This window comes from Uranotaenia lowii, chromosome 2 (assembly GCF_029784155.1).
Source record: "Uranotaenia lowii strain MFRU-FL chromosome 2, ASM2978415v1, whole genome shotgun sequence".
Taxonomy (NCBI): Eukaryota; Metazoa; Arthropoda; class Insecta; order Diptera; family Culicidae; genus Uranotaenia; species Uranotaenia lowii.
The window spans coordinates 209,743,305-209,802,051 of NC_073692.1; the positions used below are offsets into that span (position 1 = coordinate 209,743,305).

General features: G+C 36.1%; 2 protein-coding genes across 5 annotated transcripts in view; both read right to left on the reverse strand.

Moving 5' to 3' along the window:
* Positions 1 to 1,432: 1,432 nt before the first annotated feature.
* LOC129746841 (uncharacterized) lies at positions 1,433 to 21,346 on the reverse strand. Of its 4 annotated transcripts, XM_055740737.1 has the most exons (5): positions 21,136 to 21,346; positions 20,818 to 21,072; positions 2,278 to 2,512; positions 1,899 to 1,990; positions 1,433 to 1,806 (listed from the first exon to the last, which is right to left on the reverse strand). In XM_055740737.1, the coding sequence occupies exons 2-5, from the start codon at positions 20,977 to 20,979 to the stop codon at positions 1,720 to 1,722; spliced, it is 576 nt and encodes a 191-aa protein (XP_055596712.1). In that variant the 5' UTR covers positions 20,980 to 21,072; positions 21,136 to 21,346; the 3' UTR covers positions 1,433 to 1,719. The 4 variants fall into 4 exon arrangements, with proteins under 4 accessions (XP_055596712.1, XP_055596711.1, XP_055596714.1 ...); XM_055740736.1 differs by having other exon boundaries at positions 20,818 to 21,346; XM_055740739.1 differs by having other exon boundaries at positions 1,433 to 1,828; positions 20,818 to 21,346.
* Positions 21,347 to 56,316: 34,970 nt separating this feature from the next.
* The window catches only part of LOC129742284 (uncharacterized), a 5,309-nt gene continuing 2,878 nt past the window's right edge, over positions 56,317 to 58,747 (reverse strand). Inside the window, exon 3 of the mRNA XM_055734166.1 lies at positions 56,317 to 56,347. Within this exon, the coding sequence (XP_055590141.1) occupies positions 56,317 to 56,347 (31 nt within the window). The remainder of the gene's footprint in view (positions 56,348 to 58,747) is intronic.

Consider the following 58,747-nt stretch of genomic DNA (forward strand, 5'->3'; position numbering starts at 1 on the left):
CAAGAGTGGTCGAAATGCTAAAGGCGCAAGGAAAGATAAAGGCTACTTATGGTTACTTGGGAAGTTATCATAAGGATCAACATGCCCAAGTAACCATAAGCACTAAAACATAGCCCTTAAGCAACACTATATTCCCATATATAACTCTGAATTAATGCTTGTTTTGCACTATATGCGTAAATAGTGCAAATTTAATCCTAAAAATGCGAAAGCGGGCTGAATGAATGCTATCACTATATATATAGCCTTTAATAAGCATTCCAAATGCTGAATTAGAGCATCATCAAAACGTCACTTTTCGCCAGCCGTATGAAAGCATTGACAATGCATACTTAGAACACCTTTTATTGTTTTTAATTGATTGATCGTGATTGATGTGAAACGGAAGTTCAAAAAATAAATCATTATCTACAACATCAATCAACCTGCTGAATGAAGCGTTCTATAAAATGAGAAGTGATTACAATTGAATTATGAATAACATTTGATGAGTCTCGAACCGAGGATCCCACAGCAGCCTTTATCTTTAATGTTTATGGTTATAGGGTAACCATAAACCATATAGGGGGCTTAATGTTTATGATTACTATAGGGTATTGCTACAGTCTTAATGCTTGTTAACTTTATGTAGTAGCTCTATATGTGCATATAGTGCTATCATTAGTGCTAATTTTTTTTATTGCTTCTATGCGTTAATAATGCTGATTTAGAACTAAAAAGCGTTATGAATGTTGATATAATGCTAACTTGAATTAGAAATGTTGTTTTAATGCTGATTGAGGGTTAGGGCTTAATGCTTATGGTTACTTGGGTGGGCTCCGTTAAAAATACTGAGTGTTTTTTTTTATACAAAAATGTATCGAATCGTTATAAAGAGACCTTCACGGTATCTGAACTTATAGTCTACGTTTCTTTATCTGTTAATTTTTATATGTTTTATAACTTTGAGTTCTATCTCAATTTTTCATTCTCGTTTCTTAAAACTGATCTGAAATCCCACTAGACCAGACTCATTGACTAAAGTTTAGTTCAGATTCCAACTATTTATTCTTATTTCGCCCTTTTTCCTACTAGGTAGTTTGATTTTACTCGATTGACAAACTTTATTTTGTTTCTAAGTTGAGTTGCAGTGTTTGAATTTTGGCGCGAATCATTTTGTGTTATTATGGGAAGCTGATTTAGAGACATGCGCAGAAGTAACATCGTCAACAGCTTTTCACCACACTATAAAAATATGAAAGCCTTGATTCAGGAAGCTTGTTTCGAACACGCCATAATTCCAGGTCTAAAACATATTTCTAGCAAACAAAAACACGTAGAATGGAACTATCCTTGTTTAAGTTTTTTTATATTTAACAAAATAATAAACCACATTTATATACAGATCGATGCTGGTGATGCTAACAATTAAAACAATTTCCTTATGATTTAAAATGTTATTTAGTTACTGCTGTTAGTTGATTCGGTATAAGTGTATAATTTTATTATACAACTGTAATATTTTAGTTAAATAGTATTCAGTTCTTTTGAATTTTTTTGTCAAATTAGGATTTGATTTTTCTTAAGCCATGATAGAACAATTATCATCACTGTCACTGTTTGCGTGCTTTGATTGTTTTTTTAAACTGTTATTTTGATTGTTGTGTTTTTTTTCTTTCATGAATCTTACTGAGCTAGGGTGAAATATTCTAAACACTCAAGATTAACCACACCGGAGAGTTAGAAACAGCTAACGGCATTAAAGTAACACTTCCAATATCGGCCCTTTTTCGTTTTGTCTTCAGTGCCCCTCGTTTGGATGTCCATCTAAAAGTGGTTAAAAAGCAAACTGATTAGTGGAGTGAGCATAAACCTCGCCAGATGCCGACAGGGACCACACCAAAAGTTTAGCTTTTTACCATTTCGTCCAGCAGCTCCTTCCGGCCCTCGTACTCATCCAGATCATCGGGGATCACGTTGGCCTCGTCCAGGTCTTCCCCAGCCTCTGCCTCTGGAAGCAATCAAACTTTCGCTCAAATGGGTGTTGCAAGATAGATTTGTAGAGGGATAAATTTCGAGTCATTTAGAATACAGGTAAATTTCAATCAACGAAAATAAACCAACTCTATCATAAAAAAAACAATATGGAAAATAGCTCCAAGAAATAATTTTGTTGAAATTTAGAAAATAAAAAAGCAAACATGCAATTTGCACTGCACTGTTTATCGTGTTGTAACACGAGCATTACAGTTTGATCGACTAAGGTAATGGCAGAAATCATTAGCAAGCTCAATTTACCGGCATAATAGGACTTCATCAGTTGCTCGGCTTTATTCGGTCCACTGGATGCGGCCAGGGCGGGCTGCTGTTTGACCATCCCGGCTATCACTGGGCGGCCTCCGTATTTGGCGTCCCGGTAAACTTTGTTGATGGGCCGGGATCCGCCATCTTCGCCTTCGCCTTTTTCCAGGGCGTGATGAAGGGCCACCATTAATCGATCCAGCAGCATGGCGGCACGTTTTGGAACGACCATCTACAAGTTCGAAGGAAAATCATAACATTGCTGGATCAAAAAGTTAAATTGCACTGAAAAGCAATTATTGTGGGGCGAACCACGCTTGGCCTACTAATGTGCGGTGGTAGATGAAACCCTATCTGTATCTACCACTACATACATAGTAGTAGGCTCGTGCTGAACAAAAATTTGGTATGTTATGATAACGCCTCTTAATAAATTCTACCCCCTCATTTTCACCATCTTTCATTTCATAATCTTAAGATGTTCATTGTTTATACTAGGACTTCCCTTTTCACCAGTGATTGAATTTTGCTGAGCATGAGTTGATCAACCATCTCTCGCTCAACGCTTTACTCGGAAGCAAAGGTTGCTTTGAGGCAGCGAAAACGACAAAACCGATGATGTATACGCTCTCAACATGGCCGCCTTCATGAAGCAATATACATTCGAGGCAGCGAATCCAAAAAACCAAACGAATGGCTCTCACTCATCTCCTGTCACAACCTTGAGGGAACCGAATTCAAAAGGCAGAGCAAACCCGAGTCTCCTCGTTTGTGCCTGGATCGAATGCGTGAGGTTTTTCTGCTATTGCTATTATTGCACAGCAACCGCACGCAGGCAGCTAGTTTTTTCATTTCTTTTTCTTCCCCCCTCTTTCACCATACGTTGCGGGCCGTGCAACGCAATAAGTTCGGTTGTTCTTGTTGTTGCCTCAACCTTTGCGGTCGGCTCGAGTTATTCAAATTCAACAACGTAAATGAGTATGTGTGCCTCGTCTTCTTCATGCATCATGTAGCAACCGAACGTTGAGAGAGTTCGTTCGGGGCAGCAAACGGATAGTGTCTCTCAGAGCAGATCCTCCTCATGGGGGGAGGTTTGAATGAATGTATATGTATCGTCTCCTGTATAGCTATGCGAGGCCTCAAAGTGTGTATTTTGAATGCCTCTGATGAGAAAATTGGTGAGGATTTCAATCACTGCTTTTCACCGATAAGGCTGATAAAGTGAGTAACAAACATATTTTACGGTGAAGATTGCGGCGAAGTGATTGTAAATGCTTAGTTACTGGACTACAGCTGGGAATATGAATAACTCATGAAGAAAAGTTTTGCAACAATAATTTTGCTTTAAAACACTATCTTCTAAACTTTAAATTTCATGAAGCTTAAATTTAGATTTGAAAAAAATTCTAACCAGTTACACCCATTGAAAATACAAAAAATATTTATGAAGTGTTTAAATGTTAAATCTTAGGATCCCCGCTTAAGAACTGAAAAGATAAAAACTCATTTAGTGCTTTCCGCTTCCGCTACACTGAAAATAACATGATAAAAATATTAATAAGGGTGGTTACTCATTCGAGAGTATCGGAAAATACGGGAAAAAGTCGGGATTTAAAATCCATCGGGAAAATGCAGGAAAAAGTCTGGAAATAAGCTGCTCATTGAATAGGTTTCAGTGCCTCTAATGCTCAAGGATAACTGAATAATTGTGAAACTTACATTCAAACCATCTTTAAAAAAAATCAACTAGAAATTTCGAGCAACTCAAAAACTATAAAATTATTTAGTCCAGTTGTTACCGAGAACTAGCTAGTAGAAGTATGAGACTTTTCCTTTTTTTAAAATTGGAACTCCGATTACGAGTCGATATCTGCATATGAAGTGTGATTCGTTTTTACCTTAGAGAGATTTCTTGAATCGACGAAAATTTATTTAAATATTGAAACGGTTCAGGAAAAAGAACTTCCTTCTTTAAATGAATAAACATTCAATCAATGCGAAGCAAAGTTATGACTTTTAGAGCTTATTTTGTAATTTATGCTACAATTTAACATTTTGACCCTTCAATGAACTTTTTAACGAACATTTGGTTTGATTTGACCAGGAGCTATCGCCCTGAGCAAATTTAGAAACAATAGAATTTGAATAAAAAAAAAATTTAAAAAAAGTAAAAGAAAATAAAAAATAAAAATACAAGAAAAAAATAAAACAAAAATAAAAGAAAAAAATCAAAAAAAATTATAATAATAATAAAAAATTAAAAAAATAAATAAAGAAAATAAAACAGAAATAAAACATAACAAAAAACTAAAAAAATTAAAAAACAAAAAAATGTTAAATAAAACCACAAAAATATATCAAATAATAAATATAAAAAAAAACAAAAAAAATATCATTTACAAAACAAAAGAAGCGAATATGATTGAAAAAAATAGTTTCTTCTACTTATTCTAGCCCTTACAATTCATAAATTTTGTCTCTTTTTGGAATAAATTGAACATTCAACTTAAGTTTCTGGGAAAAAATGCTTACGAGGTTTAGTTCAGTCTTGTCTAATTTCGACAATTCATTAAATTAAACAAATTCGGTCTCCGGTTAAAATAAAAATACATCAAATTTATTCATATGAAATTTAAAGAGTAGAGGAGATAAATGCATAACAAGCACCCTAGGTGAAGTGAGCATCCCTCTTTTCTACGGAAGTACGTATTTTCTTAAAGAAATTTTTATGAGGAACAATTGAGTATCAATTTTCAAATAAAAAAAGAAATCTTCTTTTAAAATTTACAATACATATGTAAATATTAAAAAAACCAACTAGATTCTCAAGAACCGAAACCAAATGTGTTTGAATTGTTTGTATGCTACAAAAACACATACATTATTTTGTTGTTGCTTTGTTTGATGGATGATGCGACTAGTCAAAATGATAAATCATGAATAGTAAATGGAAAAAAATTCCCTTCGACCAGGAATCGAACTCGAGTCCTCTGGGTTACCTCTCCGACACTTCACCACAAGGCCAACTCGTGAGATGAAATCTGTGAAGTTGTAGCTCTATAATTAAGTTGACTCCATCGAGTTGAATGCGCTGCTAAATTTTGCGACAAAAAATGCTCATCGTGCCCCCAATAAATGGTGCGTATACTGCCCTAGGGGAGAAAGGGGGGTGGGAGCGGGGGGATTCTCATTATGCATCTTATATAACCGATTTTCAGCAGATTGGTGAAATTTTCAGTGAAGCTACCCAGTAATGTAATGTGTACGTTTGGTAACAACCTGCCAAGTGGCTTTTGAGATAGCTTCCTACACTGAAGTTCATTGAAAAAAAAAATTCGGTCAGGGTTGAGAGAAATCCAGAAAATTTCCAATGGAAGACCCAAAAACAGCTGGAAATCAACTATTCGACCAAAGTTCACATGGTTTAAAAAGTGCTAGAGGATCCAATATCAAGATTAAATTTGAATAAAAGTGAAGATGATTGATTCCATGAAGTTAAGGAATATGAGAGGTTTTTCAAGCTCAATCCGAAAATATCAGTAGATGAAGTGGTAAAAAAGATAAATTTTTCTGACTGGTTCGTCTAGCTGACTAATAAACAGGTCTGACTTTATTTCTACAAGGTAGGGTAGGAATGCTGCCCGCCGGTAAAATAAACAAAATACGGTGGTCAAATCGTGCGCAAAACATTTAAACTGCTAGTGGGAAAATATTTTAAAAAATTTCGTAATAGGCAGCAAAACAAACCCTTTTGCGGTCAGCAAGTTTTCAACCAGAAAATTGTCGTTAACAAGTCTCGCCTGTATTTCCCAGAGATAAACAAGGAGAAAAAATTTAGAAATTTTTTGTCTAGTACTAGGACGCTAACGGTCTGTGGAAACTTCAAACCACTCAGTGTTTCATAATGTTTGCACGATTAATGGCTAAAAATACAAAAAAGACTGCCTTCAAATGCGACCGTTTTCTCTGCAAAGCTTTTCAATAGCTCCCATAAATACATCTACTGTGTTGAAGTTGGATCTGGAATCGTGCCATAAGGCAAAACTGTGGTGGAGTAATAAAAAGTCAAAAATGTTATTTTTGTGCCAAAGGAGGACAATCGGCTGAATTTGAAATAACTTTGACCAAATTCAAAAATTTTGAGTTATATTGAAGGTCAAGTTCAGTTAACAGAAAACCTCGCGTTCATTTTTTTCGGTTAAAAAAGTTTAAGTTGAAAAAAAATTAAAATCTTCTAAATTTTGGCTGGCGAATGGTGTACAAAGTGCTAACGCGAGGCCCCATAGCTCTGTGGTCCGAAAGGGCAAAAAGTGGAACTTTTTTCATAGTGCCTCTGTCTTTCATTTTATCTCTTAAGTGTCTTCTGTCCTAGGCCATGGCGTCCCATGATGCGCTCAAGGTCTTGATTGTCGGAGCCAATCTTTGCGTTGAAGTCGCCCAAATGGATTTGAATGTCACCTTTCGGAATTCTCTCTACCACGATGTTCAGTTGACTGTAAAACTGCTCTTTCTCCTGCAAATTGGTAACGTCAGTTGACGCATAACACTGTAAGGAAACCAACTCCTCGTTTCCGAGTAGCGTGCTCTCCTCGTATGCCAGAGTAAAGCAGGACTTGCCAGGACTGTGAGAGATAGGAGTTGAAAATAAGAGGTGATATGACGTATGACCACTATGCATAGTGGTCATACGTCATATCACCTCTTATTTTCAACTCCTATCTCTCACAGTCCTGGCAAGTCCTGCTTTACTCTGGCATACGAGGAGAGCACGCTACTCGGAAACGAGGAGTTGGTTTCCTTACAGTGTTATGCGTCAACTGACCGATTTGCAGGAGAAAGAGCAGTTTTACAGTCAACTGAACAGCGTGGTTGAGAAAATTTCGAAGAGAGACATTCAAATGCATATTGGTCAACTTCAACGCAAAGATTGAATCAGAGGATCAGGAACATTCAATGAACAGTGGTGTGGAATCGAGAATGCCTTTAGCACGACGAGCTCTGGTACTATCGGTAAATTGTGTGGAAGAACCTAAAGTATGGTCGATGATCGGAGAAAGGCGAAAGTCGGAATTGAGCAGGCATGTACTGCGTCAACCAAAGCAGCCGCCCGCTTACGATATGCAGAGCTGGAAAAGCCTTGTCGACGAGACAAGAGAGCCTGGACAAACTCCCTAGCCGAGGGAGAAAGAGCCTCCGCCAATGGAGATATCCGATTAAAGGGTAATACGGTCAAAATTTGGTCAAGGGAAAACGCGTGTAAATCGGTGAAATCGTTTATATAAAAATAAAATCAAATAAAATTTCTTTTTCAAGTTTAATTAGTATAAAATTCAGGAAAAATATTCAGTTAGGCTTCCGCTTTTCAAAATCCGAATTGACGGGCCATACGCTTAACCCCTGCCATCAGATTTTGTACAGCCACCTTGTCCAACTTCTTCGCCACAGAAAGCCAGTTTTCCTTGAACTGCTGCTCGTCCTTAGCAGTTTTTTTGGTCTTCTTTAGATTCCGCTTGACAATAGCCCAGCATTTCTCAATTGGGCGGAGCTCTGACGTGTTGGGAGGGTTCTTGTTCTTGGGAACCACCTGCACGTTGTTGGCGGCGTACCACTCCATGGCCTTTTTACCGTAATGGAAAGCTGCCAAATCCGGCCAAAACAGTACGGAACAATCGTGTTTCTTCAGGAAAGGCAGTAGACGTTTATTCAAACACTCTTTCACGTAAATTTCTTGGTTGACAGTCCCGGAAGCTATGAAAATGCTGCTTTTCAAGCCACAGGTACAGATGGCTTGCCAAACCAGATATTTTTTCGCGAACTTTGACAGTTTCATGTGCTTGAAAATATTTGCTACCTTTCCCCCTTCCTTTTGCCGTATAAAACTCCTGTCCCGGAGCTGCTTGTAGTCGGCTTTGACGTAGGTTTCGTCGTCCATTACCAAGCAGTCAAACTTCGTCAGCATCGTCGTGTACAGCCTCCGGGATCGCGCTTTGGCCGTCGTATTTTGTTTATCAACGCGATTTGAAGTCACTACCTTCTTGTAAGTCGATAGTCCGGCTCGTTTTTTGGCTCGATGCACGGTTGTAGACAATTAGGGTGGTCTAACCGGTTTTAATGAAACCGGTGAAACCGTCCATTTTTCAATACCGGAAATACCGACTATTGAGACGGTAAAAAACCGGTATTTCCGGTAAATTTTTTATTATTCTTTGACATTGAAATCAAATTGATACAGCTAAATGTTTTTTTTTCTTCCAAATATGTATGAGTACAAATACTCAATATTTAATTTTGAAAAAACAAATATACTGGAAAGAGTAGCAGGCTATAATGCTAGAATAACTGCTGAGACTTTTTACATTAAAATTAAAGGTGATGATAATGTAGTAAATAGACAGAGGGACTCGTGTAACTTTAAAACAGCTTACGACCCTGTAATCTCAAAATTGAAACAGACACTGACAAACAAATGTAAACGCAACACAAAACAAACTGACCGAAAACAAATAAGAATAGACGGAGGCCAGTAAATTGTAAGATTTTTAAAATTGTTAGTTAAGTTAAAATTTATCATTTAAAATATATTTTTAGTGTCCACTGAAGAAGAGCGAATGCCATAGTAGCTCGAAACGTATGGACAACTGGTAAAAAAGGTTTTAAATCATTCAAAAACTCGCCGAAAAAAGTCGATTAAAAAACTCACAATTTATCGCGGCGATAAACAAAACAATTCCATACTCAAATTTTGTTCAATCAGCTTCAAAATCTAAGCTCAATAAACCGAACTGTAATGTTTATGTGAGATTTAATTATTGCTAAAACTTGTCGATGTAATTTTTTTAATTAAAGTTATAGTGGCGTTCAAAAGAGTATGCAAAAGTAAGTAGAGTAAGAGTATGACAAACTGCCATCTCTCTCTTAGGTGATATTTTTTCATAAAACTTTACTCATTTCAGTTCAGCTATCGAACAAACGCTCCACAACATTTAAAAATTGTACAAGTGTACAATGACTAGAGAAAAGATACAGCTACAAGAAATTTAAGATAATTATCACTGTATTTTTCATTGAAAACTGGTCAAAAGATGCATAAATGATTTATCTTTAAACAGGCAAAGTTTATCAAAATTGTTCTAAGCGGTGCTGGGCTTTCACGAATTTGAAATTTAAAACCAAAAATTTTGAAAACTGATTAGAAACTTCCATCTTTGTTTTAAAACATTAAATGCTTCAACAGAGTCAGCAGTTAAACACATGTTAGAATGTTTACAAGAAATATATCTATCAATATTTTCCAGGTAATTGATGGAACTCTGTTGTTTTTATTTTTAACGCTGTTTAAGAGTTTCTTTTTTCCAGACAAAGTAGTAACAAAGTTTATATAAATTTGCCACAGTATTATAAAAAAAGGGTATGGGTCAAATCCAAACATATATATTTATTGCTAAATTTTGACTGGATTTTCGTTTTAATGTTGGAACGATAAACTGAATGCGATCTCGACCTAGGTTGCGGGGAAAACATTCGTTTTTTGGACAACAAAAATCTATTTTTTTTTTATAAAAAGAAAAAAAAAAAAAACAACAAAAATCTGTAATTCTGTGTGTCAACCAGAAACTTTGTCATAGTGTTTTTTGTTTTGCCTAATTAAGTTTAGTAATTTATTTTTAATCGTAAAATCTTTTTGTTTAACAAAATATATATATTTTGTATATTATTTTCATGAAAGACTATTTAAAATTTTGACTGAATTTGTAAAATCTGAATACTGCAGTACAGAGTACAAAACGAAAATTCTTTGAAAATGATATGAAGCTTCTATAATTTCTGCAACCTCACAGCAAAATTATAATAACGAAATGACGGTGATAAATATTATGATTATCATGAGAATGATTATAGATTTCTGACCAAGGGATAATTTAAAGACACTATACCATATTTTCCAATTGAAAATGTTGCTAAATCTATTGCGTTATAAATTCTGAGCATTTTATTTATGCCATTACTACTGAAATTAGACAAAACTTTTTCATGAATTCGATGTGATTTGAAAAATACCGGTTTTACCGGTTTTATCGGTTTAATCGGATTTATAAATTACAAATACCGAAATACCGGATTTGAAAAAAACCGGTAAATCCGACCACCCTATAGACAATACACCCAGCTTATTTGCGGCATCTCGGAGAGAGAGGTTAGGGTTTCGCTTGAAACTACCGGCAACTCTCTTTGTCATCTCAGCGGCTTCCGGTTTTCGATTTCTCCCGATCCAGACTTCCTGGCTGTCGACAAACGTTCCCCAAACACTTTAATTACATTTGTAACGGTTGATTTGGCAACTTTTAGCGATTTTGCCAGCTTTGCGTGCGAGTAGCTCGGATTCTCGCGATGCGCGAGCAAAATTTTGATACGCTGCTCTCCTTCCTTGGACGGCATTTTGACAACTGGAGAGTGATTTCCGAAATCAAAATAGGTGCAACATTCTACACATCCACACCTTCAAAATGAGGGGTGTTCAAGTTTTTTAAATGCAAAATTGAAAGAAATATGTAGGTATGTCAAGTTGATATTGACCAAATTTTGACCGTATCACCCTTAACTACATTTCTCGCCGCCTCGGAGGTGCAAGGACTAATGCTAGAATCCCGCTGAAAGTCCGAGCAGATCAGCTGTTGACAGACAGACAGAACAGACTCCAACGTTGAGCTGAGCATTTCGAAGAACTCTTCCGAGTCACGCACGAATGAAGAAGGCCAACAAACCCCGCAGCTCGAAGCGCCAACAATAAGTCGCAGTAATAGCGTCAACTCGGAAGCGCTCTCGCTTGCTGAAAAAGAAGCGGCAATCAAAGCCTTGAAATCCAACAAAGTGCCTGAGATCGATAGCATCCCTGCTGAAATACTGAAAGCCGACCCTGCCTTGTCAGCACAAATGTTGCACCGTCTTTTCGCTGACATTAAGGATACTGTATGATACTCGGCCGACGGATTCTTAAAAAACTTTTTTTAATTCCTCTTTGTTTACAAAGAGACAGTTTACAGATAGATGAACTGCAACAATGTGCAACTAGACCTTTCGAAAAATTAAACCGAAAAAGCTTCGAAAACGTTAAAAAAAAGGTTGAATAATTATTTTTTAATGATTACGCCTAACAAATGCGAGATTTTAATTTAAAAAAAAAACAAAACTTTTAAATTTCAAACTAAAATATAATATTTGGAACGAGTTTACAGAATTAGTTTTGATCTGCAAAATTTTTATCTATTGCTTTTACTTTTAAAAGTCTTTTACATTTACTGTTTATTAATAGCCTTAATTCTTAAAAAAAACTTATTTTATGTTAAATCAAATAAGCTAAACTAAAATTATTTTTGAGCTTATTCAAAGATTTCAAGTTTTCTTTTTTATGTAGTTTGGTTGTAATTTTATTCGCTACGAAAACTGTTTATATAAAGGCACGTAAAAATTATGTAAAAATATGTAGGTTGTATCAAAAAAATCTTTTTGTTTGTCATAATTAACAATTGGTTACCAAAACACCTCCCCCATGAGGTGGTTCTTCCTACCGCCATGGGAAAACTGTATATAAAATGTAAACTAATTAATTCAACATTATTTAATTCATAAATTCATTTTAGCACCATTTTAACAATAAAAACTATTGAAAAACATTTTTAATTTTCCAACATGAATGGCTAAATTAGAGGTCAACGAAGTTATTCCCGTTGACGATTATTTTTCTCCTCAACGACTTCATAGTCCATGCAGTTGAGAGAATGACCTAAAATTTGCCAAACAAAGAGAAAATTAGTAAATTTTATATTTAATGAAGCAAATTGTGCGCTTGGTTCTATAATCTGTTCTTTTGTCTCTCTTAATTCTTATCTGCAAACAAAAAAATACATTAAAATAAATTTAAACGCTCAAATTTTTAAAGATATGCATTCAAATGATTCTGAAAAGAAATCCAAAGCAAAGTAAATTTTATTTTAAGCATATTTACGCATACCACATGGCATCACTAAAGAGGCCAAAAGCTCGGCCAGTTTCGAGATTATGGCAGAGGCCAATCATTTATTAAGGCCGCAAAAAGCCCAATTACACGAGAAATGAAATCGATTAAAGCAATCGATGTACTGTTTCAGGATTCCAGCAAAAGCTGATATCTATAATTTTTCAGAATGGCCCAAGGAATTTATTAAAATACATTCCTTTTTGAACACTGTGTGTCAAAGTATCAATTTTTCCTTACCAAGTAAGTGCTGACGCTGATGCAAATGTCGTCAGTACGATTTTGACTGGTTAGTATACCGCTCGTACGTCAATTCATTGTCCCTTTTATAGGTTTAGTATCTTAAAGTTTCACAAATTCTGAATTGCTAAGGAATCATTTTTTTTTTTGTTATTAAACTTATTGAGCGTCAACGAACCTTGAAGTTGATTAACAACTGGTCAACATCTGAAGTGAACGATACATAATGAAGAAATAATATTGAATCTAAGTCAACCTATTATTGTAAAAATGTCTTTTATGCTAACATGAAAGGATTCGCTATTAATTAAGATGCTACACATGCCATAAAAAGGTCTTCTTCTATCACCCATCCATGCATAAAATAACAACAACAATTCAAAGGTTACAAAATTACGGCTCACCGGTTTACACGACTTCAGGAATAAAACAACTGGATAAATATAGAAAGCATAGCATTTAGTTCCTTTGAGCTACATACGTGGAAAACTAGTGACGACAGTTTAAAGGCCAATTTCTAATATGTGTATTAGACTGAGTCGATTTGGGGTCATTTTGGAATTCCTCAAACCCTGGGGTCTAAAAAGCTTCGTCTTGGTCCAAAACTGAACCATGATTTTTTGCAAAATTTTTATGTAACGTTTACATGAGTAAATTTGAACTTTTAGGTTTGTATGGGAAAATTGAATATTTTGTACTGAAAAATCAACATCATTTTTGTTTCGTCTGTGGAACCGAACCAGCTTGAGGTTTTTGTGCCAATTTATAAAATTCCTTAAGGAAATTTTCCGCTGAACAACTTTGCTCAAGACCGTCACTTCGTATCTTATTAAGAAAAAAAAAATTGTTAGCTGTTCAACAGGGGTATGACTTTTCGCATTGATTAACAATAAATCCAATTGACATCCTTGTAAATCTCGTTTCCATGTGCTGGAATATGAATGTTTTGAATCACGCTTCTGTAAACATTGAAGTTTCATTCATCCAAACATTTATTTTTATGATTTCAGCTTTCAGAATTTTTTTGAATTTTTTTAGAAAATTAGTTTTACAGACCAAAAAAAATTTGGTGCAATTTGTGTTGTCATGTGTAATGGTCTTTAAGACATCGCAAATATATTAAAAACTATAAATTTTCATACGTTTTCATAAGATTTTTCATTTAAAACAAAGTTTGTTGCAAGTAAACCCATTTTCTAAGGAGGATTAAAATCGCATGTTTTTAGAAAATAAAAAATAACTGAACAAACCAATAATTTTTCTAACTACGCCAATTTGATGTCCCAGCATCCTTAAAACTTTTGATACATAAGGGGTAGGATTAACTGTGAACATAAGTGAACATAAGAAGCCATGGGAGTTGAAAATTGTTGCATGTTGCCCTGGTTGACGGTATCAAAGAGCAAAAAGCAAAATACTCAATACTTCATAGCGCACAAATCTAACATAGGGGAGATGAGAGCATAATGGCCACCTTAAGGAAAACGTTTATTTAACCATAAAGAACAGCTGTGATATGTGAATGACATCATTGTTTCGTGTTCAGACACTCAAATAGTATATGGCCTAATTGGCTGAAACTTGAAAAAGTAGATAAAAACGTTTAAAAATGCATTTTAAACATTTTTGCCGAAAGCTGAAAACCAGTCACTGTAGAGGCATAATGAGAAACCCCCCGAGGCAGTATGATCACCATTAATGAAGGCATAATGAGCGTTTTCTGCCGGGGAATCTAGCAGCGAATTTGACTCGATGGAGTCAACTGAGTAATAGAGCTACAGCTTAACTTTTATCGTCTGACGATTTGGCCTATTGGTTAGATGTCGGAGAGGTAATCATTAGGCTCGAGTTCGATTCCTGGTCGAGGTGATTTTTTTTTTTTTTTCGTTTATCATTCATGATCATGATTGCACTAAACGCTGAGGCGTAGATTCATCAAACAAAGCAATAACAAAATAATCTAGGTCTGTTTGTAGAATTCAAAGAATGAACACATGCTCATACATTATGTTTCTGGTGTTTTGTTTGACGGATGATGCTTTGATGCTATTAGCCCTATAATGTAACAATAAAAAAATCAATCATGAATGGTATGTGCAAGAAAAAAAATCCCCTCGAACAGGAATCGAACTCGAGTGTACTGATTACCTCTCCGACGGCCAAATCGACAGACGAAACAAGTCAAGCTGTAGTTCTATTATTCAGTTGACTTCATCGAGTTGAATTCGCTGCTAGATTATACGGCAGAAAATGCTCATTATGCCTTCATTGATAGTGCTCTGTTCGCCTTTAGTGAACAAATTAAAGTAAAATAGTGTTTAAAATTGATTAAAGTGAAAAATCAAAAATTTTATGATGTTGAAAATTGAGAAACAATTGTTGCAGTGCGTACATTTCAGATCAAGATGATTTAAAGGTCATAAAAGCTTATTGGTGGTGCTCAAAAATTATAGGGGAGAATGAGGATACTGGATCCCTGGGGATACTTGATTCCTTAGCTATATCTCGAAACTGGAATGTCTTACAAAGATCAAATGTTCTAGAAAAATGTGCCAAAATGAGCAAAATAACAATGCTTGTAGTTTAAAAAGTTTTAACAAAATAATTGTTTGAGTAATTGAATTTTGTTTGAAAAGTTTCACAAAATGTAACTTGAAGATCTTTTTTCATCACTTTAAAAGGTTCCTTACATGGGAAATTATGAAAAAAAAATTTGTTCCAATGTATCAATCGTTCGAGCGTCAAATGAACTTCATAATGCCATATTTTCAAAGCAATGGAAAACTCTCAAATTTTTACAGAAAAAGTTTTCTAAAATGTTGATTATGGGTACAATTGATCCCCTAGAGTTGGGTACAATTGATCCCCCTTCCAAACGGCATATTCTTCTTCTGAATTGAACGTTATGATTGCTGATTACGAAATTACTAATGTTTATCCAAACACTAATATTTATCAAACAATTGTCTAAAGAAAAGAGCAAAAATAATTAATTTTCTCTTTATAATAAAAAATAGCGCCTTTAAGTATGCAATGTTATTAGCGTTGAGACAAAGTTATAGAATTTTCTTCTTATGTCTGCTATAAATTGTGAAATGAGAACAAACATGACCAAAATAGTCAATTAACATTCTATCTTGAGGTTTTGTTTGATTTTTATACAAGGATTAGGGCTTCCTGAATAAAAGATCAAGTCTCCTTCTATAGGGGATCAAGTCTCCCCTAACTTCAGAAAAATCGCAATTTTTTTACTCCCACGAAAATGCTTCTTGTCTATCAACGGGTTCAAGTATCGTTCTAATTTTTTGAAGCATAGAAACTTGAAGTTACAAGCTGTCATAAAATGTCAAAGACGGTGAGTTGCTAAATTTTTCCAAAAAGATATGGTGAAAATAAGAAAAGGGGATCAAGTATCCCCACTCTCCCCTAATATTTTCGTCACTTGAGAACCTAGCTGGTTATTATTTAATATTTCTGTAAATATGAAAACGATATTTCTTTTTTGGTGAAAAATTAATACTATAGGTAGTACGAAACAAGTCCTTATGAAAAATTGTTTAAAAAAATACGTACTTATGTAGAAAAAAGGAGTGCTCATTATGCCCTGGGTGCTCGTTATGCCCTTATCTCCCTTATAGTTTTTAAAAAAAAAAATGAAAATATGCGCGCTTATTTTTTTTTTTTTTTTTTTTGAACAAGTATTTAATCGGGTTTGATGTTGTTTGTCAGCATTACATCAATACTTATTTTCCTTCAAATAATCCAATAAAGGAACATTCAGTTCTTAAGGTTTTCTCTTTTCATTAGTTAAAAATAAATGTGAAAATGTATAACTATTATATACGTCATTCCATAGCTTTCCAGAATTTTTTCTTAGCGTTTTCGAGCTGGAAAAATTTCTGCATTTTTACCCAAAATCCGGTAATCGGATTTTAAAAATTTCACTTAAAAAACCGGGCAAAACGAACAAAAATCCAGGCTTTTCCCATGGAAATTCAAGAGAAAAAGTGAAAAATGAACACATGAATAATTATTCTTCATTGAGTCACGTCAGCGGGGTTCAATTCATTATGTAAAAAAATGTAGTTTTGGTATGGATTTTGTTTAGGTTGAGGATAAATTCGGGCATTTTTTCACGATATCTGGCGGCCGTACCGGATTGACCTTTTTCCTTTAAAAATGCAGGCAATGTCAATCTAGAATGCTTAGTCATATCTATTACTCCCATCAAGTTGGCAGTATTTGAATGACCATAAATAGCAGGTTAAAAGTTTTCTTTACTCTTTTGGAAATTTTTCCATTATACCTACTCTTTTTAACATTACGGGATAAGGTAACATTTATCACGTGAAAATATCACAGAACAGTGAATCAACTAATCGAAAACGTAATCTTTGGTTAGAGGTGGTGAATGCAAAATTCAATTCGCATTTTATTAAATACCTTTATAACCAACTAAAATTCTCTGTTTTGGAAAAATCCTAAGATAAACAAATAAATGTGTTTCATTTAATCATTGTGTGCTTCATCGAAAGCAGAATAAATATTGCCCTCAAGACAATAGAGAAGTAACATTTATATTTCAGACTTAAAATCCAACATAAAAAAATCAAGCAAAAGAAATAAACTATTATTCCATGGAATTACAGTTATAAAAGTTCAAGAGTAAAATTCAAAACCATAAATCAGATTTTATCCAGAATAACAAATTATTCATAAAATTTAATACAAAATTCAGAATCAAAGTTTTAACGAAAGTGAAAACACTTGGTAAATTCTTCTTTAAATAAACGGTATAAAAAAAAGAATTAATCAGAGCCAGAACAAGAATTTCAAGGTGAATAGTTCATTCTCAGAATGTTTATTTTAATTTCTTATATTAATTAAATAAACTGTTTTTTATACAAAACATAAAAAACGATTTCATGTGATTTGAGAATAATTTTAAATGTAATGACGATTACAGTTTTCAATAAAGAAAAAGATTCTCATCAGATCAAATATGAAAAAAAAGAAACTTCTTTGAAAAAGTTCTTCTAAATGTGGAAAACATAAATTCTAAATGGTGATTTGATGTTTATAATACGGAATCAGTAATTATGGAATGAGGTAATTAAAACATCAGATAAGGAATTTCAATAAGTTAAGTACCTTAAAAAATAATAGAAAATAATGAAACTGAAGGAACAATACAAGACTTGAAAATCCTAATGCATTTTATTTCTTGTTTTTAAATCCAGATTAAGAAAAGATCAGAAAGATAGAAATATTTATTTTTAAAGAATCACTTTGATGAACATAATTAAGAATGGACGGTCAATTGAAAAATGAAATGCTGAATTCAGGATATTTTCTTCAGCAGAGGATAATTATAAAATAGAAGTACCTCAGAATCAATAGTATAAAACGTTGAATCTATAAGTTTGAAAAGTTCCATTTCAAATTTCAAATCTTATACTGGATTTGAAATAGAAATTCAATCGAGAAACTCAATTTTACCCATATGTCAAATTTAAGCAACTAAAGTAGTTTTTTTCATTTTTTTTGTATCAGTATTGATTATAGGGTGTATACGTTGCAAAGCTTTAGAAAACTCCTAATTTCAATGTTTTTTCCACTTTCCTTTATAAATTTATAATTTCAATGGTATCTGATTTTTACCCGTATATTGGCTGGTTAAAGTTCTGGAGTGTTTATTGAAAAAAATCTGTTATTTAATTTAAATAAACGTGGTTAAGGGGGGAGTAGGGTCTAACGGGTGAAAAAAACACCATTTTCAAGAATTTGTTTTTAGAGCTATCGTTCAAACAAATGTATTCAAATTTTTTGCATTATACAAAGCATTGTTAAAAGAACATTTAATATTTTTTCGTAGAAAAATATTGAAAAATGAGCCGGTGACGAAGCACTTTCGAGGATGTCTTTTAGAAAACAGGATTTGCGGTGGACACTGTATCTCAGCACAGAATCATCTGAAGTAAAAAAATCAGAGCATAATATTTTTAATAGATGTTTTTCTGGACCCCAACGATTTTATTTAACTTAAAAAAAAAATTATGAAATTTTTGTGGCGGTTTGAAGAAAAATCTACGATTTTTCACGAAAAAATCCGCCATTTTTTATCTGTAAAATCTCCCCAAAGTAAAAAAAAAGAAAATCGTTGGGATTTGGTATTTTATATGTAGAAAATATGTTCCAAATTCGAAAGAATCGGTGAAGTAGTTTTCAAATGACGATGTCCACTGACTTTTAAAATGTGCTTTCGAGAAAAACGCGTTTGAAGTTTCTGCTCTTGCTTTCTTGCAGTATTAGATAGGAGGAAATAAAGGCCTATAATTTTTACAGTTTTGCTTCAATTGACTTGAAAATTTGACACAACATTCTTGAAATGTTTTACAATAAGAAAATAAAAAAAAACGATTTTTTGAAAGTGTTAGACCCTACTCCCCCCTTAAGGTAAGCAATCCAGATACTCCAGATTTTTTTTGGACATACTCAGGTTTTCAATGTAAAGTGGACATGTAAAGCAATCAACGATTGCACTATAGGGGAGAATGAGGATACTTGATCCCTGGGGATACTTGATTCCTCAGCTATATCTCGAAACTGGAATGTCTTACAAAAATCATATGTTCTAGAAAAATGTGGCAAAATGAGCAAAATAACAATGCTTGTAGTTTAAAAAATTTTAACAAAATAATTGTTTGAGTAATTCAACTTTGTTTTAAAAATTTCACAAAATGTAACTTGAAGATTTTTTTTTCATCACCTTAAAATGTTCCTTACATGGGAAAATTATGAAAAAAATATTTGATCCAATGTATCAATCTTTCGAGCGTAAAATGATCTTCATAATGCCATATTTTCAAAGTAATGGAAAACTCTCAACTTTTTTCAGAAAAGGTTGTCTAAAATGTTGATTATGGGTACAATTGATCCCTAGAGTTGGGTACAATTGATTCCCCTTCCAAACGGCATATTCTTCTTCTGAATTGATCGTTATGATTGCTGATTACGAAATTACTAATATTTATCCAAAAACTAATATTTATCAAACAATTGTCTGAAGAAAAGAGCAAAGATAATTAATTTTCTCTTAATTATAAAAAATAGCGCCTTTAAGTATGCAATGATTTTAGCTTTAAGACAAAGTTATAGAATTTTCTTCTTAAGTCTGCTATAAATTGTGAAATGAGAACGAGTGTGACCAAAATAGTCAATTAACATTCTATCTTGGGGTTTTGTTTGATTTTTATACAAGGATTAGGGCTTCCTGAATAAAATATCAAGTCTCCTTCAATAGGGGATCAAGTCTCCCCTAACTTCAGAAAAATCGCATTTTTTTTTACTCTCACGAAAATGCTTCTAGTTCATCAACGGGTTCAAGTATCGTTCTAATTTTTGGAGCATAGAAACTTGAAGTTACAAGCTGACAGAAAATGTCAAAGACGGCGAGTTGCTAAATTTTTCCAAAAAGATATGGTGAAAATAAGAAAAGGGGATCAAGTATCCCCACTCTCCCCTATTGTTAAAAAAAGTCCGTATTTTGCTGGGTTTAAAAAAAAACAGAAAATTCAAATTGTGCTGATTTTTTTTAACTAAGCGACGGTATCCAAGCTTTATCTAAATTCTGGTTCTCGGGAGTTTGAAAAAGGATACGAAAGCTACTGACGTGTTTGATAAAAAATGAAATTTCAATGTGTTTTTCCGAACTTAATTCTTGAATTTTCATCGAATAATCACCGGATTCCGCTTGGATTTTGCGTTGAAAAATTCAAAATAAAATGTCATAATTTTGTTTTGAAAAAAAAATTCGAAATCAAATGTCATAATTTTGTTTTGAAAAAAATGGAATTATTTGATCAGTCCGCTTAAACGCGGGAAAAATTCTGCAATGTTTATTAAAGGACTTTCTTGAACTTATATTCCATGAATCTATATTAGAGATATCGTTTCAGGATGCCCCCTTCGGTGTTATAATTCAAATTTTCTAGGTTTGTTTTCCTTGATTTCAAGAACTTTAATTATAGTATGATAGTATGATTAAAATAATGTTAAATATTTTATTTTTTTCCTCGGGGGGCCCGGAGCAATTGCCCCCATTGCCCCCCTCCCCCCCCTCCCTTTATACGGCTTTGGTTCTTGCAGAATCTTAGAAAATTAAATTTGTTGCTTGGGTTATTACTTACTACAGGGCCGTCTATATTCAACATTAATATTTAAATATTTTGTTGATTGTCGGCGCAAATTTTTATCTTTTCGACGTGATATCCACCCAAACTTACCGGATAATCATCATACTGCACTTCCAAAGCTCTGGGTACTTCCAATGATTTAGTTGCTGCAGTATTTTTGCCCTGCGTTCTACCACTAACCGGTTTAGACAGTACAAAACTGCTCTCTAGGAGCATTATCCAAAAAGTTATCTGTAGTATTGCTCGATTCATGATTGATGGTTCCACAACAGCGCTAATTTCAACATACAACCTGTTGCAACGTCGTTGATTTCCGCTTTCCCACTTGTGCCCGAATGCAACAACCTAAATAGCAACGTGCTCGCTCACAAATAACATCCGGTTGAATTATTCATAAGTTTCACTCACTTCACATCATTAATCCTATGGTAGTTTTTCTATCAAGCCCAGCAGCAGCCAGCCAATGAACCGGAAATGCAACGATTCTCACACGCCGGAAATATCTTCTTAATTGTTAGCTCCTATGCCAACCGCCTAAAACTGTCGTCTCCCCCGTGTCACCAGCTAGGTAGTTCTCGAATGTCTCTTAAGAGTTTTGAGCCAACGTTCAGCCAAGCCGATCACACCAATCTAAACTGTATCGAGGAGTTTTCCGGCTCTTTTATAGAGTTTGCACGTGCAGAAATGAGTGAGGATTCGTTTTTTTCCAGCACCGGCAAACAGCAGCCAGGAGCGCCACTGGGAGCAAAACTAAAACTTAGTCCTTCTTATTGAGCGGGAAATATCTTTGCTCGGCTAACACGTGTGAGATTAGATTGTTTCTAGACGAGTTGAAAAAAAGATTTTAATTCGATGGCTCAGCGAGGGCGTGCTTATAAAATTTTTAAAATTGTTGTAGGCTCAATCGGAAGAACAAATACAAAAAAGTCAATCCAACAGTTTAATTTGTACTGAGACTATGAAGATATCATTCCCATGTGCCCATAAAAGAGAACACAAACTTTTAATTCATTCAATGTGGAAAATCAAACAAATTTTAAAGTGCATCTTTTAGAATTTTCTTGAATAGGATTCATTCAGTATCCGTAATTATCAAGATACGGAACGCTACTAATGAATGAAGATTTGATTAATTAATTTCGTTCAATTTTCTTCTCGTATTCCACATATCTTTACTATCTATTCGCTACACATATTGCAACTATTTTTGAATGGCATCCTATTTAAATCGTAATTTTGGATCTTTAAAATTGAAGCTTTTTCCTCGGAATGCAAACTTGGATATATTTTAATTTCCATCTGTATGTTTTGCTTACTTATAGAATTATCAAAACTATTTTTTTTATTAATTTCTCAATTTTAAAGTAGTTCAATTGCTCAGACAAACTTTCCACGTGTAGGGGAAAACTGTACAAGACGCACCAGCGGGGTAAGATGGCGCATGCCATTATTTTTTCAAAAATACGCCAACTTATGGCTACGAATGATGTTTTTCTCGATTTTTATTGCGGCAAACAAGCTTCTCTATCATTTGTTAGGTGAAAATTTCATTAAAACGACTTAAATTCTTAGAAACAGAGGGATAAATCGAATCGGCGTGAAACTTGTACTTTTTCATGATTAATATTTTATGTTTTATGGCAAACCAGATTGCGCAGACTGATGAAATTTTAGCTTTTCTTTTTCCAATCGTATGCCGCTTCAGATGACTATAAATGTTTTTCTCTATATTTCGTTTAGTTTTCACAAATTTGAACTAAAAACAAGGTACACCGGGGTAAGTGGGGACGGTTTTTCGTATAGTTCAAATTTAAATAATCATTGAAAAATCAACAGTGGATCATTTTTGATAAAATCGCATTCAATGTGATGCAGAACATGTTGTTTACAAATACTGAAGAGATGAGTTTGATAGGCGAAAAGCGAAAAAAGGTATCACGTAAATTGTTATGGACTGCTGGTGTCTTCATTTATCCCGCTTTATGGGATAAGTGGGGACGGTATATTTTCCCTTTGATTTCTCAGGAAATTTTCAACAAATTTGTGTTTTCTTGGTTGAATACGTTACTTTATTGCTCGAACCGTTCAAAATTTTGAAAAAAGTTCATGATAGTGATTATTGTGTGTAATTTATGTTGCAACTTTGCAACACACGAAGCTCCGATTTTATCGAAAATATATACTTATTCCAGAAAACACAAGTACTTTTCCCAACTTTTCATGATCCGAATGCTAAATAAAGCTAAAATGTATTGAATGAAAGAGAGAAAATTGAAAAAAATTTAAAATGTGTAAACATCAAGTATATTTATATATAAAGCCGTCCCCACTTACCCCAGGTAGGGTTTGGAGACAACATTTTAGGTTTTTGAAAATAAACTCTTTTTTTTAATATTTAATCGTCGTTTCCTTTCCTAACTTGTTGTTTTGAATGTAAGGATTGTTTCAATGTAGAGTTTTTCGACAAGAGCCAGCTAGTTTAAGAGAAATTTGCGATTGAAAAAGATGGATATCAACTCCACATCGTAGTTAAAAAAAGAAAATTAACAAAAAGTCACCGTAAACATCCGCTATTGTCGGAACCGTATCTCTTTTACAGTTGTTGGATAGAGTACAAGTAAATTTAACATTCTGCATTAAAAGTTTGAAAAAATAGTTTACAGTATTGTTTTAATAGCCACAGTCCCCACTTACCCCGGTTTACCATATGCGAATCTTTTTCTTTCAATTAGAAATTTATGTAAACTCAAGCCGGGTAAATCAGCCAACCTTTTTCACGCAGTGTGGGACAAAATTGGAAAAGATGGGGAAGCTCCCATGTAAGTTTAAGATAAAGAGCTTTTCAAAGAAGGGACCATATTTTAAAAGAGGATTTTTTTGCGTACGGATATTTGGCATAACTCAAAAATAGATGTGACAAATGTTTTATGGAAGTTCGTAACTTCCCACTTTGGGAAAAAAGGTGGAAAATCCATAAATATTGAAATTATTTGAGTCATTATGAAGCTTTAAAAAGAGAATACAAATTTCAGATCTTGAAAAAGAAGTTTAGAGATCAAGCTTCAGAAAATAATATATACCATCTTTGAATTGCAATTTGGAACTCCAGCTGCAGCTCTCATTTCAAAGTTACATTTATTTATGCAAGGAGCAGCAATGCACACCGGGTCAGCTAGTATCTGATAAAAATAAACATATGGTCATTCCATATCCCCAACTAGATATATAAACGTAAATTCAAGTTCATACCAGTGAAAAAAAAAAACATTTGTCTGCTTTTTGCCTAAGACTAAGCCAGCCACAAACAGATGTACAGATTTTTTTTAACAATTTTTATTTTTCAATTGTCTAACATTATTTACATGCTGCTGAATTCTCACATATTTAAATGGTATTTCGTCTCAAGACATAACCTGATGAACAATATTCCTCCAAGTCACGCGGTCAATGGCGACCGTTCTGCAACTTCTCGGGCATCCCACAAACGTTTGAGCTGATATGTTCTGTCTGTCAACAGTTGACAAGCTCGGTCTTACAGCGGCATTCTAGCATTAGTCCTTGCACCACTAAGGCGTCGAGAAATGCCATAAAGTAATCGGATATCTCTATTCGCGGCGGCTTTTTCTCCCTCTTTGGCTAGGAGGTTTGATCAGGCTCTCTATCCTCGTCTACAAGCTCGTTTAACACGTTCGTCGCCACGCTCATTTTGTTAGTTTTACTAGCCGGGCCCAAAGAAATTGTCGGAGCGAGGAAGAAAAGAGCGAGAATCCTAGATTTGCAACGTGTGGCTAAACTAAACGGATAACTTAAGTAAGAGAGCGTCACACGTTTTTAAGTGACGTGGCCTCCCAGGAAATACACCCGTTGTAAGTGTTGCTCGTTCCGCGTCGTAAACAAGAATGCCTTTTTCTCCCGCCTTGTTCTCCTTCTTTCGTCGTTTACACGCTCATCCTATATAACCCATTTCATACTTTTTCATACCTAATACACGCATCGTTACATCCCTCCTTTTTTTAAATCCAAACTCATCCAACCTACTGCAATTATGCAATGTTCGCAAAAGTTAAACCAGAACACGTTTAATCTATCAGCCGAAATAAACAGATAGTGACATAAATGTCAATTCTAACGACGTCAAGGTGGATGATCATAAACTGCCAAGAATGATGGATTTATACTTAACATGAAAATATGATGTTCGATTTTGTTAGTTGAACAATATTCCGAAATTCGATGAATTGATTCTAATTTTCTGAGTATATCAGTTCGCTCAGAGCATATCCCTTCCACTCCACAGAATGTTGGATCTCTCTCTGATAATGTCTCCTCCCATCAAGTATTTTTTCTTTATTAATGAAAATAATGTTATACGTTTTTAATCAGGTTATAAAGAATTCTGAATCAATGACATGCGGATTCTGAAATCTCGCGAAAACTCATGTCCTCTCTATTAAAAATCGTCTCCGGGTTACGGTAGTATATGGCACATCATTTTAATCGGTGATCCAATCGGTGTCCTGTTTCCCACAATCACCCCCATATCTCTGAACCGCATCGCATCAAATCGAGAATACGAGACACAACTTCCTGTCAATCCACGTTTTTAAACTTTTCACTTGCTCAATTTGTCAGTTAATTTTTTCTTCTTTTTCTTTTTTGAAATCGCTTTCTGGACTCATCCAAAGGGGGAAAAGGCCAGTAACTCATATAGTCTGGCTCTGTGAGTTTATACTCATCTCGTGTCAATCCTCCCATTTAACAGAAATCGGTAATTTCTTGCTATTTTTACTCTCACCTATTTTTTTTTCAATTATTTAATGTTCTACCCCAGCAGGATTCTGTATCATACCATCTCCTCAGTATTGTCCTTTGCGTTGAAAGTTGGATTTCGTGCAACCTTTTGCAGTCACTGTTATCCGTACAAATCCGTCTTGCTTCGTGATTAATATTTACCAAAACGACAAAATTCACATCGATTAGACAAGTCGCACAATTGTCATGTTTTATTGTTTATGTTGTTTAATTCTGCACCCTGTTATCGTTTTCAGTTTTTTTTTGTACGGGATTTTCATCCTCTGGGATGGTTCATCCCTATACGTTTTCAGTTATTATCGAGTCGCATGATTTAAACAAAGTCAGCTCATATCGCTCACACAACTACATCATCATTTAACCTATCCACAAACCACATCGAAAATTATACCTAGCAACCTGAAAAACCGCTAGGACCACGTCATTTATCATCTTACATCCATTTAAACCCCTCTTCCTATTGTTCGAGTATCTTCGGAACCACAGTGACCTCGCTCTGAAGTCCAATCCATTCAAGTCGGTATTAATCGAACTTAAGACCTCCCCGACAATAAAACAGTTTTTTTTCTAAACCAATTATTCTGGCTAATAAGAGTCATTTTAGCATGAAGCACTTAATCATCACCAGCATTTTAACTTATCGATCATAAACTGTATTCAATTCTGGCATCATGCTCCCATGGATCTTACTTGCTGGTGTGACACTAGTCTCCCTTCCGATAATTTGTCAGAAAATAATATACGCCCGCCTGTGATTTGAGTATATATTCCGCAATAATTCATGCTCCATTGAACCATTATCGACACCGGATGATATCCGACATTAGCCTCCTCTCATCAAGAAGTCCTCAACTCGCGGTGAGGCGTGACAGCAGAATCATAACAAAATCATAATCCCGATGTGGTGCAGAACCGTACGCCACTTTGGATAGCAAGACATAGGTGATGCTGTCACCAACTGCCGCGCCAACTGTAGCTAACAAACTATGTCGAATCACACCGATTACAAAATCCATCATACCGTGTCAGTCCTCTCTTATCACAACTTCTTCTTAGGGGAATCAATGGTGATCAGCTTTAAAGTTCAGAGGGGACTACGACTACCTCATCCAGATTATCCTTTGCAAGCGCATCACTTAAATCAAGCTTTTTTAGTCAAATCTTTCTGCCGTCACGCAGAATTACTTCGTTACTGGAAATGGATCTGTATCACTTTCAAAATTTGCTTTACTTGAAATCAAAACATCTCTGGTCCTTCCGACCTTGTATGAAAATTTAACATTAAATCAAACGTCAAAAATTTCAATGATATGTCTGATGATGTCAATAAGAAAGTATCTACCATTACATTACGCACTACTTTTAAAAAATTTCGTCTTTTGTTATAGAAATATTCAAAACTCAAACGATTGTGATACGACATCGTGTTTTTTTTCTCTTACATTAAACGAGCTGTCTCGTACAGTGTCACCTCTCAAACCATCATCACATATCATCTAGCATATCAGCTGCACAAAGATACGCATCGGCTGAACAAAACATGTATATTACTAACCTATCTACATTTATCAGGACAAAATCTTCTCTTTTTCTTTCTCTCAATATGATTGCGAGTTTTCAATTGTGACAAAGTTTTCCATTTTACATTCCTTTACTATCTTGCACGGAGCAAGCCTACCTCAAGCACGGCACAACGCAGGCCGAGCATTAAGGATGAAAAAAGTTCCAAGTACAGTTATTCCTAGCTTAAACTTCCAATATCCGATTCATGTAAAATATTTTTGAGAAAAGGAATAGAGCATCTAGCACAAAATACCTTCATCATCTCAAGCACGAAGCATAACATCTCCAATGAGCAAACGAGCACAGAAATAATCTGTTCTAGCACAAAGTATATCATCCAAAGCATTAATCATATCTCCTCGAATACAAATTAGTAATCTCCAATGCACAGCTGCGTTCCCAAATCAGGCAACTATGAACGAAACATAACTGTCACGAAACATGTTATCCCTATCACGAAACATCTCATCATCAGCTCTAAGCATCGCATCTTAAGCACGAAGCTTATCATTTTAAGCCTCATTCAAGCTTATCATTCCAAGCACGAAGCTTATCTTCTCAAGAAAGCCACTTATCATCTCAAGCACGAAGCTTATCATTCCAAGCACGAAGCTTATCATTCCAAGCACGAAGCTTATCATCTCAAGCACGAAGCTAACCGTTTCAAGCACGAAGCTTACCATCTCAAGCACGAAGCTTTACCATCTCAAGCACGAAGCTTAACCATCTCAAGCACGAAGCTTATCATTCCAAGCACGAAGCTTATCATCTCAAGCACGAAGCTAACCGTCTCAAGCACGAAGCTTACCATCTCAAGCACGAAGCTTTACCATCTCAAGCACGAAGCTTAACCATCTCAAGCACGAAGCTTAACCATCTCAAGCACGAAGCTTATCGTTCCAAGCACGAAGCTTATCATTCCAAGCACAAAGCTTATCATCTCAAGCACGAAGCTAACCGTCTCAAGCACAAAGCTATACCATCTCTAGCACAATGCCAATCATCTCAACAAGCCTAGCTCAGGCAAAGAAATCCATTTCTCTCCAGTATCCATTTCCACTAGCACGAAACAAAGACATAATGCTTCAACTCGGCACAACTCTCACCCCACAGTCAAAACAGATTGCCACCAGCCTGGCACCGCAAAGCGCCAGTGCAACGCAATAAAAAAAATGCCGTCCGTCTTACAACATTCAAGGCATCATCGATCCTAAATCCTGTGGAACCAAAGTATCAACTTAATCCACTCCGTCTTTCGCAAAATTTTCGTTTCGACATCCGTTCACGATCCGTTACACTTCCCATTACTTTCATACTTCATTTCTCTTCAGGTCCTTTTGCTACTTCCGATATTTTTTTTCGCATAAAATTTATACAATGGGCGCCATTTTTCCGTATTTAAATGATCGCAATTTTTCTCCCGAAGCTACTCAATTCACGCAAGCAACGCAAGTCAACTATTTCATTTTATCGTAGATCAAACGCATTATTGCAATCTCCATCACTTTTCCCACAATATTCACTCAACCATCCAGTTATTCCACTTTTTCTTTTACTGATTTTCATCTCGTCGCCATTGTAAGTGTTGCTCGTTCCGCGTCGTAAACAAGAATGCCTTTTTCTCCCGCCTTGTTCTCCTTCTTTCGTCGTTTACACGCTCATCCTATATAACCCATTTCATACTTTTTCATACCTAATACACGCATCGTTACACCCGTCATCCGAATATAGGTCCCATGGCGACGAACGTGTTAACTACCTTTTCCTTCTTGGCAATTTTATTTATTTATTTATTTATTTATTTGTTTATTTCTGTAACTTAAGACTAACATCTTTTTTAATTGTTACAACAGTTTGTTTGCGGTACATAGAATGAGAGTTATCGAATATAATACAATTTTCACAATTTATAATTTTTCAACTAGTTAAACACTAAAATGCTCAAGACATCTTTTTCTAAAAACTTCTTCACTTTTTTCTATCGTCACACTATAAGGTAATGAGTTCCATAAAGATACGCCTTTTACGAAAAATGAATCGCCGTATTTTGCGGTGCGATGTCGTGGTATTATTAATTTTCTTGACCGAGTACTTCTTGCGAATGTTAATTTCTCATATAAATATCCTGGAGTTTTACTTTCGATAAGCTTATGGAGCAACATACAGTATCTAAACTTAATAAAAATGAACAGCCGATAAGCTGACACTGGAGATGAGAAACGTGGGAAAAACTGTTCAAATTGAAAACATAGCGGACACAAGAGTTCACGTAATCTATTAAGCATTTGCGCCGTAGCTTGAAGCATCAGAAAATCACATGTCAAAAAATGTGGATAAATCAAGCTTTCAAAGAGTCGAATTTTTGTTTCAATGCTTATTATAGAGTCACTCTGCCGTAAAGAACGCAAAGCATTGTATATTTTTCCACATTGTGTTTCTAAAGTAGCACCCCACTGGAAATTTGACTGAAATCGGAAGCCCAAACTTATGCCTGTGTCAACAAAAACTATAGGAAGATTATTCAGCGTAATACATGGGAGAAAATTACAATTTTTGTTGAACATAATGGCACAAGGTTTGGAGGAATTGAGTGAAAGCATGTTTTTTGAAGACCATTTACTGACTCTTGATAAGTCTTCATTAATCTTACTTGTGATTTCTTCTACATTACAGTCACTACAATCGAAGTACAGTTGAACATCGTCTGCAAATATATGTATCTCACAATGCTTTAATACAGTAGGCAGATCATTTATATACAATGTGAAAAGAACGGGCCCTAAAATTGACCCCTGAGGTACCCCAGATGTAACTGGTACGAATCGCGAGTATTCTCTATTATTAAAAACAGCTTGAGATCTACCGTTTAGATACGATTTAAGCAAATTGGCAGCATTCAATGAGAATCCATAATAATTTATAAGTTTATTATAGAGTAACTTATGAGAAATTGTATCAAAAGCTTTTGAATAATCAAGCATAATTAGAATAACTGAATTTCCTTTATCTAGCATAACCCCAACATCATCAATAATCTTTAGCATTGCTGTTTTTGTACTGTGTTTTTCTCTATAACCAGATTGAAAATCACTGAGTAGTTTATATGCATTAATGTGATTGCACAGTTGTTGTTTGATTACAAACTCGAAAACTTTTGACAGTGAACACAAAATACTTATGGGGCGTAGGTTCTTTAAAGTGTTGACAGGCTTCTTTCTTATAGGTATAATCATTGATTTTTTCCATTCACTGGGAAAACTTGTTGTATGAATGATTTCGTTAAAAACGTGTGTGACAGGTTGAACAATAAACGGCCATATTAATTTCATAAATCTTAAATGAACATTTTCGAGTCCTATTGCATTGGATTTGATAGCAAACAGCGCATATTTCACTAGATCTTCAGTTACATCTTGAAAAAAGAATCTATTAAGTTGACTACTGGCCATTGCATAGTTGGTTCTAACGTTATCACATGTGAAAGCTTTGCGAAATTCTCGTTGGTTTCATTGGCATTAAAATTATTGAAAGTTTCGGCACTTTGCTTACCAACTCCAGTGGCCTTAAGTCTCTGCCAGAGTACTTTTGTAGGAAGTTGAGTATTTATAAAATTCTTGTAAAACTCTTGTTTGGTTCTATTTATCAACATATTCGTTTGATTACGTAGGTTTTTGTAAAGTGTATGATTTTCCTCAGTTTTAGTTTTTTTCCATTCTCTATATGCTAAATCACCAGTGTTCGGCACAAAAACGCTAATTCGCTAATCGCTAGTTAGTCCGATAACTTTTTGTTAGCGGTTTAATTTTGCCGCTTAATTTTGATTGAGCTAGCGAATTAAAAAGTTCCGCTATTTTTGGTTCCGCTAAATGAAGAACGCTAACTTCCATTTACTTGTTTCAAATTCACAAATTATTACTGATAGAAGTAGACTTTTTGTTATTTGACAAGTAAAGGAGACATCGGGCATCATTTTTACACCAATATGCGCTCCAAGTGAAAATGGTCACTTCGAATGGTCTCAGGGCAGAAGTGCCTCATACAGATTCACTTTTTTTCTCTTTAAGTACTTCTTTTCTCAACATTCTCAGACAAACAATTCAATAAATATTGTTGAACAGTATTAAACTTTTTTAAACATCATTTATATAATTCAAAGCTAGAAGGTCAATTTTTAGAAACTGTTTTTTGCTTGCAAAAGTACAGTAAACGGCCTACTTGATCAATATTTTACATGACTTTAGCATGGTCATCCACATGCGGTGATTTGTTGAAATGTGCTTTTTAAGTTAATGGATTTTGGATTATTCAAAAGCTTTTCAAGTTTCTAAGTTTTTTCTAGATCTCACATTACTATCTCACACGGCAAGTATCGAATAATAAATGTTGAAAAAATCCGCTTTTTACAACTTGTTTTAAGTGGATGAGATATTTACTTTTCACAAAGCAGTTTTTACAAGTATTTCAAATCAGGTAAAGTAATAATAAGATAGATACACGTTTGGCAATGTTCCTATCATGAGAATTTTGCGTTACTATTTGAAAGTTTGATAAAAAAGTGAAACCTGGTTAAAGATTTTTCAACAGACTGGGCACAATAAACAATCTGCACTATGTTTGTAGAGTATTTGAGCAAACGAATTGAGATGCAACTTTAATCCATGTTGTTGTCATCCTGTTTACGTCATTGCTTATCAACAGTTAGCGATTAGCGATTAGCGCTTTAAGCTTGAAGCGATAACTTTTCCGCTCATTTAGCGGTTTTAATTAGCGATCGCTAAATTTGAATTAGTTAGCGATTTAATTAGCGCCGCTAATGTTTCAATTAGCGATGCCGAACACTGTAAATCACGATTAACAATTGCTCTTGAAACTGTGTTATTAAACCACGGATTTGCTCGTTTAGCGCCTACACGTCTCAGAGGAACACAGGTTTCGAATATTTGATTGATTCTCTGATTAAAAGTGTTGACTAAAGCATGGATCACTACAAATCTGGACGCGTTAAAACGGGTCTATCTCGGAGCTATGTAAACGAAAAAAAAAAAAGTTTTATAATCAAAATGTAGGGTTTTTATTGCACTTCAAATGAAAAATAAGAAAAAAAATATTTCGATGTTTTTTTTGATAAAATTTCGAACTTTTCGTCTAGAACCACTCATCAAAGTTTGGACACCCTATTCACTGACCTGAGCGGCCATTTTGTTCCACAATCTCTTCATCTCTGTTGCTTCCCGAGTCGTCCTACCATTCTTCTTCATCTTCTGCTTGACAATTGCCCAAAATTTTTCGATAGAGCGGAATTGAGGGCAGTTGGGTGGGTTGATGTCCTTTTCAACAAAATCCCCCCGTTGGCCGAATACCACTGTAGTACCTCCTAGCTGTAGTGGCAGCATGCCAAATCTGGCGAAAACTTCACGAAAAAAAACATTTTTTAAGGCACTCCTCCTTGTACATTTCGGAGTCCATGGTCGTGTTTTTCACAAAAACCGGGGTTTTTCGTCCGCAGCTGCAAATACCTTGCCAGATCAAACACTTTCTTGCCAACTTATAGGCAAAAACGAATTTGAACTTGGCGGGGACATCACCTCGACCAGTGTGGTGCACCACTGCAGTGGATTTATAAAGTTTTTGGCCAGGAAGCTGCCCAAAATCCATCTTCGCGTACGTTTCGTCATCCATGAGGATGCATCCGTCGTACTTCGTTGGAATCTTGTTGTATAACTTTCGGGCACGTCCTTTGGCTACTAAATTCTGCTTCAATGTCCGGTTTGGTTGCTTACTGGCCCGATAGGATCGTATTCCTTCGCGGAGACTAATCCTTCTGACGGTGTACTGGTCCACGTTGAATTTCTTGGCAATGTCGTAGTCCGACTACCCTGTGTTTACCTTGATCGTTCTCAACACCTTCAAATGCAGTTTCTGATTCTTAGGTCCACTATGACGCTTGGTATGAACCTGCCGATCGATAGTATGCATCTCACGGAAACGTTTGAGAACGCTGCACACGGTTGATTTGAGCATTTTTAACGATTTCGCGATTTTTTTAACCCGACCACGTCGGTTTTTAACGTGAGTGTCCAAAATTTATTTTCGTCTCGCGGCTTCCATCACGTGTAACTTTTTTGAAACAAAACGAATCGTAATGAAATTTTCAGCACTGATAGAGGAAACATTTCCGAACAAAGTACTATCAAAACATTCCAGATCCAACAACTAGGAGCGCAATGGTATAATAAACAGTGCGTCCAGATTCATGGTGATCCATGCTTTAAAATACTTGGATCATTAATGCTGTAAAAGTTTGTCCAGTCTAAAGCATTCAGCTCTCGATTCAGTCAAAAAGAGTTTACTCGATTATAATCACGAAATTCTGTTGGACAATTGGGTTGATTTTTACAATGGTTGATAGAAACAAATAATAAATCGTGGTTCGAAAGAACAGGAAAATCTATTTGGTTAAATCGTAACACGTTTGATACATCATTTGTGAGTGTAAGATCTAGTTGGGAAGCTCCAGTTCTGTGGAAAAACGTTGGTTCCAATCCTAAACTTGTCAAATCGTACGAAGCAGCCTCAGCCTTGAAAAATTTTGTTTTGGAACTGTTAATATCTTGCCAATTAATGTTTAAATCTCCCAAAAAGTAAATGTAGGTATAATCATTTCCGTATTTGTTCATAATATATGTCAAACATTCATTAAAATCACTTTCAGTTGGATTATAAAAAGCTCCTACAAGTAGTTTTACATTTTTTACAATGATTTTTCAATTTATAACAACTTGTTTTTTAATGATAAAAATTGTCGATCGAACTAAATACCGGCGCGCGGAGTTCAGTGTTTCGACAATGTATATACCTGCTCCGTCTCTGTTAGTCGTTTGCCGGATTGAATTTCTCTTTTACTATTCGCCTTTTAGGATGGAGATTCCCTAATTTATTCTATAAATCGACAGAATGATTTTGACTACAAAAATATATTCCGGCCATATGCATTTCATAGATGGTTTTCGATTCTCGAAACCGTAATACAATTGTAAGAGTTTCACCTTCCTAGGGGAGATGGGGGCATAATGGCCACCTTAAGGAAAACGGTTGTTTAACCATAGAAAAGAGCTATAATATGGAGGTTACATTATTGTTTCGTGTTCAGACACTTGAAAAGCCTATTCCCTAACGGCCTGAAACGTGAAAAACTAGATGAAAACGTTAAAAAATGCATTTTAAAAAATTTTGCCAAAAGCTGAAAACCAGCCACTGTGGAGGCATAATGAGAACCCCCCCTGAGGCAGTATGAGCACCATTAATCAGGGCAAGATGTGCGTTTTCTGCCGGGGAATCTAGCAGCGAATTCAATTCGATGAAGTCAGGTGAGTCGTAGATTCATCAAACAAAGCAATAACAAAATAATCTAGGTCTGTTTGTAGAATACAAACAATTCACGCTCAGTCATACATTATGTGCTTTGTTCGGAGGATGATGCTACTAACCGTATAATGTAACAATAAAAAAATCGATCATGAATTTTAAGTGGAAAAAAATCACCTCGAACAGAAATCTATCGCTAGTCTTTTGATTACCTCTCCGACACCTTACCAATAGGCTAAATCGTCGGATGAAAACTAGTCAAGGTGTGGCGCTATAAATCAATTTTAATTCGCTGCTAGATTCCCCGGCAGAAAATGCTCATTATGCCTCGATAATATGGTGCTATATATGCCCCTAGTCAACAAATTTAAGTAAAAATGTGTTTTAAAATTGATAAAAGTGAAAAATCAAAAATTTTATGATGGTAAAAATTGAGAAACAATGTGTACATCATGTTGCAGTGCGTACATTATAGATCAAGATTATTTTAAGATCATAAGAGCTTATTTCGTGGTGCTCAAAAATTATAATATTTTCGTAACTTGAGAACCACGCTAGTTTTTTTTTTAAATTTCTCTGTAAAGATGATAAGGAGATTCCTTTTTTTGTGAAAAATTAATACTATAGGAAGTACGAAACAAATCCTCATGAAAATTTATTTAAGAAAATACGTACTTTCGTAGAAAAGAGTAGTGCTCATTATGCCCTGGGTGCTCGTTATGCCCTCATCTCCCCTATAGTCATTTTTTTCCCAGACGAAGCATCGCAACAAGAAAAAAAATGTCAACTCCAACCTGCTGCATTCTATAATCAAACAATAATCATGTTCTCCGGATACAGAGAATACGATTACGCTGCTTCCAGTGATCAAAGCTCGTAAAGCGTTCCATGACAGGGCTGGTAGCGGTTTGACAATGAAAAAGTAGTGACTTTAGTGACCAAAATTTGAAAAAAAGTGACCGAATAGTGACTTTGAGGACCGAAAAAAGTGACCAAATAGTGACTATGTAGAACGAAAAAAGTAACTTTGAAGTAGAAAAATGTGAACAAATCAGGCCGATGTGAAGGACTCGTCCATGGGGGGGGGGGGGGGGGGGGACTGGGGTTTCGAAATTTAAATTTAGATAAAAATAATAACAATACCAAAAATAAAAAATTGAAAAGGAAAGGGTTTTCTAACACCGTTTGTCACTCATGTTCAACACACAAACTAAAAAAATGACTGATAACCAAAATTTTGGAAATATATTACAATGAATTTTTTAAAGTTTCGATAAGTCAAGAAAGTGAGAATTAAATTAGTTTCAAAATAATTTCTTAGCAAATTTAAAATTAAAAAATCTGAATTCTAAAATAAATGTCCATTCTTGTACAAAACTTACCATGAATAGATGTTAGGGAAATGATAATAATTGTTAATTTTTATTCATCTAAATTTGAAATTCTGTCATTCTGTCATTCCTCATTTTCAACTGGAAGTTTAGTGAGCAATTGCGCTGTAACTTTTTAATTTGAACAAAAAATATTTAATCACGATTTGAAATGTGAATTACCGATTACTGAATAAGAAATGAATTATGAACAGAATTTATTCAATGTTCGAGGGTTCAATTTAATTTGATAAAAAGAAGAATATATTTATTATTATTCTAAAAGTGCCATTTCTATAAGCCAGACATAAAACCTTTAATAAAGTAAAATCCTCCAGTTATCAAAATTTCATTTTTGAAGCTTAAATAATAACTTCATGTTCAACTACACTGACAAAGAAATGTTAGAAAATGAGTAATTACGTGAATGATAAAAACTGATGAAAAATTAAAAATAATGAGTTCAAAAATTTTGTTATCAATATTGAAAGCACAAATCAAATACAAAGTTAGTTAACACTGCGTATTAAAATTTATTTTTAAAGTTGCTACTTAGAACAATTTTTCAAACTTTTTAGATTAATTTAAAAATCATGATCGATCCAAAAAACATGATTTCATATAAAAAAATATTAATAAAAAGTTTTTAAATTTTCAATCGCAGGTTTTTAAGCTTTAAATTACAAGCTTTGGGTATTTTGTCTCTTTTGATTAAAATATTGGGTCCTGAAAGAACAGCAGGTTGAAATTATGTTTTATTATTAAAAATTTGGAGTTAAAGGCTTATGGTTTAAGAACACGAAAATTCAGAATTTAAAAACAAGGAAACAATTGTTAAAAATAGGTCTTAAAAATTTAAAAAGTTTGATTAAAAAAAATCCGGCAAGTTGATTAGAAAATTGAAAAAAAAACTGTACAGTAAAATTTGGTAAATTTATTTGAAAATTTAAAAAACAGTATAGAAATAAACAAGATTAGTTTTTAAAAACATTTCAGGAAGAGTTTTTTCAATAAACATGTTTACCTATAATCATTTTGGTGCTCATTTTTTTAAATTATTGATTTGGTGAATAGTGTCCTAAACTAGAAATTTTATCAAATTCGGCCGAACACATTTAGTTTTAGTGATAAAGAGTTTATTATTAGTTAAATCAAACATTGATAGAGAACTGATTATGGAAAAATGGCATTACAAGTATTTTTGACATCACAGCAGAAAGTGTAAAAAAATTTGATTCTATTTAAAGCTCATCAATTCATATAAAACTTTTATTTTTAAATAATATGTTTTTGATTTGAGTTTTTGTAAAAAAAAGTGCAGAAACTTCTCTAAAGATTTTTAATTATTTTCAAAAGTCATTTCAATAACAAAAGCTGATAGAAATATTGCATACACATTTAGATTCGGAGAACCCAAATTAGATAAATTACCGTTTTAATTCATTGCACCTAAGAAAAATGTAAATTTTGTGGCCTTGTGTAAATTTTTAAAATCCTTTTTTTAGTATTTAGAAGAACAAAAAACACGAAATAAAATTGATTATGAAATTGTTTTTTTTTAAGAATATTTCATATCAACATAACATTTGTTATGACATAAAAGATTTTTTTAATAAAAAAAAATGGTTCGTTTCAATCTCAATCTTAGTTACACTTCTTAATAAAAACCCATTCTAAAGACGAGATAGGGTTTTTGTATATCAAGTTTTGAGTTCCAATACAAAAGGTTGATTGAACTAAAAATTAAAATCTACAATCAAAGTTAGTTTCAATTCATGAACGTCAAATAATGTCGTAGATCGAAATGTCTCAAGCCAAGGGTGATCCATGCTGAAATTCCGCCGGAGGCGAAAAAAATTTCTGACTGACTGATCAAGTAATTTACCGTTACTACCGTTAATACTAACACGCGCAATTCAAATTACTCTTTCATTGGTTTATTTTCGGTGAAAAAAGTGACTTTTGGTGATAAAAGTGACCATTTTTCGGAAAATAGTGACTTTAGTGACCAAATGATGAAAAAAGTGACTTTTTAGTGACTGACCCAAAAAAAGTGACCAAGTCACTAAAAAGTGACTCGCTACCAGCCCTGCATGACGCGCTAACTTTTTTCTTCTTTCTGATAACCTGTATGTATGCTTTAATAATCGAACGTATTCATCGACACCGAAAAGCCTAACGTCAGGAGATGAGATGACATTGACTTTGTGTCAAAAAATTGTCAATCCCTCTGTCTTCATTCGCAACTAAAAATGATTCATCAATTGTGGAGTACTGATTGGTGGCTTTTAGATGATTGCGTTTTCCTTAAAAATGATTCACAACATTTCAAGGTTCAAATTTAGAAAGCCAATTGACTTCGATCTTATTAAGACGTCAATCATGAACAAATTGCAAATTGAGTCCAGTTAAATTGAATCTTATAAACTTTAGATATATTGAAATGCACGGGTTGCACATTTCTTGTTTGATTTAAGGTTCCAGTAGCTAACCCTTTGATACCATGCTGAGCGCCTTTCTCTCAATTTCACCCTTTCTTCCTCTGAAATGTAAAACGAGTCAAATCACAAGTAAAATACTACTTGTTCCACGTGTCTGCCACACGTCAATAAGGAGAAGATTTTTCTTCTATTATCTCATTTTTCTCTATATTGTAAGTCCAATGTTAGTGCAAGATATTCTTCTAAAAAATAATCCCTCTAACATCTAGTACCAGGATTTTCAAACTTAATTTTAGGCAGCTATTATCTTTAATTTACTCCTTAAGCTTACCACATGGTGACATCTGGTGCCTAACAAGCATTTGTATAACGGCAGCGGATTCCGGGATGATTGCGCACCCCCTCTTACATATTAACCGACCACGTAGCTCCGGGGGAGTTCTGTTAATTCTGTTTCGATGTTCCGAGCACGGCGGGAGCAAAACAAAACTACCCACAGGCGCGCGCTGGGACATTCAAGCCGGCCAGTGACTTTTGGATTTTCGAAACACAGGAACTAACACCGATTGTGCATTTCGGAACATTCCGTGCAATTGCGCCGGATTTTACCGAGTTTGATTTCAATTGGAATTCATTGAGCAAACCGAAAACCGTCTTGAGAGATTGGAATGGTGAAGGACCGAATAAATTATATTTGGGTGATTTTTTGTGGCGATTTTTGGCATTAGTCATTAGTGCTAATGACGAGATTGGCATTGACTCACTTATGGCACTGCCAACAGAGCCGCAAAAAAACATGCTTAGCTCTTTGCATTCGTACATCAAGTTCAAAGGTTGGATTGATTTTTTTCTTAATTCATCGTTCATATTAGAACAGAGTTCCTATTGTAGGATATAAAATATGGATTACCTAATCAATTTTTTTGGTTTCGATTATAGTACATAGTATACAACTATGATCGATGTTTACTCTTGGGCCCGAACCCACGGACATCGGCTCGGGAAGCAACTGACTTGCCAACTGAGCTACATCGCAAGCCCCCAATAGATTAATCAATGATAAATGGTAACTAGGGTCAAAATTAATTACAAATAAAGTAATTTCAAACAACAAAAGATCTTAAATATGGTCACAGTGGTAGGAACCGAACAAGGAAACTAATGTAATAAAGGTCATAAAAGTCTGAATTCATAGAATGAACAGAGATGGTACAAATATTTTTAATATGCAATAGATAGAATATAGCACCTGTGTTTAGGCAATACCAAGGCCCAGGTAGAATAGCAAAAATATTAATTTTTTTTACTAAACAAAATAACATTAGATATCAAATTGAGACAAATTCGGCTCTTATAGATATTTCCTAACACTATAGGTTAATAAAATGTGGTGCATCGAAACAGCTATTTCAATATTTAGGTTTTGGAAATGGTCAAATGGAAAAATAAATATTTCAAATCTCAAGGGCTTAGAAGATGTTCAGCCCTTTGAATCAATCTATCTATTATATAAAATTCTCTTGTAACGGTGTTTGTAGTACTACTCCTCCGAAATGATCCAACCAATTCAAATGAAATTATTTTTAGAATATTCTGTGGGCATGCGAATCGGTTTATATCGAACAAAAACAACAAAAAGTCGCATCAATTGTCCGTAATCATTAAACTTGTAATAAATTGAATCAAATTAAAGTCATGGGCTTCAATTTTATCGAGATTTTCTTTCTTTTCGGCGCCGGGCGGTTTGTTTTTCGTCTCCATGGTCGAGGCGTCGCGAGCAAGCGTCGTAGGAGGTTAGTAACTATGGCATAGCATACTGTTAAGTGAGAATATTTGGGCGCGCATTTCTCAACCAAGTATAATTTCAATGCATGTGGTGGCCATATGAAGCCTAGATGTGTTTTTTCTTCTTGATTCCTAGATCATTTGTACAGCACACAGTAAAGAATGACGCTTACATTTGATCCAGATTGATATTTTGCCGATCAAATCAAAACCATTTAAACGATATGAAAAAATTAAAACTTTAATTCGTGTTATTTAAAGAAGGAATTGTTGTCTGAATAATATGAATTTAGTACTGATGCGTATGAAATAATGGTATGACTCTTTGCGGACATTTGAAAAAAGAAAAATGGAAAGATTTGGTTTATAATCCAAATATTTTTCGAACATGTACAAATGTGCTTCACAGAAGTTGTATCAAGCGCCTTTAATTTTATAGAACAACCAAAAAATCCGTTGCGAAAGAAAAGACACATGAACTGAACAAGAACCTGTCCTTTAAAATAGATTATATAGGATTGATGTTCATTTAAAGGCCGAATGCAAAGAATTGCAAACGTTCAACATTTACAAAAAAAATGTATGCATGGTTTCTTAATTTATAAATGGCTGGGCCCAAATACACAATCTGACTAAATAAACTTAACTTTTTTTTTAATCGTTCACCAAAAAACTGTTTACAGGTTCCCTGTTTGTTTACACAGAATTCAAGTACGTACTTAACATAAATGTGTGTTTTTGTTTAACAAATTTTGACTACATAGAAGAGACTTTACATCCGATTGTTTGTTGTAATTTTTTTTTTGTGATTGATTTTCCAGAAGCATAATTTTTTTGATAGCAGAAGCAGAATTTTTTTTGATAAGTTTTTATTATGACCTAAAAGTGTTGAAAATAATATTTACTCCTGTCATTTCACACGGTGAAACAAGTGGCAACACGCCTTTTAGCCATGAAACATATACCAATTTTTCTCTAAATAGTCAGATAGAGTATCCCGAGTGTTAAATTTGAAGCGGATATTTAAAATTTTTAAATGTCGAGGTAAATGTACATGAAAATTTCCAGAAAAAATAATGAAATGATCGTAGCCTTAAAAGATTAGTTCTTTTTTATGTATTTAATTTTTCAAAACCTGCATTCCAATTAAATGTTATTGAATCTTGAAAATATCACATAATCTTAAATAGAATCGCAAATCACCTTCAACACTGTTTAGGAAAATTTTAAATCAGACAACAATGGTTTAAATTGACAGGTATGTCTTTAAGGAAAAAATGAAAATAAAAATGTTTTAATACGGTTGAATAACAAAAAAATTAAACATAAATTTTCTCCTTTCAAAACCTAATTAAATTCCTTTGAACATTAATTCAATATTACCACACGTCCAGAGGGGACGGAGTCTAAGCCCTCGGATCCCTGGTCGTTCCTCTGGGGATCAGTGAGGGTGGGTACACATGACCTTCTTTTGTTGGCTAGCTCGATCTTGATCTCGCGAAGGACCTCAAGGTCGGCTTTGTGCCTACTTTGGACTACCAAGACTCGGATGTGATGTGTTTGAAAAAGAACAATTTAATAGATTTAAGTGCGTGGTTTATTTCGTGTTATAATTCTGGGTGATGTGTAAGATGTGTATGTGTGTGTATTTTGTGTGTGGCGATACGCTCACCGTTTTGTGCAGGCCTGCGGCGTCGGAACGTTCTCTTGGTGATGGACTGGCGAATTCTCGGAGATGGCTTGGTGGATGGCTGGAGGTCGTCTGGGGCTGGTTGTGGCTTGAGTGAAGCTGACCAATGATGCTGACCAACGTAATGGACGTTACTTGGCAGGAAATGAGCTAGGCCGGCTTGTTGGGTTCTTTCGGGGCGATCTGGCACGATTGGACTTCTCGGGGATCTCTGATCGACACTCGGAATGGTTCTGGCTTGCCCAGTCGGATTGGCGACCGAGTCGAGCAAGTGCTGCACCACGTGTCCCGGGGCTGACGTCCCCCGAGGACACCTCGAGTGGACCGTTCTGGTTACCTTGGCAAGTAAATCGGCTTCGGGACACAATTTGCGATGTCCGTGTGCTTACTTTCGGCACAAGTCACGATCCGGGCTACTTTTCTTGCCCAAAAACTTTTAACCGGCACTCCACGAGTCACAAAGCGCCTACAAGTTGGCAACGGGCGCATGCGAGGCGTTCAGCGCGAAGTTACCACCCGAAAGAGATCATCTCCCGGCTTTCTCTTTCCGATCAGCCCCCTGAGTTTTCTCTCCAACCCACTGAACTGAAATTCGCCACCTTGTGATGTTCATGTTTGTGATGTTATACGTGTTGTGTCTAAACCTAGCCCTAATACTTAGCCATTTTTCGAAATAGTTTGAAATCAATTGCCTGACTTAAACACCCATAAAAATAAATAATTAAGTTAAACAATTAACATTGAAAAAAGAAACAAAAACTAACATGCAACAAGACAAATGTTACTAACGGTAACACTACCATATCTCCCTCCTTTAAAAATTTATTATAAACTAATAAATTTTTAAACTTTACGGACAAATCTAACCCAGGGTTGGGCAAGTAGCATGCGCTACAAACTCGAATTTAGGAAATGTTCGTTTAAACGTATTATTATTTTTTTTTTTAAAGAAATCTACTCAGCGATCTGAGTGACCGTATAATTTTTTTTGTTACGCCCTTTTGAATGAATATGCTTGAATTTTAACTGTTCTAATTTGCTTCATAATAGCAATTTTGGTATGCTTTGTTCTCGCTTGTAGTGACGCGACACAATAGAAATTTGCTCAACAAATCTCTTTGTGCATCCCGTGGTGTTGCTTGTCCCTTTAGAATTGAGTCAACTTACTAAGTTTTCATCCGCAAAAATCTACCGAAGAGTCGCCGAAACTTACTACCTGAGGAGCTAGAGCTAGAACCGGTTAACTAACTATTTTCCGTTGGTTGAAATTCCTCATTTAGCGGTCAAATTCAACTTTTGTCGGTTAATTTTCATCCAACGCGCTTTTCTCAAGTTTCAACATGGCTTCCTTAAATTTCTACGACGAAAGACGGAATAACAACAAACACGAAAACTAATCATTTGAACATCACCTACATCTAATTTTTCTCCTTTTTATTTTAGGATGACTTCGTATTGGACGGTACCGACCTAATCTAATAATCTTTAGTGACGATAACTTTATGCTTGAATTTGGGCTAAAATTATGAGAATGAACTATTCTATGCTAAAATTCTTGACGGTTGGACAATTCAGACGAGGCCTAATTATTGATGCCGGGCTTCATATCAGCAGCCGAGAAAATGCCAACGATCTTTCCGCTTTCATTGGCCAGTTCGTAGGAACTAGTCCCACGACGAGAAACAACTGTACAGGGAACGTATGCAGGACCCAATTTCGCGTTATAAGAATTCGCCGCGGACGATTGGACAAAATTACGAAGGAACACCTGCTGACCAACCTGATACACCGGTGCAGGTTTCGCGAAACGTAAATTGTAATTCCGCGCACTGCGTTCGTGGGCTTTGCCCAGATTCTTCTTCACGATGTCGTATATTTTCTTATCAATCTCTTGCTTGGTAGAGATTCGTTCTGCGTCCGAAATAGGATCGGTTTCTACTTCGCGTAAATGCTCGTTTCCCTTCGCGACTATTTCGTGCCCGTATAATACGCGATACGGAGTGAACCCCGTTGAGGCGTCAACCGTATTATTTATCATATGTTCGACCTGCGATATACGCGTATCCCATGCACGTTGGTCTAGCTTGACGTAGCTACGAATGCACGCGTTGATGCTCCGGTTCAACCTCTCCACTGGGTTCGCCTGGCTGTGGTGGCGAGAGTTTGCCCAGTGCTTCACGTCATATTTCTCTAAGAATGCCTTAAAATCGCGACCGGTGAAACTCGTGGCATTGTCCGAGATTACCACCTCGGGCACCGAGAGCCTACGGAACCATTGTTCCTCGATTATTTTAATCGTTAAAGTTGCTGAAATTTTTCGTACTGGTATTAGGACCGTCCACTTCGAGAACAAATCCATGAGAACCAGCAAGTGGGAATTTCCCGATTTGCTCCGAGGGAGCGATTGGATATAATCAATTGCTAACATCTGGAACGGTTTCGTAACTAATCTCTGATTTCCCATTACTGGATTTTGCGAGACGTTAGCCGGTTTATTTATTTTGCACGCGACGCAGTTTTGGATGTATTCGCGAACCGATTTTAACATTTTTGGCCAGAAGTATAACTTTCTAAGCAATTCCACCGATTTATCCACTCCCGGATGGAGGGACTCGTCGTGGTGCTCCTGCAGAAGCTTGAGGCGTAGCTCGTTTGGTACGCAAAGCTTCCACACGTGACTGTAATCTAAAACTTCGTTTTTCGTCGGCACTAGTTTGTAAAGTTTATCGTTTTCGATCTTATAGTCTGGAAGTTCGTCGGGCGAAGCTTTGACTTTTTCGAGTAGCGTCGTGTACCAGATATCGGTAGTGCTAGTGAGATCGATGCTCTCCACCGCGCGCGAGAGAGCATCTGGGATTATATTATCCCTTCCGCGACGGTGCTTAATCTCCATCTCATAGCCTTGGAGCTCGATGCTCCACCGACTTAAACGCGACGAGGTACGCCACTTGCCACGCATGATATGTGTCAAAGCAGAGGCGTCGGTTATGACGACGAATTTCGTCCCTTCGATGTATGCGAGAAACTTGTTAATTGCGGAAATCACAGCCAGGCCCTCTTTCTCAGTCGCGGCGTATGATTTTTGGGCTGGCGTGAGCTTTTGTGAGAAGTACGCAATAATTTTCTCACCATCTGCGTGCTGTTGCGTAAGCACGGCAGCTATCGCGGTATCGCTCGCGTCGCTCTGAATTTCGAACGGTAAAGTAAAGTCTGGGTTGCAGAGGATCGGCGCGGCAACTAGACATTCTTTTATACGAAGGAAAGCTTTTTCGGCGTCGCTATTCCATTCCAGTTTCTTCGGTTTCTTCCGCAGCAAATCAGTTAGCGGAGCGGTAAGCTCACTGAAGTTGCTCATAAAACGCCTATAATAATTTGCCATGCCTAAATAACGACGTAAAGCTCGGATGGGAGTTATTAAGCAAACACTAGCGACACCATGTCCTCCATAGAAAAGTTTCGATTAGTTAGGGAGCTTTTGGAAAGCTTTTGAAAACGGCCATACATTTGTCCTAACTCCGAAACGTCAAAAAATTTACCTGGCAAGGCGGATAGAATTTGGACGTTCATAATTCACAATAGCCTCTATGCGATCGGGATTTGGTCTGAGACCGTTTGGTGTGAGAAGATAACCTAGATACGGGAGCTCTAACAAACAGAATTTTGATTTCTTTAGGTTGACCGACAAATTAGCTTCTCTGAGGCGTCGTGCGACTTCGCTTAGGCTTCGGAGATGCTGCTCGAAGTTTTCGCTTGCCACGACGATATCGTCTAGGTAAACGAAAACTTCGGGTTCAAGCTCTCCGTAGCCTAACACTTCGTCGAGAAGCCTCATTAGAGCTGCGCTTGCGTTTGCTATCCCGAATGGTAACCGTCGAAATTGCCAGAGCCCTCTACCCAACACCGAGAAAGCCGTGTATTTGCGCGAGCTGGGATCTAACGGAATTTGCAGGAAAGCTTTTGTCAAGTCAATCGTCGACAAATATCTGCTAGCTCCCAGCCGGCTCAATATGCGGTCTTGGTGTGGTAGGGGATACGCGTCTCTCACCGTACGTTCATTAAGACGCCGAGCGTCTAAGCATAATCTGATGTCCCCGTTTGGTTTGACAACAGGGACGGTGCTCAGGGACCAGTCGCTGTTGCTTTTTTCGATCACTTTCTGAGCGATGAGTTTATCTAGCTCCGCGTTTATCTTCTTTTGCATCTGGGGGGACGTAGGATGGGGGTTAATACGAATTGGTGGAAGACGCTCAAATTCTTCTCGGATCTCTATCTTGTGAGAGGTGAGATGTGTTGTCTCCAAATATTCTCCCTCCACAGCAGCTTTGAAGGTTTTTTTAACCTCCGCAAGTCTAGCTACCTGGGAATCTGTTAAATGGATCTCATTTTCAATAGTCTCTACAACGTCAATTTCTTTGAGGCTGGGCATGATTGTAAGACAAATCCTAAACGCTTTCCAGAAATCTGCGCCCACAATTAAGCGATGTTTTATCTGGGGGGCAACAATTGTTTGAACAACTTTTACATGATCGTGAAATCGATAGGGTAAGTCAACACATCCGCTGACTGTTATCTTAGAACCAGCCGCGTTTAGCAATGTTGTTTTACATGGGTAAGTATAGAGATTCAATTTTCGTAGTAATTTTTCGGCACCCGATCCTAAAACTGAGCACTGCGCTCCGCTATCGAGCAACCCGATTAAATCTATGCCCATGATGTTAACTTTGACGTAAGGGCGTGTGTCGCCAACGGAATGAAAGAATGAATCGTCGCTGTTAGGGTAAGTAATGCTATTTGAGGTATGAATGGATGCAAGATCATTGATGAATGAGTCTTGATTACTGTTTTGGGAGCTACAGGGATTTGAATCTGCGTTTTCAACTTGCCCTTTCAAGTTGATCTCTCCCCGTTTTTTTGGCAGTACGGACAGCTATTGGTGTACACTCCGGAGAATCCGCAGATTCTACAGAAGTTCTGTAGCTTCTCAGGACACACTGCATAGTGATGTCCTCTTTCGCGGCAGTTATAGCACACCCCGAGGGGCGGCCGTTGATAAGCTTCAACTAGCTTCTGTAATGTTCCCTTGCTTGATCCCTCGTTAATACCTAGATTAATTTTATCTTGTTCAGAATTACGAGCTCTTTCTTGCCTATCGTACTTTTGATGACGTCCCTGATTTTCATTTCTATAAGGTTGATATTTAGAACTTTTGAAGATTTTAGTTTTTTCGAAGCCTCTTCCCATTTCGTTCTTTTCTTTTGAAAGTTCGTTCATCTGCGCATTTTTAAGTCTATTTTCCCAAGCTTTGCTATGCAAGTACCAGTTATTTTCGTCAACCGAACGACCGAACTTTTTCAATTTTGATAACGTTTTTATCTCGGAACCGATCATTGCGTTCTTGTAATCGTGTCGCATGTTTCGCCATATGATTTTGAATTTTCGACGTTCTGATAAAGGTCTCGCCATCGCGTGAAAAATCTTTTGCATATCGTGGAAGTAATCGGTAAACTTTTCAGACCGGGCCTGTCTACGATTTGTGGCTGAAACTTCTAGATGGAAATCGAAATCTGGTGGTATGAATTCTCGTTTGAGTTCACGTTTCAACTGATGCCAATTTCTAAATTCTTTGTTTTCAAATCCTTCTAGAAACCACTCTTTAGCTCGCCCCGTGAATAAGTGGATAGCTGAACGAAATAGCTCGCGGTCGCTAACGTTTTCTGCCCGCGATCTAATTTTGATTTCCTTCAAAGTTTCACTCAATTTTCTTCCGTCATCTTTCCCGTCGTAACGAATTTTCCATTCTGAAATGGGAATTCGTTTCAGGGATCTTTCGCGTTCGCGACGCTGGTTTCGTGGCCTACCTTGTCTATGTCGTCTATGTTGTTCATGCTCAAGAGATGACTCTGAGCTAGAGAGAGTATGCTCACTTGTTGAGCTGTACGATGTTTCCGACTCAACCGACGATCGCGACCGTTTACGATGTTTGAATTTTCTCGATTTCGTTTTGCTATGCTTCTTCGACGAGCTTTTACGATTTTCCTTTTTCATACTTTTCGTGATTTGGTAACCGAGTTCGCTCTCCGTTGAGCTATCTGGCGACGTCTGTGATTCCGAGCTATGCGAACTCAGGAATGCAGACGAGCTCTCAGTTGACAATCGTCTTGTAGAAACTGGGTCTGCTAGGAGCCTTTTCAACCGTGATGCTGTTGAGTTTAGATTTTCATCAATCAAGCTTTTATGCTCAGACTGATCGACCGACCTACGCGTATTAAAAGCTGTTGACTTCTTTATGGCTCCTGTGTCGCTCTGAGTAGCAACACTCGGGTTTCCCTTGATGATTGTTTTATCTAAACTTTGGGTCAGATTTTGCAATAGTTTTTCAAGCTTTTGTTTCTCTTTTAGTTTACGTTCGGTTTCGTGGATTTGTTCTATCTGCCGCTCAAATTCTTTTTGACGTCTGATTTTGTCCTGAGCTGCAGTCTGAATTGCAAACTCTTTGAAAGCTTTCAATAATTCTGGGAAGCACTCGACTTTTCCTTCTTCATATTCTTCGAAGGCTTTCAAAATTTCTTCTGTTCTTTTATTGGATGCTTCTAATTCAACTTCCCTCTCTCTAATTGATTCCCTCTTCTTACTCCTCTCATTCCCCTCTCCATCCTCGTCTTCCTGAATGGACTGATTCAGAACATTTATCTCCGAGCGGACTTCTTCTAATGCTTGACCAACTTCTTGTTGAATTTCCACCACTTCGGGGATGCTATCAAGGATGGGAAAATAAATGTCATGAATTCGCGAAACTTCCTGCTCGAGTTTGGCAATCTCTCTCGTGAACTTATGGGAATCAGCTGCATTGTGCAACCGCGCGATACGTATTTTGTAATGCATCAATCTCGTTTTCAATTTTTCCCGACTTCTTCTGTCAATTTTACGTGCTTCTAGGCTTGAAGCAATAGCAATTAATTTCGCGACTACTACACCGATTTCGTCTTTCGTGGTCCGCCAAGTCATCCCACTAGAAATTGAACTGCTACCGTTCTCCCTTTCCGACTTCATCTGATCTTTTAATTTGCGTCTTTTTACACTCTCATGATCGTTATGTGCAAAATTTATGCCCCTGATAAGTAATTCATACTCTACCTCATCTATATTGAGATGCGAAACATCTAGTTTCAAATACTGCGAATAAATATCCATCTTTGGCGACTGTGAGCTTATTACTCAACTACTAAATGAACAAGCGCACCCCAAAGCTGTCAATTAACTAACTGTTTGAAAAGTAAGTAGATTTTGCAATTAGATGATTAGAGATTTTTTTTTTGTATTATGGGTCACTCACGATTCCTTTCAACCGTTGATCTTTAATGGACTCGTTTTGACGAACTCTTCATAAACATGCGCGCACTGTAAGCTAAATTTGGGTGAAGCATAGGTGGGAATGGCAATAGAACCGAATTCGCATTTGTGTTATTGCAAGCAGAATCTGATTCTTTCCCCACGGTATCCAAACTAGAACAATCAATGGTAAGTGTTCGTGTGTGTAACGAGTCTTGGAAAACCTTTTCGGCAAACTACAAGTTGGGCGCCAATTTATTACCACACGTCCAGAGGGGACGGAGTCTACGCCCTCGGATCCCTGGTCGTTCCTCTGGGGATCAGTGAGGGTGGGTACACATGACCTTCTTTTGTTGGCTAGCTCGATCTTGATCTCGCGAAGGACCTCAAGGTCGGCTTTGTGCCTACTTTGGACTACCAAGACTCGGATGTGATGTGTTTGAAAAAGAACAATTTAATAGATTTAAGTGCGTGGTTTATTTCGTGTTATAATTCTGGGTGATGTGTAAGATGTGTATGTGTGTGTATTTTGTGTGTGGCGATACGCTCACCGTTTTGTGCAGGCCTGCGGCGTCGGAACGTTCTCTTGGTGATGGACTGGCGAATTCTCGGAGATGGCTTGGTGGATGGCTGGAGGTCGTCTGGGGCTGGTTGTGGCTTGAGTGAAGCTGACCAATGATGCTGACCAACGTAATGGACGTTACTTGGCAGGAAATGAGCTAGGCCGGCTTGTTGGGTTCTTTCGGGGCGATCTGGCACGATTGGACTTCTCGGGGATCTCTGATCGACACTCGGAATGGTTCTGGCTTGCCCAGTCGGATTGGCGACCGAGTCGAGCAAGTGCTGCACCACGTGTCCCGGGGCTGACGTCCCCCGAGGACACCTCGAGTGGACCGTTCTGGTTACCTTGGCAAGTAAATCGGCTTCGGGACACAATTTGCGATGTCCGTGTGCTTACTTTCGGCACAAGTCACGATCCGGGCTACTTTTCTTGCCCAAAAACTTTTAACCGGCACTCCACGAGTCACAAAGCGCCTACAAGTTGGCAACGGGCGCATGCGAGGCGTTCAGCGCGAAGTTACCACCCGAAAGAGATCATCTCCCGGCTTTCTCTTTCCGATCAGCCCCCTGAGTTTTCTCTCCAACCCACTGAACTGAAATTCGCCACCTTGTGATGTTCATGTTTGTGATGTTATACGTGTTGTGTCTAAACCTAGCCCTAATACTTAGCCATTTTTCGAAATAGTTTGAAATCAATTGCCTGACTTAAACACCCATAAAAATAAATAATTAAGTTAAACAATTAACATTGAAAAAAGAAACAAAAACTAACATGCAACAAGACAAATGTTACTAACGGTAACACCAATAAATAAAGTCTTCTTGATTTAATTTGCATTTTTTGCTCGAACAAATAAAAAAAAGGGCGAACTTTTTTTTGAACATGATTTTGATGAAAATATGGAAATAAAAAACCACTGCTTCCAAAGGCGAGGAAAGCGAAGCTGCTTGAAAATGGTTTGTAAAAAATCTTATCTAATGTTTATATTACTTCAGTTCTAAAAAAATATACCATCAAAAGCTACTCGGGAGCTAAAAGTGCTGCGCTAGGCAGAATATTGGGCAAAACTCCATAAATAGTCCCGATATTAAAAATTCTTCTTCCATAAAGTTTCATATGTAATGAATTCCAATAAATCTCGCGTGAGCTTTCATTACGTCGAATGAAACAAAATTTGAAAAACTGAGATATTCACTAAAAAAGCTTCATTATAACACTATCTACCTATATGATTGATAACACAATCAATTTTTGTGAGGACCACCTTATCGCCAGAACAGACTTAATTGACTCCCTTCGGGCCCGAGGGAAACCACCTAACGTTCCAGTGAGGGATGTGTTGGCTGCAGTTGACCTACACTGTAAATTTTTGCCTCGGTTTCCAGCAAAAAAAATTGCTGGAAACGTTCAGCAATCCAAATTTTTGCTGGAAACCAGCAATCGGTTTTCGAATTGCTGGATTTTTCAGCATTCGGTTATGTGCTTGTCATTTTTGCTGAAAATCAGCAATCGGTTTTCAAATTGCTGGACTCTCCAGCAATTGATCTAGTTTGCTGGAAAATCAGCAATCGAATTGTCAATTTGGAGTTTGTATTTGTTTCGTACGCTGAAGTAAGGTGAGATTCTATTTCACGAATTTAGGTTAAATTAATATAATTATTTTATTTTCCTCTATATTCTAGCAACCAGGCATCAAGTCAAGGGTAAGTTTTTATTGTACAGGTAGATATTCCATAGAAGATACTAATCAAAACTATTTTTACAGGTGGCGGATGATCAACACTTTGGCACAAAGCGGCCACCCCAGAGCCGGTGTTAGAAAGTGGTGAAAAAAAAGTTTTTTTTTTGAAAATGAATAAATTCTTTATTGAAAATGGGAGAAAATAAATGTTTTTATTGCTTATTATATGCACAGCCAATATTAAACTTTAATTTTGAATTGAAATATAAATTTAATACTAAATACTGCCGGTTGTGTTGAAAGAAATAGCTGGTTTCCAGCAATCTGGATTGCTGATTTTCCAGCAATGTGAATTGCTGGAAACCAGCATTAACGTTTGCTGTTTTTTCCAGCAATTGAAATTGCTGGAAAGTCAGCGGGACAAAAACCAGCAAAATTTTGCTGGTTTCCAGCAAAAAAAAATTTGCTGTGTAGACTACATGTTCGAGTTATACTCTTTCCTTAAAGCCATCGATCTTCGTGTATAATTTTCTCTTCCCTTTCCTTTTTACTTTCCTCAACTACGTTAGTTTAAAGTTATGAATTGTAAATACAATAACAAGAGTTTGGCTCCTTAAAACCAACGGTACGAGCCGTTTCAAATAAACGAATTAATAAAAAAAAAAACACAATCAATTTAAACCCTTTTAATGTATAAAATTTAAGACTTTCAAAATGACGAATGAAACAAAACCTTGCTTGCCCATTTCAATGTTGCTTACGTCCCTTCTTCCAAACGGCGAATGTGCAGAGCAAGAAAAACCTAGCACATTCGCTATGGATTCCATGAGCAAACAGTGTATACAGGAAGAGGTAATCAGAATATCAACCTGGCAATATTATTTCAGATTCTTGTTTTCAGGCGTTCTTAAATCGATACCCAAGGCTTTCGAACGCTGTACAATAATGCAGCAAGGAAAAGAAACCGAACAGCAGCAGTAGCAGCAAACCTAACAACTAACAGCAGCAGGCTGATCGGCAGCAGCCTGCTGTTGTTAGTCACCCAATCACCCGATTCACACTTTTATTACGCATTCACTAATAAATTTACAGCTACACTCGATAACTCACTTAGTTAACATTCACTATGCCAAAAAAATTTGAAAATTTACCGGTAATTGCCTCAGAAACATTTGGGCGTAAGTGCAAGTTGAACGAATCAAAGGACGAATGAGACAAATTTCCCCTCCAGCTGATCGGCAACAGAAAGCTGATCAGCAGCAGCGAGTTGGTTTGATCGATGTCGCACCCGATTCACACATTTCATTATGCATTTACTCACCAATTTACCGCTAAACCAGTAATTAAACAGCCTCTACGCCGAGAAAATTGAAAATTTTCCATAGTATTTACATCTGAAACATTTGGGCGTATGTGCAAGTTGAACGAATCAAAGGACGAAAGAAAAAAGACGAATGAAACAAATTTCCCCTCCAAACGACGAATGTGTTCAGACGTATGAACGATTTATGTTTGAATATGTCGTATGTTCCTATATGATTAAAAAAAGTTCTAAAAATTGCAAAAAAATAAATTCATCATGTGGAATATCTGACACAATTAGTTTCCATGAATATTGCGTATTTTTTGAAGGGTTATCGGCGAAGGAATAAAAATAGGATTTGAAAAACACTCTTCAAATTTCAGAAGCGTTTTTCTCGGTTCGGTGTTTCTGTTTCATTCGACGTAATGAAAGCTCACGCGAGAAATGAGAAACTTTTGATTTCGATTTAAACCTTAAAGTGAACTCGAGCAAAGCGGAGAAAATCAACTAAATGGCATACAATAATTAAAACATAGATATAATCACATATGTTATTTATGGAACAAGTTATAAAGAGTAGATTTTTTTTAAGCAAGAGGCTTGCCAAGTTTGATGGTAACGTTGCAACGCGTTGAGTGCTGAAAAAATCGAATTTGCAACGGGAAGCTGTTACCTGATTTCATTCGCCAATATTCAAAGCATCCGAATCAAAGAAAAGTAAACGAAAAGGATTCATGTAATATGCATGTAAAATTGATAGGAGAGAATTTTTTAATAATTTATGAAAAGACCCGTGGAATTGAGTTAAAATTCCTAGATTTGATTCCGATATAATTGAGCGGGACAATTCGAGCAAACGGAAAAGATGGATATGTTAAAAAACTAGGACATGTTCAAGAAAGCGATACGATTAACAACTCAAGACTTGATGTTGTTTTTAAGTCAAACAGCGAAAAAAAAATAAATTGACGCCAAGTTTAACATGGTAAGACGAAGTTTACCGGGTCTGCTAGTATATACACGGAGAAAAAAGTATAGTATTTTTAACAATAATCCACTTTTAATCAATCATATTTCTGATTAATTCTCGGCTAACTATAAATATCAAACTTTCAATTATATATACAATAGATTATCGGATTGTTTGTGTGTGTTTAACAACGCATATAATAGGTTCAATAATACCGATATGATTGATTTTGCGCACTCAACTATAAATATCATAGATTCAAGTACATATGTATGATTGAATTTCTTCACTCTATCATAAATATGATAGATTCAACTATAGCTGTATGATTGATTCTATTATATATGTAGTTGATTCAACTAAACCAAAATAATTGATTTAATTATATTTATATTTGATTCAATTATTGTATATAATAGAATCGAAAGTTGATTTTAATTGATTTAATTCATATATACAATTAGGAAAAATGAAGCTCCGGAAGTTTTATAGGATTTTACTATTTTAGATGGCTCAGAACCTTTAATTTAGGTTCCGAAATGAAAACTAGCAGAAGAGTAGGAAATAGTATTATTATGTTAATATTCCATATTCATGATAAAAATCTTAATGTCCAAAAAATTATCCAGATTGGCCTTTCCATTTCATAGAGTTCAAGGACCGAATGGCGGTCATCTGGTGCAGATCCTGGTTGGAGGCGGTACATATTCGTAGGCGGTAGCAAGCCGGTTGTTGGCTTTGGAAGTCCGACGATGACGTTGACGTATAGTGGCTGTACCCGGATCTGTAAGCAGCAAAAATTATTTTAATGGATAGTTACAATGCCGGAAGTTTAACAATTTAACACAACATATTGGTTCTCATGATCAAATTGATTAAAGATCTTAAAGAATGATCCGGAATTTTTGAATTAAGAATTCAAATTAAAGCATGATTGAACTTACCAGCCGGATGCATTTGAACATTCCATTGTTCGTTTTTTCAGCAGTTTTCGGTCATCTTTTAGGGGCCGCTGTTTGGCTTACGAAGTAAGTTGAATTTTATAGCTCCTTGCATTATTCTTTGTCCCGTGATTCACCAACCTCATGAAGTAGGTTCCGCAGGTTGAATCAGAATATCTTAGCTTTGCGAGCAGCAGCGCACCTCCACCTTCCACCTTCGAAAGCTTTGATCGCTTTCAGCAAATATTCGGTATCTTTGATGAAATCATATCGGGGGGTGTTCATCGAATCCTTTGTAGCGATCGCTGTCCTCGACCCCTGGATCTTCGGGATTCTGCTGCCGGGGCGAGGGTTGACCTAGAAAAAAGGCAAATTATTGATTGATTTAATCTTTTCAAATTAAACAATTCTAGCGTAACATTTCAAAAGGGCGAAACTTCCAAATGTAAACAAATCGAGTTAACGGTCATTCCGGATGTACGCGGTTGCACTTTACCTAATAAACGCGGTTTCATCTTAAAATCGCTTAAAACTTTCAAAAACTTGATAAAATTTAATTGGGCGAAACTTCATGTTGATGCATTTTCGTTGGAACGTGAAGTTACGCCTATTCAAAATGGGGTTAATTTTTCTATTCGTGTAGAGCCAATAGGCGTAACTGAGTTGAGCGTGTGTGACAAAAGCGCCTAATTAGTTTTTGCGTGTAGGGCCAAAGGGCCTACACGGACAAAACAAAACTACCCACTTGACTACTCACTACTGGGTTGATTTACATTAAGCCCAAAGTAAGTAGTTTTGGGTGGGTAGTTTTAATCTACTAGAGGCTTTTTATCAAAGTACCCACTCACTAGGTACAATTTTTTCCTCTAGACTGTACGCCATTTTCTTCTACTGAATAGACGCGTCTAGCAGAAGTTCGAGTAAAAGCTTAGGTCGCAGCTTAGCGATTACATAATCTTATCCGCTGAGTCCGAGATTTGAAGACAAGTACGGTAAGCATTTTATTTTTCTTTAAATTTGAAACACATAATCATTGAATTTCCTTTTTTTGTAGATGCCGCAGAAAAATTCGCCACCGGGAATTCCGAATGATGCAACCGGATCCTTCACCCAAAGCCTTTATTGCCAACGGCAGCCCCAGCAGCCAGCTAAATTTACATGCCTCAATGCAGCCTTTCCGGAATCTGTTAATTCTTGCGGGGATCGGCGAAAGCTGCAAAAGCATGACTCCTTCAGAAGAAGCAAATGTGAATTTCATGTAACAATCAGGATGAGGATGATCGGAAGCGGCATCGGTAATCCTCCCAATAGCTCCCGCAATCATAGGAAGAATTATTCCCCTCATCGACATTAGGTGATTTTTTATATTATTTTTATCTAAGGAAGTCCACTTATAGATGTTTACTTTTCAGCCAACCAAAAAAAACCCGATGAGACCGACGAATGGATTTGTACGGATGGGAGGGGGAAGATTAAAGGCCAATCATCAGCTCATCGGGAAAATCTTTAGGGGACTAAATATCCAACGCCGTAGCTGCATAACGTTCTGAGCAAAGTAATCGTTTGTCATGATCCGAATCGTGAGGAGTCCTCGATCAACTTTATGAAATCCATTCATGATTCAAGGTAAGTTAATTTGATTTACTATTTCCTTTACTTGATGTTCCATGTCCACCTATCAATTTTACTACTTACCGGATTTGTTCTTTTTTGTTACAGGAACTGACAGTTGTGATGAATGTAAGGAACTTGTTCGAACAATCCGACATACTTCGAATTAACGAGTTCGCAGTTGCTCATCGATATCCCTAGGAAAGTATTTCACAAACTCAAAAGCAGTGAAAAAAGTATTTAAAAAAATATGACCATGTTCGAAAAAAATGGAAATAAATGTATTATTTTATGAAAAACTCCTCATAAAACAACCGTTTGACCTTAAAGTATCTGAATTCCAAGTCCAAAAGCATAAAAGCATGAATTTTACAAATTATTTCAATTTTTTCCAAAAATTAACAAAGTACATCATTTTCACCCACTGGGACCTTAAAGCACAACTACCTACTAGTGGGTTGTTGTGCTTTAACCTACTAGTAAGTTCCTGCACTGAAGTGGCGATTTACGTCAAAATTACCTAGAGTGGGTTGTTTTTTCTGTCCGTGTAACTTCAAAACCAAAACAAAAACGGCCGATCAATTGGGCGAAACTTGCAGGCGTAACTAGAATCGAAAACAATAAAGGGCGAAACTCGAAAATCTCTGAAATTTAGTGGAAAAAGTTAAAGTTCTTGATAACCAACGAACAATAAGTGAATATAATGCACATTTTTTGATTTTGTTGTACAAAAAGTGGTCGATTTTTTAAATAGGATTTGATTAGATGTTCCGTAATTTCAAATGCGTTTTTCTCTATTCGAGCTAACTGCTAGTTTCGCCCTTATGAAATGTTACGCTAGAATTTTACCTGCCGGTACATGTCGTCGTTTTTTTTCCCTGCATCATTACTACACGCATACCTGGAAATACTCAATGTTAAAATAAAATAAAATGTTAAAATAAAATTGCAATCATAAAAGTAGTAAAATTAATTATATGAAAAGTTGAATATCTAAAATGAATCATACAATTGTTGTTGAACCTATCATATTTACAATTGAATCAATTATACCACTACAGTTGAATCTATCATATTTACAGTTGAATCAATTATACCACTATAGTTGAATCTATTATATTTATAGTTGAACGCCTATAATCAATTATACAATTGTAGTTGAATCTATCATATCTACAGTTGAATCAATTATACCATTTCAATTGAATCAATTATACCATTACAATTGAATCTATTATATTCATAGTTGATTGTATAAGGTCAATCAGCAGTTTGTAGTTGAATCTATTGTATATATAGTTGAATGCGTAAAATAAATCATACAGTTGAATGCATTATATTGATAGTTGATTGCGTAAGGACAATTAGAAGTTTGTAGTTGAATCTATTATAAAAGTAGTTGAATGCGAAAAAATCAACTGCATTTCGATTATTGGTATAACAAGCTGAAATAATTGGAACAACTGTCGTCTTTTTTCTCCGTGTATATAAAAAGCAATTTCTGTTTGTTTGTTTGTTTGTTTGTCCTCTATAGACTCAGCTGTCTTAAGAGCTAGAGGTCTGAATTTTGGCATGAATGCTCATTACGACCAGAAATGATGTAAAATGTTTTCAGATTTTCGGATGACTCCTTCTGGCGGGGGTCTTCCATACAAGACAAATATAGTTTTCGCGATATTGACGTTACTTTTCGTCGGATTGTGTTGAAAATTTGCACATGAATGTTTTGAAAGACGAACAATTGATTTCAGGTGTCAAATTTGGTGTAAGCAGTCATCCAAAGGGGTCGTCCATATTAACTGTTAACTGATTTTGCGATATTGACGAAATGAAAATTTTGTATACGATAGTTTTGAGTGACGTGCAATCAATTCAAGGAATCAAATTCAGTGTAAGTGGCCGACAAAAGGGGTCATCCATATCAATTTTTCAATATCTTAGTAATATTGACGTTTTTATACATCGGATTGGGATGAAAATTTGCACATAGGAGTTATTAGGGACAAACAATCGATTTCACTTATCCAAATTACAAACAGGGGTCGTCCATATTAACTATTCACTGTTAATGCGATATGGTCGTTATTATACATCGGATTTAGATGAAAATTGGTACACGAGAGTTCTGAGGGACGAGCAATGAATTTCAGATAATAAATTCGATGTAAGGGGCCAAACAACAGGGACATACAAACTGTTCATGACATATTCCAAGTTGAAAGCGAAACGGAGTTCGTATGGGATCAGCTAGTACAGTATAAAATTTGCGACAAATTATGTATGAAATAAGGGAAATATGTTTTTTAAATTAATCCTGTGAAACGTTATGACTCCAATATTCAGCAAAAAATAAGGTGTTGAAATGGATCAATTTGAAACTATTGGAAACAGGACAGCTGAAAATCAATGTTGAAAAACATGTGTCCCCAAGTGGGATTCAAACCCACTTCTTGCGGTTCTGTAAGGCCCAAGTGTTGCATTCTATGACATGAAACCATCTTGCATACATATAAGATCAGTACTGGTCGAGTGTCGATGTCCCGCAGAGTCTTAATATTAATTTTCATCTGTGGGCCGTTCATATACCACGTGGACAT

Bases quoted from the DNA above. Each gene is read 5' to 3' on its own strand.
- LOC129746841 (XM_055740737.1), bottom strand. From the start codon at position 20,979: ATGAATCGAGCAATACTACAGATAACTTTTTGGATAATGCTCCTAGAG. The intron at 2,513-20,817 runs GTAAGTTTGGGT...TCGAACTTGTAG, and splicing joins TGCAGTATGATGATTATCCG to ATGGTCGTTCCAAAACGTGC. The intron at 1,807-1,898 runs GTAAAAAGCTAA...AACCACTTTTAG, and splicing joins AGGAGCTGCTGGACGAAATG to ATGGACATCCAAACGAGGGG.